Source organism: Stenella coeruleoalba, assembly GCF_951394435.1.
Source record: "Stenella coeruleoalba genome assembly, contig: scaffold_164, whole genome shotgun sequence".
Classification (NCBI taxonomy): domain Eukaryota; kingdom Metazoa; phylum Chordata; class Mammalia; order Artiodactyla; family Delphinidae; genus Stenella; species Stenella coeruleoalba.
This window is the reverse complement of record NW_027646405.1, coordinates 155,180-227,268: the sequence shown is the minus strand read 5'-3', so window position 1 is coordinate 227,268 and position 72,089 is coordinate 155,180.

The following is a 72,089-nucleotide window of genomic DNA, read 5'->3' as shown; positions in this document are numbered from 1 at the left end:
TTTTTTCTTGAATATATTCAGGAAAAAACGCATACGCCCTTTTTGGCCAAGTGCATCATTGTGGACGTTCTGCCTCTTTTCCTATGCTTTCAATGCAATTCCAGTCTACCTCCTGAAATCGGTTTCCTGCAATTCTGCCCCGCTTTCAAGTCCTCTTGGCAGCCTTACTTCAGTCTATTTTTGGACGATAGCTGTCATTTATAACTCTGCAGGTTTGTGAATTACAGTGCCCCTGAGCTCCTTTCTTCAACTCGCTTTCTTGTGAGCTGGCCGAAACACCGCAGGATGGCTTCAGGCCCTAATCTGGTTCCGGCACGGCATGCTGAGCCTTTGGTTAATTCCTCTTCCTGGTGGGAAATGAGAGTTAAATTTGCCCGTCCAGACACCTCCAGCTAGCCTCTCATTGCTTCTCGTTATTCCTGTTCATCTTCCGCAGAAATTGCAAACTGGGCCAAACAGGAGGTTAAAGGCACTGACTCTCCAAGTGGGGAGAGTGTTAGTAAAGCGTCTGGAATGTTGCACTCGAATACCAGGGTACGAAAACTGAGACATATTTGAACACGTCTCCCGTTCACATGGTTGATCATACTTGGGTTCCACATGCATGTTTTAGCTGAAGGAAGAATACCTAAAACCTCGGTAGTTGAAACCCGTGGAATGGGTACCATGCAATATGACTTCAAAGGGTCTTCATTTGCTCACCGAACATCTCCAATCCTATCACTGCTGCGTTTATGCCCCTGTACACATGCTTGATTCTCTTTCGGAGACATAGCAATCCATAGGTTTTAAGATACTTACTAGTCAGGTACATTCTTAGGCGTTTAATATGCGGTGTTGAGTCCATTTCGTTGAGCAAGGAGTAGCTCTTGTCTATTCCATATTTGGCTTAAGGAACTTTATCTGTGCTCATTTCAATCTCTGGTTTTATGCAGCACCCCAACTCACCTTTCCCCTTAAGCAAGCATAAGTTGGTTTTCTAAATTTGAGACCCTGTTCTGTTCTGTAATTCAGTTCCTGTGTAGCCAAGTTTCCATTCCGTGTATTACTGATATCTTATGATGTTTCTTTTTCTGTGTGACTTATTTCAGTTAGAATCATCATACCTGAATCCACTCATTGTGCTGCTAAGGGCCTGATGACACAGATTTCATTGCCGAGTGATATTGCTTTGTAAGTAAATATCACAAGTTCTTTAACCATTTTTCACTTTCTGCGATGTTGAACTTGTACTGTAAACGAGGTTCTTGTAAACAGAGCCGTTCCAAACTTTGGGGTGGCTGTGTCTTTTTGATTTTAATTTCCCTAAGCTATAGGACCATAAGTGGAAGTGCCCTAGGTTCTGTTGCTTTGTTTTTTAGATGTTTCAGGAAACACCATACACTTCTCCCGAGTGGTTGTTGGCAATTTACATCCCACCCATCAGCATAACAAGGCTCCCAGTTCTCCATGGCCTGTCCTGCCTTTCTGGATTTTACACTTTTTTCAGATGGCCCTTTTGACCGGGGGGAAGTGAGACTTCATTGTAGTGCAGATTTCCTTTGCAAGCTTGCTTGGTTGGCCAAAAAGGGCGTATGCGTTTTTTCTTGAATATATTCAGGAAAAAACGCATACGCCCTTTTTGGCCAAGTGCATCATTGTGGACGTTCTGCCTCTTTTCCTATGCTTTCAATGCAATTCCAGTCTACCTCCTGAAATCGGTTTCCTGCAATTCTGCCCCGCTTTCAAGTCCTCTTGGCAGCCTTACTTCAGTCTATTTTTGGACGATAGCTGTCATTTATAACTCTGCAGGTTTGTGAATTACAGTGCCCCTGAGCTCCTTTCTTCAACTCGGTTTCTTTTGAGCTGGCCGAAACACCGCAAGATGGCTTCAGGCCCTAATCTGGTTCCGGCATGGCACGCTGAGCCTTTGGTTAATTCCTCTTCCTGGTGGGAAATGAGAGTTAAATTTGCCCGTCCAGACACCTCCAGCTAGCCTCTCATTGCTTCTCGCTATTCCTGTTCATCTTCCGCAGAAATTGCAAACTGGGCCAAACAGGAGGTTAAAGGGACTGACTCTCCAAGTCGGGAGAGTGTTAGTAAAGCGTCTGGAATGTTGCACCCGAGTACCAGGGGAGGAAAACTGAGACATATTTGAACACGTCTCCCGATCACATGGTTGATCATACTCTGGGTTCCACATGCATGTTTTAGCTGAAGGAAGAATACCTAAAACCTCGGTAGTTGAAACCCGTGGAATGGGTACCATGCAATATGACTTCAAAGGGTCTTCATTTGCTCACCGAACCTCTCCAATCCTATCACTGCTGCGTTTATGCCCCTGTACACATGCTTGATTCTCTTTCAGAGACATAGCAATCCCTAGGTTTTAAGATACTTACTAGTCAGGTACATTCTTAGGCGTTTAATATGCGGTGTTGAGTCCATTTCGTTGAGCAAGGAGTAGCTCTTGTCTATTCCATATTTGGCTTAAGGAACTTTATCTGTGCTCATTTCAATCTCTGGTTTTATGCAGCACCCCAACTCACCTTTCCCCTTATTCAAGCATAAGTTGGTTTTCTAAATTTGAGAACCTGTTCTGTTTTGGAATTCAGTTCCTGTGTAGCCAAGTTTACATTCCGTGTATTACTGATATCTTATGATGTTTCTTTTTCTGTGTGACTTATTTCAGTTAGAATCATCGTACGTGAATCCACTCATTATGCTGCTACGGGCCTGATGACATAGATTTCATTGCTGAGTGATATTGCTTTGTAAGTAAATACCACAACTTCTTTATCCATTTTTCACTTTCTGCGATGTTGAACTTGTACTGTAAACGAGGTTCTTGTAAACAGAGCCGTTCCAAACTTTGGGGTGGCTGTGTCTTTTTGATTTTAATTTCCCTAAGCTATAGGACCATAAGTGGAAGTGCCCTAGGTTCTGTTGCTTTGTTTTTTAGATGTGTCAGGAAACACCATACACATCTCCCGAGTGGTTGTTGGCAATTTACATCCCGCCCATCAGCATAACAAGGCTCCCAGTTCTCCATGGCCTGTCCTGCTTTCTGGATTTTACACTTTTTTCAGATGGCCGTTTTGACCGGGGGGAAGTGAGACTTCATTGTAGTGCAGATTTCCTTTGCAAGCTTGCTTGGTTGGCCAAAAAGGGCGTATGCGTTTTTTCCTGAATATATTCAGGAAAAAACGCATACACCCTTTTTGGCCAAGTGCATCATTGTGGACGTTCTGCCTCTTTTCCTATGCTTTCAATGCAATTCCAGTCTACCTCCTTAAATCGGTTTCCTGCAATTCTGCCCCGCTTTCAAGTCCTCTTGGCAGCCTTACTTCAGTCTATTTTTGGACGATAGCTGTCATTTATAACTCTGCAGGTTTGTGAATTACAGTGCCCCTGAGCTCCTTTCTTCAACTCGCTTTCTTGTGACCTGGCCGCAACACCGCAGGATGGCTTCAGGCCCTAATCTGGTTCCGGCACGGCACGCTGAGCCTTTGGTTATTTCCTCTTCCTGGTGGGAAATGAGAGTTAAATTTGCCCGTCCAGACACCTCCAGCTAGCCTCTCATTGGTTCTCGCTATTCCTGTTCATCTTCCGCAGAAATTGCAAACTGGGCCAAACAGGAGGTTAAAGGGACTGACTCTCCAAGTGGGGAGAGGGTTAGTAAAGCGTCTGGAATGTTGCACCCGAGTACCAGGGGAGGAAAACTGAGACATATTTGAACACGTCTCCCGATCACATGGTTGATCTTACTCTGGGTTCCACATGCATATTTTAGCTGAAGGAAGAATACCTAAAACCTGGGTAGTTGAAACCCGTGGAATGGGTACCATGCAATATGACTTCAAAGGGTCTTCATTTGCTCACCGAACCCCTCCAATCCTATCACTGCTGCGTTTATGCCCCTGTACACATGCTTGATTCTCTTTCGGAGACATAGCAATCCATAGGTTTTAAGATACTTACTAGTCAGGTACATTCTTAGGCGTTTAATATGCGGTGTTGAGTCCATTTCGTTGAGCAAGGAGTAGCTCTTGTCTATTCCATATTTGGCTTAAGGAACTTTATCTGTGCTCATTTCAATCTCTGGTTTTATGCAGCACCCCAACTCACCTTTACCCTTAAGCAAGCATAAGTTGGTTTTCTAAATTTGAGACCCTGTTCTGTTTTGGAATGCAGTTCCTGTGTAGCCAAGTTTACATTCCGTGTATTACTGATATCTTATGATGTTTCTTTTTCTGTGTGACTTATTTCAGTTAGAATCATCATACCTGAATCCACTCATTGTGCTGCTAAGGGCCTGATGACATAGATTTCATTGCTGAGTGATATTGCTTTGTAAGTAAATACCACAACTTCTTTATCCATTTTTCACTTTCTGCGATGTTGAACTTGCACTGTAAACGAGGTTCTTGTAAACAGAGGCGTCCCAAACTTTGGGGTAGCTGTGTCTTTTTGATTTTAATTTCCCTAAGCTATAGGACCATAAGTGGAAGTGCCCTAGGCTCTGTTGCTTTGTTTTTTAGATGTTTCAGGAAACACCATACACTTCTCTCGAGTGTCTGTTGGCAATTTACATCCCGCCCATCAGCATAACAAGGCTCCCAGTTCTCCATGGCCTGTCCTGCCTTTCTGGATTTTACACTTTTTTCAGATGGCCCTTTTGACTGGGGTGAAGTGAGACTTCATTGTAGTGCAGATTTCCTTTGCAAGCTTGCTTGGTTGGCCAAAAAGTGGGTATGCGTTTTTTCCTGAATATATTCAGGATAAAACGCATACGCCCTTTTTGGCCAAGTGCATCATTGTGGACGTTCTGCCTCTTTTCCTATGCTTTCAATGCAATTCCAGTCTACCTCCTGAAATCGGTTTCCTGCAATTCTGCCCCGCTTTCAAGTCCTCTTGGCAGCCTTACTTCAGTCTATTTTTGGACGATAGCTGTCATTTATAACTCTGCAGGTTTGTGAATTACAGTGCCCCTGAGCTCCTTTCTTCAACTCGCTTTCTTGTGACCTGGCCGCAACACCGCAGGATGGCTTCAGGCCCTAATCTGGTTCCGGCCCGGCATGCTGAGCCTTTGGTTAATTCCTCTTCCTGGTGGGAAATGAGAGTTAAATTTGCCCGTCCAGACACCTCCAGCTAGCCTCTCATTGGTTCTCGCTATTCCTGTTCATCTTCTGCAGAAATTGCAAACTGGGCCAAACAGGAGGTTAAAGGGACTGACTCTCCAAGTCGGGAGAGTGTTAGTAAAGCGTCTGGAATGTTGCACCCGAGTACCAGGGGAGGAAAACTGAGACATATTTGAACACGTCTCCCGATCACATGGTTGATCATACTCTGGGTTCCACATGCATGTTTTAGCTGAAGGAAGAATACCTAAAACCTCGGTAGTTGAAACCCGTGGAATGGGTACCATGCAATATGACTTCAAAGGGTCTTCATTTGCTCACCGAACCTCTCCAATCCTATCACTGCTGCGTTTATGCCCCTGTACACATGCTTGATTCTCTTTCAGAGACATAGCAATCCCTAGGTTTTAAGATACTTACTAGTCAGGTACATTCTTAGGCGTTTAATATGCGGTGTTGAGTCCATTTCGTTGAGCAAGGAGTAGCTCTTGTCTATTCCATATTTGGCTTAAGGAACTTTATCTGTGCTCATTTCAATCTCTGGTTTTATGCAGCACCCCAACTCACCTTTCCCCTTAAGCAAGCATAAGTTGGTTTTCTAAATTTGAGAACCTGTTCTGTTTTGGAATTCAGTTCCTGTGTAGCCAAGTTTCCATTCCGTGTATTACTGATATCTTATGATGTTTCTTTTTCTGTGTGACTTATTTCAGTTAGAATCATCGTACCTGAATCCACTCATTATGCTGCTACGGGCCTGGTGACATAGATTTCATTGCTGAGTGATACTGCATTGTACGTAAGTACCACAAGTTCTTTATCCATTTTTCACTTCCTGTGATATTGAACTTGTACGGTAAACGAGGTTCTTGTAAACAGAGGCGTCCCAAACTTTGAGGTGGCTGTGTCTTTTTGATTTTAATTTCCCTAAGCTATAGGACCATATGTGGAAGTGCCCTAGGTTCTGTTTCTTTGTTTTTTAGATGTTTCAGGAAACACCATACACTTCTCCCGAGTGGTTGTTGGCAATTTACATCCCGCCCATCAGCATAACAAGGCTCCCAGTTCTCCATGGCCTGTCCTGCCTTTCTGGATTTTACACTTTTTTCAGATGGCCCTTTTGACCGGGGGGAAGTGAGACTTCATTGTAGTGCAGATTTCCTTTGCAAGCTTGCTTGGTTGGCCAAAAAGGGCGTATGCGTTTTTTCTTGAATATATTCAGGAAAAAACGCATACGCCCTTTTTGGCCAAGTGCATCATTGTGGACGTTCTGCCTCTTTTCCTATGCTTTCAATGCAATTCCAGTCTACCTCCTGAAATCGGTTTCCTGCAATTCTGCCCCGCTTTCAAGTCCTCTTGGCAGCCTTACTTCAGTATATTTTTGGACGATAGCTGTCATTTATAACTCTGCAGGTTTGTGAATTACAGTGCCCCTGAGCTCCTTTCTTCAACTCGCTTTCTTGTGAGCTGGCCGAAACACCGCAGGATGGCTTCAGGCCCTAATCTGGTTCCGGCACGGCATGCTGAGCCTTTGGTTAATTCCTCTTCCTGGTGGGAAATGAGAGTTAAATTTGCCCGTCCAGACACCTCCAGCTAGCCTCTCATTGCTTCTCGTTATTCCTGTTCATCTTCCGCAGAAATTGCAAACTGGGCCAAACAGGAGGTTAAAGGCACTGACTCTCCAAGTGGGGAGAGTGTTAGTAAAGCGTCTGGAATGTTGCACTCGAATACCAGGGTACGAAAACTGAGACATATTTGAACACGTCTCCCGTTCACATGGTTGATCATACTTGGGTTCCACATGCATGTTTTAGCTGAAGGAAGAATACCTAAAACCTCGGTAGTTGAAACCCGTGGAATGGGTACCATGCAATATGACTTCAAAGGGTCTTCATTTGCTCACCGAACATCTCCAATCCTATCACTGCTGCGTTTATGCCCCTGTACACATGCTTGATTCTCTTTCGGAGACATAGCAATCCATAGGTTTTAAGATACTTACTAGTCAGGTACATTCTTAGGCGTTTAATATGCGGTGTTGAGTCCATTTCGTTGAGCAAGGAGTAGCTCTTGTCTATTCCATATTTGGCTTAAGGAACTTTATCTGTGCTCATTTCAATCTCTGGTTTTATGCAGCACCCCAACTCACCTTTCCCCTTAAGCAAGCATAAGTTGGTTTTCTAAATTTGAGACCCTGTTCTGTTCTGTAATTCAGTTCCTGTGTAGCCAAGTTTCCATTCCGTGTATTACTGATATCTTATGATGTTTCTTTTTCTGTGTGACTTATTTCAGTTAGAATCATCATACCTGAATCCACTCATTGTGCTGCTAAGGGCCTGATGACACAGATTTCATTGCCGAGTGATATTGCTTTGTAAGTAAATATCACAAGTTCTTTAACCATTTTTCACTTTCTGCGATGTTGAACTTGTACTGTAAACGAGGTTCTTGTAAACAGAGCCGTTCCAAACTTTGGGGTGGCTGTGTCTTTTTGATTTTAATTTCCCTAAGCTATAGGACCATAAGTGGAAGTGCCCTAGGTTCTGTTGCTTTGTTTTTTAGATGTTTCAGGAAACACCATACACTTCTCCTGAGTGGTTGTTGGCAATTTACATCCCACCCATCAGCATAACAAGGCTCCCAGTTCTCCATGGCCTGTCCTGCCTTTCTGGATTTTACACTTTTTTCAGATGGCCCTTTTGACCGGGGGGAAGTGAGACTTCATTGTAGTGCAGATTTCCTTTGCAAGCTTGCTTGGTTGGCCAAAAAAGGCGTATGCGTTTTTTCTTGAATATATTCAGGAAAAAACGCATACGCCCTTTTTGGCCAAGTGCATCATTGTGGACGTTCTGCCTCTTTTCCTATGCTTTCAATGCAATTCCAGTCTACCTCCTGAAATCGGTTTCCTGCAATTCTGCCCCGCTTTCAAGTCCTCTTGGCAGCCTTACTTCAGTCTATTTTTGGACGATAGCTGTCATTTATAACTCTGCAGGTTTGTGAATTACAGTGCCCCTGAGCTCCTTTCTTCAACTCGGTTTCTTTTGAGCTGGCCGAAACACCGCAGGATGGCTTCAGGCCCTAATCTGGTTCCGGCATGGCACGCTGAGCCTTTGGTTAATTCCTCTTCCTGGTGGGAAATGAGAGTTAAATTTGCCCGTCCAGACACCTCCAGCTAGCCTCTCATTGCTTCTCGCTATTCCTGTTCATCTTCCGCAGAAATTGCAAACTGGGCCAAACAGGAGGTTAAAGGGACTGACTCTCCAAGTCGGGAGAGTGTTAGTAAAGCGTCTGGAATGTTGCACCCGAGTACCAGGGGAGGAAAACTGAGACATATTTGAACACGTCTCCCGATCACATGGTTGATCATACTCTGGGTTCCACATGCATGTTTTAGCTGAAGGAAGAATACCTAAAACCTCGGTAGTTGAAACCCGTGGAATGGGTACCATGCAATATGACTTCAAAGGGTCTTCATTTGCTCACCGAACCTCTCCAATCCTATCACTGCTGCGTTTATGCCCCTGTACACATGCTTGATTCTCTTTCAGAGACATAGCAATCCCTAGGTTTTAAGATACTTACTAGTCAGGTACATTCTTAGGCGTTTAATATGCGGTGTTGAGTCCATTTCGTTGAGCAAGGAGTAGCTCTTGTCTATTCCATATTTGGCTTAAGGAACTTTATCTGTGCTCATTTCAATCTCTGGTTTTATGCAGCACCCCAACTCACCTTTCCCCTTAAGCAAGCATAAGTTGGTTTTCTAAATTTGAGAACCTGTTCTGTTTTGGAATTCAGTTCCTGTGTAGCCAAGTTTACATTCCGTGTATTACTGATATCTTATGATGTTTCTTTTTCTGTGTGACTTATTTCAGTTAGAATCATCGTACGTGAATCCACTCATTATGCTGCTACGGGCCTGATGACATAGATTTCATTGCTGAGTGATATTGCTTTGTAAGTAAATACCACAACTTCTTTATCCATTTTTCACTTTCTGCGATGTTGAACTTGTACTGTAAACGAGGTTCTTGTAAACAGAGCCGTTCCAAACTTTGGGGTGGCTGTGTCTTTTTGATTTTAATTTCCCTAAGCTATAGGACCATAAGTGGAAGTGCCCTAGGTTCTGTTGCTTTGTTTTTTAGATGTGTCAGGAAACACCATACACATCTCCCGAGTGGTTGTTGGCAATTTACATCCCGCCCATCAGCATAACAAGGCTCCCAGTTCTCCATGGCCTGTCCTGCTTTCTGGATTTTACACTTTTTTCAGATGGCCGTTTTGACCGGGGGGAAGTGAGACTTCATTGTAGTGCAGATTTCCTTTGCAAGCTTGCTTGGTTGGCCAAAAAGGGCGTATGCGTTTTTTCCTGAATATATTCAGGAAAAAACGCATACACCCTTTTTGGCCAAGTGCATCATTGTGGACGTTCTGCCTCTTTTCCTATGCTTTCAATGCAATTCCAGTCTACCTCCTTAAATCGGTTTCCTGCAATTCTGCCCCGCTTTCAAGTCCTCTTGGCAGCCTTACTTCAGTCTATTTTTGGACGATAGCTGTCATTTATAACTCTGCAGGTTTGTGAATTACAGTGCCCCTGAGCTCCTTTCTTCAACTCGCTTTCTTGTGACCTGGCCGCAACACCGCAGGATGGCTTCAGGCCCTAATCTGGTTCCGGCACGGCACGCTGAGCCTTTGGTTATTTCCTCTTCCTGGTGGGAAATGAGAGTTAAATTTGCCCGTCCAGACACCTCCAGCTAGCCTCTCATTGGTTCTCGCTATTCCTGTTCATCTTCCGCAGAAATTGCAAACTGGGCCAAACAGGAGGTTAAAGGGACTGACTCTCCAAGTGGGGAGAGGGTTAGTAAAGCGTCTGGAATGTTGCACCCGAGTACCAGGGGAGGAAAACTGAGACATATTTGAACACGTCTCCCGATCACATGGTTGATCTTACTCTGGGTTCCACATGCATATTTTAGCTGAAGGAAGAATACCTAAAACCTGGGTAGTTGAAACCCGTGGAATGGGTACCATGCAATATGACTTCAAAGGGTCTTCATTTGCTCACCGAACCCCTCCAATCCTATCACTGTTGCGTTTATGCCCCTGTACACATGCTTGATTCTCTTTCGGAGACATAGCAATCCATAGGTTTTAAGATACTTACTAGTCAGGTACATTCTTAGGCGTTTAATATGCGGTGTTGAGTCCATTTCGTTGAGCAAGGAGTAGCTCTTGTCTATTCCATATTTGGCTTAAGGAACTTTATCTGTGCTCATTTCAATCTCTGGTTTTATGCAGCACCCCAACTCACCTTTACCCTTAAGCAAGCATAAGTTGGTTTTCTAAATTTGAGACCCTGTTCTGTTTTGGAATGCAGTTCCTGTGTAGCCAAGTTTACATTCCGTGTATTAGTGATATCTTATGATGTTTCTTTTTCTGTGTGACTTATTTCAGTTAGAATCATCGTACCTGAATCCACTCATTATGCTGCTACGGGCCTGATGACATAGATTTCATTGCTGAGTGATATTGCTTTGTACGTAAGTACCACAAGTTCTTTATCCATTTTTCACTTTCTGTGATATTGAACTTGTACTGTAAACGAGGTTCTTGTAAACAGAGGCGTCCGAAACTTTGGGGTGGCTGTGTCTTTTTGATTTTAATTTCCCTAAGCTATAGGACCATAAGTGGCAGTGCCCTAGGCTCTGTTGCTTTGTTTTTTAGATGTTTCAGGAAACACCATACACTTCTCCCGAGTGTCTGTTGGCAATTTACATCCCGCCCATCAGCATAACAAGGCTCCCAGTTCTCCATGGCCTGTCCTGCCTTTCTGGATTTTACACTTTTTTCAGATGGCCCTTTTGACCGGGGGGAAGTGAGACTTCATTGTAGTGCAGATTTCCTTTGCAAGCTTGCTTGGTTGGCCAAAAAGGGCGTATGCGTTTTTTCCTGAATATATTCAGGAAAAAACGCATACGCCCTTTTTGGCCAAGTGCATCATTGTGGACGTTCTGCCTCTTTTCCTATGCTTTCAATGCAATTCCAGTCTACCTCCTGAAATCGGTTTCCTGCAATTCTGCCCCGCTTTCAAGTCCTCTTGGCAGCCTTACTTCAGTCTATTTTTGGACGATAGCTGTCATTTATAACTCTGCAGGTTTGTGAATTACAGTGCCCCTGAGCTCCTTTCTTCAACTCGCTTTCTTGTGACCTGGCCGCAACACCGCAGGATGGCTTCAGGCCCTAATCTGGTTCCGGCCCGGCATGCTGAGCCTTTGGTTAATTCCTCTTCCTGGTGGGAAATGAGAGTTAAATTTGCCCGTCCAGACACCTCCAGCTAGTCTCTCATTGGTTCTCGCTATTCCTGTTCATCTTCCGCAGAAATTGCAAACTGGGCCAAACAGGAGGTTAAAGGGACTGACTCTCCAAGTCGGGAGAGTGTTAGTAAAGCGTCTGGAATGTTGCACCCGAGTACCAGGGTACAAAAACTGAGACATATTTGAACACATCTCCCGATCACATGGTTGATCATACTCTAGGTTCCACATGCATGTTTTAGCTGAAGGAAGAATACCTTAAACCTGGGTAGTTGAAACCCGTGGAATGGGTACCAGCAATATGACTTCAAAGGGTCTTCATTTGCTCACCGAACGTCTCCAATCCTATCACTGCTGCGTTTATGCCCCTGTACACATGCTTGATTCTCTTTCGGAGACATAGCAATCCATAGGTTTTAAGATACTTACTAGTCAGGTACATTCTTAGGCGTTTAATATGGGGTGTTGAGTCCATTTCGTTGAGCAAGGAGTAGCTCTTGTCTATTCCATATTTGGCTTAAGGAACTTTATCTGTGCTCATTTCAATCTCTGGTTTTATGCAGCACCCCAACTCACCTTTACCCTTAAGCAAGAATAAGTTGGTTTTCTAAATTTGAGACCCTGTTCTGTTTTGGAATGCAGTTCCTGTGTAGCCAAGTTTACATTCCGTGTATTACTGATATCTTATGATGTTTCTTTTTCTGTGTGACTTATTTCAGTTAGAATCATCATACCTGAATCCACTCATTGTGCTGCTAAGGGCCTGATGACACAGATTTCATTGCTGAGTGATATTGCTTTGTAAGTAAATACCACAACTTCTTTATCCATTTTTCACTTTCTGCGATGTTGAACTTGTACTGTAAACGAGGTTCTTGTAAACAGAGCCATTCCAAACTTTGGGGTGGCTGTGTCTTTTTGATTTTAATTTCCCTAAGCTATAGGACCGTAAGTGACAGTGCCCTAGGCTCTGTTGCTTTGTTTTTTAGATGTTTCAGGAAACACCATACACTTCTCCCGAGTGGTTGTTGGCAATTTACATCCCGCCCATCAGCATAACAAGGCTGCCAGTTCTCCATGGCCTGTCCTGCCTTTCTGGATTTTACACTTTTTTCAGATGGCCCTTTTGACCGGGGGGAAGTGAGACTTCATTGTAGTGCAGATTTCCTTTGCAAGCTTGCTTGGTTGGCCAAAAAGGGCGTATGCGTTTTTTCCTGAATATATTCAGGAAAAAACGCATACGCCCTTTTTGGCCAAGTGCATCATTGTGGACGTTCTGCCTCTTTTCCTATGCTTTCAATGCAATTCCAGTCTACCTCCTGAAATCGGTTTCCTGCAATTCTGCCCCGCTTTCAAGTCCTCTTGGCAGCCTTACTTCAGTCTATTTTTGGACGATAGCTGTCATTTATAACTCTGCAGCTTTGTGAATTACAGTGCCCCTGAGCTCCTTTCTTCAACTCGCTTTCTTGTGACCTGGCCGCAACACCGCAGGATGGCTTCAGGCCCTAATCTGGTTCCGGTACGGCACGCTGAGCCTTTGGTTATTTCCTCTTCCTGGTGGGAAATGAGAGTTTAATTTGCCCGTCCAGACACCTCCAGCTAGCCTCTCATTGGTTCTCGCTATTCCTGTTCATCTTCCGCAGAAATTGCAAACTGGGCCAAACAGGAGGTTAAAGGCGCTGACTCTCCAAGTGGGGAGAGTGTTAGTAAAGCGTCTGGAATGTTGCACCCGAGTACCAGGGGAGGAAAACTGAGACATATTTGAACACGTCTCCCGTTCACATGGTTGATCATACTTGGGTTCCACATGCATGTTTTAGCTGAAGGAAGAATACCTTAAACCTGGAGAGTTGAGACCCGTGTAATGGTTACCATGCAATATGACTTCAAAGGGTCTTCATTTGTTCACTGAACCTCTCCAATCCTATCACTGCTGCGTTTATGCCCCTGTACACATGCTTGATTCTCTTTCGGAGACATAGCAATCCATAGGTTTTAAGATACTTACTAGTCAGGTACATTCTTAGGCGTTTAATATGCGGTGTTGAGTCCATTTCGTTGAGCAAGGAGTAGCTCTTGTCTATTCCATATTTGACTTAAGGAACTTTATCTGTGCTCATTTCAATCTCTGGTTTTATGCAGCACCCCAACTCACCTTTCCCCTTAAGCAAGCATAAGTTGGTTTTCTAAATTTGAGACCCTGTTCTGTTCTGTAATTCAGTTCCTGTGTAGCCAAGTTTACATTCCGTGTATTACTGATATCTTATGATGTTTCTTTTTCTGTGTGACTTACTTCAGTTAGAATCATCATACCTGAATCCACTCATTGTACTGCTAAGGGCCTGATGACACAGATTTCATTGCTGAGTCATATTGCTTTGTAAGTAAATACCACAACTTCTTTATCCATTTTTCACTTTCTGCGATGTTGAACTTGTACTGTAAACGAGGTTCTTGTAAACAGAGCCGTTCCAAACTTTGGGGTGGCTGTGTCTTTTTGATTTTAATTTCCCTAAGCTATAGGACCATAAGTGGAAGTGCCCTAGGTTCTGTTGCTTTGTTTTTTAGATGTTTCAGGAAACACCATACACTTCTCCAGAGTGGTTGTTGGCAATTTACATCCCGCCCATCAGCATAACAAGGCTCCCAGTTCTCCATGGCCTGTCCTGCCTTTCTGGATTTTACACTTTTTTCAGATGGCCCTTTTGACCGGGGGGAAGTGAGACTTCATTGTAGTGCAGATTTCCTTTGCAAGCTTGCTTGGTTGGCCAAAAAGGGCGTATGCGTTTTTTCCTGAATATATTCAGGAAAAAACGCATACGCCCTTTTTGGCCAAGTGCATCATTGTGGACGTTCTGCCTCTTTTCCTATGCTTTCAATGCAATTCCAGTCTACCTCCTGAAATCGGTTTCCTGCAATTCTGCCCCGCTTTCAAGTCCTCTTGGCAGCCTTACTTCAGTCTATTTTTGGACGATAGCTGTCATTTATAACTCTGCAGTTTTGTGAATTACAGTACCCCTGAGCTCCTTTCTTCAACTCGCTTTCTTGTGACCTGGCCGCAACACCGCAGGATGGCTTCAGGCCCTAATCTGGTTCCGGCCCGGCATGCTGAGCCTTTGGTTAATTCCTCTTCCTGGTGGGAAATGAGAGTTAAATTTGCCCGTCCAGACACTTCCAGCTAGCCTCTCATTGGTTCTCGCTATTCCTGTTCATCTTCCGCAGAAATTGCAAACTGGGCCAAACAGGAGGTTAAAGGCGCTGACTCTCCAAGTGGGGAGAGTGTTAGTAAAACGTCTGGAATGTTGCACCCGAGTACCAGGGGAGGAAAACTGAGACATATTTGAACACGTCTCCCGTTCACATGGTTGATCATACTTGGGTTCCACATGCATGTTTTAGCTGAAGGAAGAATACCTTAAACCTGGAGAGTTGAGACCCGTGGAATGGGTACCATGCAATATGACTTCAAAGGGTCTTCATTTGCTCACCGAACCTCTCCAATCCTATCACTGCTGCGTTTATGCCCCTGTACACATGCTTGATTCTCTTTCGGAGACATAGCAATCCATAGGTTTTAAGATACTTACTAGTCAGGTACATTCTTAGGCGTTTAATATGCGATGTTGAGTCCATTTCGTTGAGCAAGGAGTAGCTCTTGTCTATTCCATATTTGGCTTAAGGAACTGTATGTGCTCATTTCAATCTCTGGTTTTATGCAGCAACCCAACTCACCTTTCCCCTTAAGCAAGCATAAGTTGGTTTTCTAAATTTGAGACCCTGTTCTGTTCTGTAATTCAGTTCCTGTGTAGCCAAGTTTACATTCCGTGTATTACTGATATCTTATGATGTTTCTTTTTCTTTGTGACTTATTTCAGTTAGAATCATCATACCTGAATCCACTCATTGTGATGCTAAGGGCCTGATGACATAGATTTCATTGCTGAGTGATATTGCTTTGTAAGTAAATACCACAACTTCTTTATCCATTTTTCACTTTCTGCGATGTTGAACTTGTACTGTAAACGAGGTTCTTGTAAACAGAGCCGTTCCAAACTTTGGGGTGGCTGTGTCTTTTGGATTTTAATTTCCCTAAGCTATAGGACCATAAGTGGAAGTGCCCTAGGTTCTGTTGCTTTGTTTTTTAGATGTTTCAGGAAACATCATACACTTCTCCCGAGTGTCTGTTGGCAATTTACATCCCGCCCATCAGCATAACAAGGCTCCCCGTTCTCCATGGCCTGTCCTGCCTTTCTGGATTTTACACTTTTTTCAGATGGCCCTTTTGACCGGGGGGAAGTGAGACTTCATTGTAGTGCAGATTTCCTTTGCAAGCTTGCTTGGTTGGCCAAAAAGGGCGTATGCGTTTTTTCCTGAATATATTCAGGAAAAAACGCATACGCCCTTTTTGGCCAAGTGCATCATTGTGGACGTTCTGCCTCTTTTCCTATGCTTTCAATGCAATTCCAGTCTACCTCCTTAAATCGGTTTCCTGCAATTCTGTCCCGCTTTCAAGTCCTCTTGGCAGCCTTACTTCAGTCTATTTTTGGACGATAGCTGTCATTTATAACTCTGCAGGTTTGTGAATTACAGTGCCCCTGAGCTCCTTTCTTCAACTCGCTTTCTTGTGACCTGGCCGCAACACCGCAGGATGGCTTCAGGCCCTAATCTGGTTCCGGCCCGGCATGCTGAGCCTTTGGTTAATTCCTCTTCCTGGTGGGAAATGAGAGTTAAATTTGCCCGTCCAGACACCTCCAGCTAGCCTCTCATTGCTTCTCGCTATTCCTGTTCATCTTCCGCAGAAATTGCAAACTGGGCCAAACAGGAGGTTAAAGGGACTGACTCTCCAAGTGGGGAGAGTGTTAGTAAAGCGTCTGGAATGTTGCACCCGAGTACCAGGGGAGGAAAACTGAGACATATTTGAACACGTCTCCTGATCACATGGTTGATCATACTCTAGGTTCCACATGCATGTTTTAGCTGAAGGAAGAATACCTTAAACCTGGGTAGTTGAAACCCGTGGAATGGGTACAATGCAATATAACTTCAAAGGGTCTTCATTTGCTCACCGAACCTCTCCAATCCTATCACTGCTGCGTTTATGCCCCTGTACACATGCTTGATTCTCTTTCGGAGACATAGCAATCCATAGGTTTTAAGATACTTACTAGTCAGGTACATTCTTAGGCGTTTAATATGGGGTGTTGAGTCCATTTCGTTGAGCAAGGAGTAGCTCTTGTCTATTCCATATTTGGCTTAAGGAACTTTATCTGTGCTCATTTCAATCTCTGGTTTTATGCAGCACCCCAACTCACCTTTACCCTTAAGCAAGCATAAGTTGTTTTTCTAAATTTGAGACCCTTTTCTGTTCTGTAATTCAGTTCCTGTGTAGCCAAGTTTCCATTCCGTGTATTACTGATATCTTATGATGTTTCTTTTTCTGTGTGACTTATTTCAGTTAGAATCATCATACCTGAATCCACTCATTGTGCTGCTAAGTGCCTGATGACATAGATTTCATTGCTGAGTGATATTGCTTTGTAAGTGAACACCACAACTTCTTTATCCTTTTTTCACTTTCTGCGATGTTGTACTTGTACTGTAAACGAGGTTCTTGTAAACAGAGCCGTTCCAAACTTTGGGGTGGCTGTGTCTTTTTGATTTTAATTTCCCTAAGCTATAGGACCATAAGTGGAAGTGCCCTAGGCTCTGTTGCTTTGTTTTTTAGATGTTTCAGGAAACACCATACACTTCTCCCAAGTGTCTGTTGGCAATTTACATCCCGCCCATCAGCATAACAAGGCTGCCAGTTCTCAATGGCATGTTGCCTTTCTGGATTTTACACTTTTTTCAGATGGCCCTTTTGACCGGGGGGAAGTGAGACTTCATTGTAGTGCAGATTTCCTTTGCAAGCTTGCTTGGTTGGCCAAAAAGGGCGTATGCGTTTTTTCCTGAATATATTCAGGAAAAAACGCATACGCCCTTTTTGGCCAAGTGCATCATTGTGGACGTTCTGCCTCTTTTCCTATGCTTTCAATGCAATTCCAGTCTACCTCCTGAAATCGGTTTCCTGCAATTCTGCCCCGCTTTCAAGTCCTCTTGGCACCCTTACTTCAGTCTATTTTTGGACGATAGCTGTCATTTATAACTCTGCAGGTTTGTGAATTACAGTGCCCCTGAGCTCCTTTCTTCAACTCGGTTTCTTTTGAGCTGGCCGCAACACCGCAGGATGGCTTCAGGCCCTAATCTGGTTCCGGCCCGGCACGCTGAGCCTTTGGTTAATTCCTCTTCCTGGTGGGAAATGAGAGTTAAATTTGCCCGTCCAGACACCTCCAGCTAGCCTCTCATTGGTTCTCGCTATTCCTGTTCATCTTCCGCAGAAATTGCAAACTGGGCCAAACAGGAGGTTAAAGGCGCTGACTCTCCATGTGGGGAGAGTGTTAGTAAAGCGTCTGGAATGTTGCACCCGAGTACCAGGGGAGGAAAACTGAGACATATTTGAACACGTCTCCCGTTCACATGGTTGATCATACTTGGGTTCCACATGCATGTTTTAGCTGAAGGAAGAATACCTTAAACCTGGAGAGTTGAGACCCGTGTAATGGGTACCATGCAATATGACTTCAAAGGGTGTTCATTTGCTCACCGAACCTCTCCAATCCTATCACTGCTGCGTTTATGCCCCTGTACACATGCTTGATTCTCTTTTGGAGACATAGCAATCCATAGGTTTTACGATACTTACTAGTCAGGTACATTCTTAGGCGTTTAATATGCGGTGTTGAGTCCATTTCGTTGAGCAAGGAGTAGCTCTTGTCTATTCCATATTTGACTTAAGGAACTTTATCTGTGCTCATTTCAATCTCTGGTTTTATGCAGCACCCCAACTCACCTTTACACTTAAGCAAGCATAAGTTGGTTTTCTAAATTTGAGACCCTGTTCTGTTCTGTAATTCAGTTCCTGTGTAGCCAAGTTTACATTCCGTGTATTACTGATATCTTATGATGTTTTTTTTCTGTGTGACTTATTTCAGTTAGAATCATCATACCTGAATCCACTCATTGTGATGCTAAGGGCCTGATGACAGAGATTTCATTGCTGAGTGATATTGCTTTGTAAGTAAATACCACAACTTCTTTATCCATTTTTCACTTTCTGCGATGTTGAACTTGTACTGTAAACGAGGTTCTTGTAAACAGAGGCGTCCCAAACTTTGGGGTGGCTGTATCTTTTTGATTTTAATTTCCCTAAGCTATAGGACCATAAGTGGCAGTGCCCTAGGCTCTGTTGCTTTGTTTTTTAGATGTTTCAGGAAACACCATACACTTCTCCCGAGTGTCTGTTGGCAATTTACATCCCGCCCATCAGCATAACAAGGCTCCCAGTTCTCCATGGCCTGTCCTGCCTTTCTGGATTTTACACTTTTTTCAGATGGCCGTTTTGACCGGGGGGAAGTGAGACTTCATTGTAGTGCAGATTTCCTTTGCAAGCTTGCTTGGTTGGCCAAAAAGGGCATATGCGTTTTTTCCTGAATATATTCAGGAAAAAACGCATACGCCCTTTTTGGCCAAGTGCATCATTGTGGACGTTCTGCCTCTTTTCCTATGCTTTCAATGCAATTCCAGTCTACCTCCTGAAATCGGTTTCCTGCAATTCTGCCCCGCTTTCAAGTCCTCTTGGCAGCCTTACTTCAGTCTATTTTTGGACGATAGCTGTCATTTATAACTCTGCAGGTTTGTGAATTACAGTGCCCCTGAGCTCCTTTCTTCAACTCGCTTTCTTGTGACCTGGCCGCAACACCGCAGGATGGCTTCAGGCCCTAATCTGGTTCCGGCCCGGCATGCTGAGCCTTTGGTTAATTCCTCTTCCTGGTGGGAAATGAGAGTTAAATTTGCCCGTCCAGACACCTCCAGCTAGCCTCTCATTGGTTCTCGCTATTCCTGTTCATCTTCCGCAGAAATTGCAAACTGGGCCAAACAGGAGGTTAAAGGGACTGACTCTCCAAGTCGGGAGAGTGTTAGTAAAGCGTCTGGAATGTTGCACCCGAGTACCAGGGGAGGAAAACTGAGACATATTTGAACACGTCTCCCGATCACATGGTTGATCATACTCTGGGTTCCACATGCATGTTTTAGCTGAAGGAAGAATACCTAAAACCTCGGTAGTTGAAACCCGTGGAATGGGTACCATGCAATATGACTTCAAAGGGTCTTCATTTGCTCACCGAACCTCTCCAATCCTATCACTGCTGCGTTTATGCCCCTGTACACATGCTTGATTCTCTTTCAGAGACATAGCAATCCCTAGGTTTTAAGATACTTACTAGTCAGGTACATTCTTAGGCGTTTAATATGCGGTGTTGAGTCCATTTCGTTGAGCAAGGAGTAGCTCTTGTCTATTCCATATTTGGCTTAAGGAACTTTATCTGTGCTCATTTCAATCTCTGGTTTTATGCAGCACCCCAACTCACCTTTCCCCTTAAGCAAGCATAAGTTGGTTTTCTAAATTTGAGAACCTGTTCTGTTTTGGAATTCAGTTCCTGTGTAGCCAAGTTTCCATTCCGTGTATTACTGATATCTTATGATGTTTCTTTTTCTGTGTGACTTATTTCAGTTAGAATCATCGTACCTGAATCCACTCATTATGCTGCTACGGGCCTGGTGACATAGATTTCATTGCTGAGTGATACTGCATTGTACGTAAGTACCACAAGTTCTTTATCCATTTTTCACTTCCTGTGATATTGAACTTGTACGGTAAACGAGGTTCTTGTAAACAGAGGCGTCCCAAACTTTGAGGTGGCTGTGTCTTTTTGATTTTAATTTCCCTAAGCTATAGGACCATATGTGGAAGTGCCCTAGGTTCTGTTTCTTTGTTTTTTAGATGTTTCAGGAAACACCATACACTTCTCCCGAGTGGTTGTTGGCAATTTACATCCCGCCCATCAGCATAACAAGGCTCCCAGTTCTCCATGGCCTGTCCTGCCTTTCTGGATTTTACACTTTTTTCAGATGGCCCTTTTGACCGGGGAGAAGTGAGACTTCATTGTAGTGCAGATTTCCTTTGCAAGCTTGCTTGGTTGGCCAAAAAGGGCGTATGCGTTTTTTCTTGAATATATTCAGGAAAAAACGCATACGCCCTTTTTGGCCAAGTGCATCATTGTGGACGTTCTGCCTCTTTTCCTATGCTTTCAATGCAATTCCAGTCTACCTCCTGAAATCGGTTTCCTGCAATTCTGCCCCGCTTTCAAGTCCTCTTGGCAGCCTTACTTCAGTCTATTTTTGGACGATAGCTGTCATTTATAACTCTGCAGGTTTGTGAATTACAGTGCCCCTGAGCTCCTTTCTTCAACTCGCTTTCTTGTGAGCTGGCCGAAACACCGCAGGATGGCTTCAGGCCCTAATCTGGTTCCGGCACGGCATGCTGAGCCTTTGGTTAATTCCTCTTCCTGGTGGGAAATGAGAGTTAAATTTGCCCGTCCAGACACCTCCAGCTAGCCTCTCATTGCTTCTCGTTATTCCTGTTCATCTTCCGCAGAAATTGCAAACTGGGCCAAACAGGAGGTTAAAGGCACTGACTCTCCAAGTGGGGAGAGTGTTAGTAAAGCGTCTGGAATGTTGCACTCGAATACCAGGGTACGAAAACTGAGACATATTTGAACACGTCTCCCGTTCACATGGTTGATCATACTTGGGTTCCACATGCATGTTTTAGCTGAAGGAAGAATACCTAAAACCTCGGTAGTTGAAACCCGTGGAATGGGTACCATGCAATATGACTTCAAAGGGTCTTCATTTGCTCACCGAACATCTCCAATCCTATCACTGCTGCGTTTATGCCCCTGTACACATGCTTGATTCTCTTTCGGAGACATAGCAATCCATAGGTTTTAAGATACTTACTAGTCAGGTACATTCTTAGGCGTTTAATATGCGGTGTTGAGTCCATTTCGTTGAGCAAGGAGTAGCTCTTGTCTATTCCATATTTGGCTTAAGGAACTTTATCTGTGCTCATTTCAATCTCTGGTTTTATGCAGCACCCCAACTCACCTTTCCCCTTAAGCAAGCATAAGTTGGTTTTCTAAATTTGAGACCCTGTTCTGTTCTGTAATTCAGTTCCTGTGTAGCCAAGTTTCCATTCCGTGTATTACTGATATCTTATGATGTTTCTTTTTCTGTGTGACTTATTTCAGTTAGAATCATCATACCTGAATCCACTCATTGTGCTGCTAAGTGCCTGATGACACAGATTTCATTGCCGAGTGATATTGCTTTGTAAGTAAATATCACAAGTTCTTTAACCATTTTTCACTTTCTGCGATGTTGAACTTGTACTGTAAACGAGGTTCTTGTAAACAGAGCCGTTCCAAACTTTGGGGTGGCTGTGTCTTTTTGATTTTAATTTCCCTAAGCTATAGGACCATAAGTGGAAGTGCCCTAGGTTCTGTTGCTTTGTTTTTTAGATGTTTCAGGAAACACCATACACTTCTCCCGAGTGGTTGTTGGCAATTTACATCCCACCCATCAGCATAACAAGGCTCCCAGTTCTCCATGGCCTGTCCTGCCTTTCTGGATTTTACACTTTTTTCAGATGGCCCTTTTGACCGGGGGGAAGTGAGACTTCATTGTAGTGCAGATTTCCTTTGCAAGCTTGCTTGGTTGGCCAAAAAGGGCGTATGCGTTTTTTCTTGAATATATTCAGGAAAAAACGCATACGCCCTTTTTGGCCAAGTGCATCATTGTGGACGTTCTGCCTCTTTTCCTATGCTTTCAATGCAATTCCAGTCTACCTCCTGAAATCGGTTTCCTGCAATTCTGCCCCGCTTTCAAGTCCTCTTGGCAGCCTTACTTCAGTCTATTTTTGGACGATAGCTGTCATTTATAACTCTGCAGGTTTGTGAATTACAGTGCCCCTGAGCTCCTTTCTTCAACTCGCTTTCTTGTGAGCTGGCCGAAACACCGCAGGATGGCTTCAGGCCCTAATCTGGTTCCGGCATGGCATGCTGAGCCTTTGGTTAATTCCTCTTCCTGGTGGGAAATGAGAGTTAAATTTGCCCGTCCAGACACCTCCAGCTAGCCTCTCATTGCTTCTCGCTATTCCTGTTCATCTTCCGCAGAAATTGCAAACTGGGCCAAACAGGAGGTTAAAGGGACTGACTCTCCAAGTCGGGAGAGTGTTAGTAAAGCGTCTGGAATGTTGCACCCGAGTACCAGGGGAGGAAAACTGAGACATATTTGAACACGTCTCCCGATCACATGGTTGATCATACTCTGGGTTCCACATGCATGTTTTAGCTGAAGGAAGAATACCTAAAACCTCGGTAGTTGAAACCCGTGGAATGGGTACCATGCAATATGACTTCAAAGGGTCTTCATTTGCTCACCGAACCTCTCCAATCCTATCACTGCTGCGTTTATGCCCCTGTACACATGCTTGATTCTCTTTCAGAGACATAGCAATCCCTAGGTTTTAAGATACTTACTAGTCAGGTACATTCTTAGGCGTTTAATATGCGGTGTTGAGTCCATTTCGTTGAGCAAGGAGTAGCTCTTGTCTATTCCATATTTGGCTTAAGGAACTTTATCTGTGCTCATTTCAATCTCTGGTTTTATGCAGCACCCCAACTCACCTTTCCCCTTAAGCAAGCATAAGTTGGTTTTCTAAATTTGAGAACCTGTTCTGTTTTGGAATTCAGTTCCTGTGTAGCCAAGTTTCCATTCCGTGTATTACTGATATCTTATGATGTTTCTTTTTCTGTGTGACTTATTTCAGTTAGAATCATCGTACCTGAATCCACTCATTATGCTGCTACGGGCCTGATGACATAGATTTCATTGCTGAGTGATATTGCTTTGTAAGTAAATACCACAACTTCTTTATCCATTTTTCACTTTCTGTGATGTTGAACTTGTACTGTAAACGAGGTTCTTGTAAACAGAGCCGTTCCAAACTTTGGGGTGGCTGTGTCTTTTTGATTTTAATTTCCCTAAGCTATAGGACCATAAGTGGAAGTGCCCTAGGTTCTGTTGCTTTGTTTTTTAGATGTGTCAGGAAACACCATACACATCTCCCGAGTGGTTGTTGGCAATTTACATCCCGCCCATCAGCATAACAAGGCTCCCAGTTCTCCATGGCCTGTCCTGCCTTTCTGGATTTTACACTTTTTTCAGATGGCCCTTTTGACCGGGGGGAAGTGAGACTTCATTGTAGTGCAGATTTCCTTTGCAAGCTTGCTTGGTTGGCCAAAAAGGGCGTATGCGTTTTTTCCTGAATATATTCAGGAAAAAACGCATACACCCTTTTTGGCCAAGTGCATCATTGTGGACGTTCTGCCTCTTTTCCTATGCTTTCAATGCAATTCCAGTCTACCTCCTGAAATCGGTTTCCTGCAATTCTGCCCCGCTTTCAAGTCCTCTTGGCAGCCTTACTTCAGTCTATTTTTGGACGATAGCTGTCATTTATAACTCTGCAGGTTTGTGAATTACAGTGCCCCTGAGCTCCTTTCTTCAACTCGCTTTCTTGTGACCTGGCCGCAACACCGCAGGATGGCTTCAGGCCCTAATCTGGTTCCGGCACGGCACGCTGAGCCTTTGGTTATTTCCTCTTCCTGGTGGGAAATGAGAGTTAAATTTGCCCGTCCAGACACCTCCAGCTAGCCTCTCATTGGTTCTCGCTATTCCTGTTCATCTTCCGCAGAAATTGCAAACTGGGCCAAACAGGAGGTTAAAGGGACTGACTCTCCAAGTGGGGAGAGGGTTAGTAAAGCGTCTGGAATGTTGCACCCGAGTACCAGGGGAGGAAAACTGAGATATATTTGAACACGTCTCCCGATCACATGGTTGATCATACTCTGGGTTCCAAATGCATATTTTAGCTGAAGGAAGAATACCTAAAACCTGGGTAGTTGAAACCCGTGGAATGGGTACCATGCAATATGACTTCAAAGGGTCTTCATTTGCTCACCGAACCCCTCCAATCCTATCACTGCTGCGTTTATGCCCCTGTACACATGCTTGATTCTCTTTCGGAGACATAGCAATCCATAGGTTTTAAGATACTTACTAGTCAGGTACATTCTTAGGCGTTTAATATGTGGTGTTGAGTCCATTTCGTTGAGCAAGGAGTAGCTCTTGTCTGTTCCATATTTGGCTTAAGGAACTTTATCTGTGCTCATTTCAATCTCTGGTTTTATGCAGCACCCCAACTCACCTTTACCCTTAAGCAAGCATAAGTTGGTTTTCTAAATTTGAGACCCTGTTCTGTTTTGGAATGCAGTTCCTGTGTAGCCAAGTTTACATTCCGTGTATTAGTGATATCTTATGATGTTTCTTTTTCTGTGTGACTTATTTCAGTTAGAATCATCGTACCTGAATCCACTCATTATGCTGCTACGGGCCTGTTGACATAGATTTCATTGCTGAGTGATATTGCTTTGTACGTAAGTACCACAAGTTCTTTATCCATTTTTCACTTTCTGTGATATTGAACTTGTACTGTAAACGAGGTTCTTGTAAACAGAGGCGTCCGAAACTTTGGGGTGGCTGTGTCTTTTTGATTTTAATTTCCCTAAGCTATAGGACCATAAGTGGCAGTGCCCTAGGCTCTGTTGCTTTGTTTTTTAGATGTTTCAGGAAACACCATACACTTCTCCCGAGTGTCTGTTGGCAATTTACATCCCGCCCATCAGCATAACAAGGCTCCCAGTTCTCCATGGCCTGTCCTGCCTTTCTGGATTTTACACTTTTTTCAGATGGCCCTTTTGACCGGGGGGAAGTGAGACTTCATTGTAGTGCAGATTTCCTTTGCAAGCTTGCTTGGTTGGCCAAAAAGGGCGTATGTGTTTTTTCCTGAATATATTCAGGAAAAAACGCATACGCCCTTTTTGGCCAAGTGCATCATTGTGGACGTTCTGCCTCTTTTCCTATGCTTTCAATGCAATTCCAGTCTACCTCCTGAAATCGGTTTCCTGCAATTCTGCCCCGCTTTCAAGTCCTCTTGGCAGCCTTACTTCAGTCTATTTTTGGACGATAGCTGTCATTTATAACTCTGCAGGTTTGTGAATTACAGTGCCCCTGAGCTCCTTTCTTCAACTCGCTTTCTTGTGACCTGGCCGCAACACCGCAGGATGGCTTCAGGCCCTAATCTGGTTCCGGCCCGGCATGCTGAGCCTTTGGTTAATTCCTCTTCCTGGTGGGAAATGAGAGTTAAATTTGCCCGTCCAGACACCTCCAGCTAGTCTCTCATTGGTTCTCGCTATTCCTGTTCATCTTCCGCAGAAATTGCAAACTGGGCCAAACAGGAGGTTAAAGGGACTGACTCTCCAAGTCGGGAGAGTGTTAGTAAAGCGTCTGGAATGTTGCACCCGAGTACCAGGGTACAAAAACTGAGACATATTTGAACACATCTCCCGATCACATGGTTGATCATACTCTAGGTTCCACATGCATGTTTTAGCTGAAGGAAGAATACCTTAAACCTGGGTAGTTGAAACCCGTGGAATGGGTACCATGCAATATGACTTCAAAGGGTCTTCATTTGCTCACCGAACGTCTCCAATCCTATCACTGCTGCGTTTATGCCCCTGTACACATGCTTGATTCTCTTTCGGAGACATAGCAATCCATAGGTTTTAAGATACTTACTAGTCAGGTACATTCTTAGGCGTTTAATATGGGGTGTTGAGTCCATTTCGTTGAGCAAGGAGTAGCTCTTGTCTATTCCATATTTGGCTTAAGGAACTTTATCTGTGCTCATTTCAATCTCTGGTTTTATGCAGCACCCCAACTCACCTTTACCCTTAAGCAAGAATAAGTTGGTTTTCTAAATTTGAGACCCTGTTCTGTTTTGGAATGCAGTTCCTGTGTAGCCAAGTTTACATTCCGTGTATTACTGATATCTTATGATGTTTCTTTTTCTGTGTGACTTATTTCAGTTAGAATCATCATACCTGAATCCACTCATTGTGCTGCTAAGGGCCTGATGACACAGATTTCATTGCTGAGTGATAATGCTTTGTAAGTAAATACCACAACTTCTTTATCCATTTTTCACTTTCTGCGATGTTGAACTTGTACTGTAAACGAGGTTCTTGTAAACAGAGCCATTCCAAACTTTGGGGTGGCTGTGTCTTTTTGATTTTAATTTCCCTAAGCTATAGGACCATAAGTGGAAGTGCGCTAGGTTCTGTTGCTTTGTTTTTTAGATGTTTCAGGAAACACCATACACTTCTCCCGAGTGGTTGTTGGCAATTTACATCCCGCCCATCAGCATAACAAGGCTGCCAGTTCTCCATGGCCTGTCCTGCCTTTCTGGATTTTACACTTTTTTCAGATGGCCCTTTTGACCGGGGGGAAGTGAGACTTCATTGTAGTGCAGATTTCCTTTGCAAGCTTGCTTGGTTGGCCAAAAAGGGCGTATGCGTTTTTTCCTGAATATATTCAGGAAAAAACGCATACGCCCTTTTTGGCCAAGTGCATCATTGTGGACGTTCTGCCTCTTTTCCTATGCTTTCAATGCAATTCCAGTCTACCTCCTGAAATCGGTTTCCTGCAATTCTGCCCCGCTTTCAAGTCCTCTTGGCAGCCTTACTTCAGTCTATTTTTGGACGATAGCTGTCATTTATAACTCTGCAGGTTTGTGAATTACAGTGCCCCTGAGCTCCTTTCTTCAACTCGGTTTCTTTTGAGCTGGCCGCAACACTGCAGGATGGCTTCAGGCCCTAATCTGGTTCCGGTACGGCACGCTGAGCCTTTGGTTATTTCCTCTTCCTGTTGGGAAATGAGAGTTAAATTTGCCCGTCCAGACACCTCCAGCTAGCCTCTCATTGGTTCTCGCTATTCCTGTTCATCTTCCGCAGAAATTGCAAACTGGGTCAAACAGGAGGTTAAAGGCGCTGACTCTCCAAGTGGGGAGAGTGTTAGTAAAGCGTCTGGAATGTTGCACCCGAGTACCAGGGGAGGAAAACTGAGACATATTTGAACTCGTCTCCCGTTCACATGGTTGATCATACTCTGGGTTCCACATGCATGTTTTAGCTGAAGGAAGAATACCTTAAACCTGGAGAGTTGAGACCCGTGGAATGGGTACCATGCAATATGACTTCAAAGGGTCTTCATTTGCTCACCGAACCTCTCCAATCCTATCACTGCTGCGTTTATGCCCCTGTACACATGCTTGATTCTCTTTCGGAGACATAGCAATCCATAGGTTTTAAGATACTTACTAGTCAGGTACATTCTTAGGCGTTTAATATGCGATGTTGAGTCCATTTCGTTGAGCAAGGAGTAGCTCTTGTCTATTCCATATTTGGCTTAAGGAACTTTATGTGCTCATTTCAATCTCTGGTTTTATGCAGCAACCCAACTCACCTTTCCCCTTAAGCAAGCATAAGTTGGTTTTCTAAATTTGAGACCCTGTTCTGTTCTGTAATTCAGTTCCTGTGTAGCCAAGTTTACATTCCGTGTATTACTGATATCTTATGATGTTTCTTTTTCTTTGTGACTTATTTCAGTTAGAATCATCATACCTGAATCCACTCATTGTGATGCTAAGGGCCTGATGACATAGATTTCATTGCTGAGTGATATTGCTTTGTAAGTAAATACCACAACTTCTTTATCCATTTTTCACTTTCTGCGATGTTGAACTTGTACTGTAAACGAGGTTCTTGTAAACAGAGCCGTTCCAAACTTTGGGGTGGCTGTGTCTTTTTGATTTTAATTTCCCTAAGCTATAGGACCATAAGTGGAAGTGCCCTAGGTTCTGTTGCTTTGTTTTTTAGATGTTTCAGGAAACATCATACACTTCTCCCGAGTGTCTGTTGGCAATTTACATCCCGCCCATCAGCATAACAAGGCTCCCAGTTCTCCATGGCCTGTCCTGCCTTTCTGGATTTTACACTTTTTTCAGATGGCCCTTTTGACCGGGGGGAAGTGAGACTTCATTGTAGTGCAGATTTCCTTTGCAAGCTTGCTTGGTTGGCCAAAAAGTGCGTATGCGTTTTTTCCTGAATATATTCAGGAAAAAACGCATACGCCCTTTTTGGCCAAGTGCATCATTGTGGACGTTCTGCCTCTTTTCCTATGCTTTCAATGCAATTCCAGTCTAACTCCTGAAATCGGTTTCCTGCAATTCTGTCCCGCTTTCAAGTCCTCTTGGCAGCCTTACTTCAGTCTATTTTTGGACGATAGCTGTCATTTATAACTCTGCAGGTTTGTGAATTACAGTGCCCCTGAGCTCCTTTCTTCAACTCGCTTTCTTGTGACCTGGCCGCAACACCGCAGGATGGCTTCAGGCCCTAATCTGGTTCCGGCCCGGCATGCTGAGCCTTTGGTTAATTCCTCTTCCTGGTGGGAAATGAGAGTTAAATTTGCCCGTCCAGACACCTCCAGCTAGCCTCTCATTGGTTCTCGCTATTCCTGTTCATCTTCCGCAGAAATTGCAAACTGGGCCAAACAGGAGGTTAAAGGGACTGACTCTCCAAGTGGGGAGAGTGTTAGTAAAGCGTCTGGAATGTTGCACCCGAGTACCAGGGGAGGAAAACTGAGACATATTTGAACACGTCTCCTGATCACATGGTTGATCATACTCTAGGTTCCACATGCATGTTTTAGCTGAAGGAAGAATACCTTAAACCTGGGTAGTTGAAACCCGTGGAATGGGTACAATGCAATATAACTTCAAAGGGTCTTCATTTGCTCACCGAACCTCTCCAATCCTATCACTGCTGCGTTTATGCCCCTGTACACATGCTTGATTCTCTTTCGGAGACATAGCAATCCATAGGTTTTAAGATACTTACTAGTCAGGTACATTCTTAGGCGTTTAATATGGGGTGTTGAGTCCTTTTCGTTGAGCAAGGAGTAGCTCTTGTCTATTCCATATTTGGCTTAAGGAACTTTATCTGTGCTCATTTCAATCTCTGGTTTTATGCAGCACCCCAACTCACCTTTACCCTTAAGCAAGAATAAGTTGGTTTTCTAAATTTGAGACCCTGTTCTGTTCTGTAATTCAGTTCCTGTGTAGCCAAGTTTACATTCCGTGTATTACTGATATCTTATGATGTTTCTTTTTCTGTGTGACTTATTTCAGTTAGAATCATCATACCTGAATCCACTCATTGTGCTGCTAAGGGCCTGATGACACAGATTTCATTGTTGAGTGATATTGCTTTGTAAGTAAATACCACAACTTGTTTATCCATTTTTCACTTTCTGCGATGTTGAACTTGTACTGTAAACGAGGTTCTTGTAAACAGAGCCGTTCCAAACTTTGGGGTGGCTGTGTCTTTTTGATTTTAATTTCCCTAAGCTATAGGACCATAAGTGGAAGTGCCCTAGGTTCTGTTGCTTTGTTTTTTAGATGTTTCAGGAAACACCATACACTTCTCCAGAGTGGTTGTTGGCAATTTACATCCCGCCCATCAGCATAACAAGGCTCCCAGTTCTCCATGGCCTGTCCTGCCTTTCTGGATTTTACACTTTTTTCAGATGGCCCTTTTGACCGGGGGGAAGTGAGACTTCATTGTAGTGCAGATTTCCTTTGCAAGCTTGCTTGGTTGGCCAAAAAGGGCGTATGCGTTTTTTCCTGAATATATTCAGGAAAAAACGCATACGCCCTTTTTGGCCAAGTGCATCATTGTGGACGTTCTGCCTCTTTTCCTATGCTTTCAATGCAATTCCAGTCTACCTCCTGAAATCGGTTTCCTGCAATTCTGCCCCGCTTTCAAGTCCTCTTGGCAGCCTTACTTCAGTCTATTTTTGGACGATAGCTGTCATTTATAACTCTGCAGGTTTGTGAATTACAGTGCCCCTGAGCTCCTTTCTTCAACTCGGTTTCTTTTGAGCTGGCCGCAACACCGCAGGATGGCTTCAGGCCCTAATCTGGTTCCGGTACGGCACGCTGAGCCTTTGGTTATTTCCTCTTCCTGTTGGGAAATGAGAGTTAAATTTGCCCGTCCAGACACTTCCAGCTAGCCTCTCATTGGTTCTCGCTATTCCTGTTCATCTTCCGCAGAAATTGCAAACTGGGCCAAACAGGAGGTTAAAGGCGCTGACTCTCCAAGTGGGGAGAGTGTTAGTAAAACGTCTGGAATGTTGCACCCGAGTACCAGGGGAGGAAAACTGAGACATATTTGAACACGTCTCCCGTTCACATGGTTGATCATACTCTGGGTTCCACATGCATGTTTTAGCTGAAGGAAGAATACCTTAAACCTGGAGAGTTGAGACCCGTGGAATGGGTACCATGCAATATGACTTCAAAGGGTCTTCATTTGCTCACCGAACCTCTCCAATCCTATCACTGCTGCGTTTATGCCCCTGTACACATGCTTGATTCTCTTTCGGAGACATAGCAATCCATAGGTTTTAAGATACTTACTAGTCAGGTACATTCTTAGGCGTTTAATATGCGATGTTGAGTCCATTTCGTTGAGCAAGGAGTAGCTCTTGTCTATTCCATATTTGGCTTAAGGAACTTTATGTGCTCATTTCAATCTCTGGTTTTATGCAGCAACCCAACTCACCTTTCCCCTTAAGCAAGCATAAGTTGGTTTTCTAAATTTGAGACCCTGTTCTGTTCTGTAATTCAGTTCCTGTGTAGCCAAGTTTACATTCCGTGTATTACTGATATCTTATGATGTTTCTTTTCTGTGTGACTTATTTCAGTTAGAATCATCATACCTGAATCCACTCATTGTGATGCTAAGGGCCTGATGACATAGATTTCATTGCTGAGTGATATTGCTTTGTAAGAAAATACCACAACTTTTTTATCCATTTTTCACTTTCTGCCATGTTGAACTTGTACTGTAAACGAGGTTCTTGTAAACAGAGGCGTCCCAAACTTTGGGGTGGCTGTGTCTTTTTGATTTTAATTTCCCTAATCTATAGGACCATAAGTGGCAGTGCCCTAGGCTCTGTTGCTTTGTTTTTTAGATGTTTCAGGAAACACCATACACTTCTCCCGAGTGTCTGTTGGCAATTTACATCCCGCCCATCAGCATAACAAGGCTCCCAGTTCTCCATGGCCTGTCCTGCCTTTCTGGATTTTACACTTTTTTCAGATGGCCCTTTTGACCGGGGGGAAGTGAGACTTCATTGTAGTGCAGATTTCCTTTGCAAGCTTGCTTGGTTGGCCAAAAAGGGTGTATGCGTTTTTTCCTGAATATATTCAAGAAAAAACGAATACGCCCTTTTTGGCCAAGTGCATCATTGTGGACGTTCTGCCTCTTTTCCTGTGCTTTCAATGCAATTTCAGTCTACCTCCTGAAATCGGTTTCCTGCAATTCTGCCCCGCTTCAAGTCCTCTTGGCAGCCTTACTTCAGTCTATTTTTGGACGATAGCTGTCATTTATAACTCTGCAGGTTTGTGAATTACAGTGCCCCTGAGCTCCTTTCTTCAACTCGCTTTCTTGTGACCTGGCCGCAACACCGCAGGATGGCTTCAGGCCCTAATCTGGTGCCGGTACGGCACGCTGAGCCTTTGGTTATTTCCTCTTCCTGTTGGGAAATGAGAGTTAAATTTGCCCGTCCAGACACCTCCAGCTAGCCTCTCATTGGTTCTCGCTATTCCTGTTCATCTTCCACAGAAATTGCAAACTGTGCCAAACAGGAGGTTAAAGGCGCTGACTCTCCAAGTGGGGAGAGTGTTAGTAAAGCGTCTGGAATGTTGCACCCGAGTACCAGGGGAGGAAAACTGAGACATATTTGAACACGTCTCCCGATCACATGGTTGATCATACTCTGGGTTCCACATGCATGTTTTAGCTGAAGGAAGAATACCTTAAACCTGGGTAGTTGAAACCCGTGGAATGGGTACCATGCAATATGACTTCAAAGGGTCTTCATTTGCTCACCGAACCTCTCCAATCCTATCACTGCTGCGTTTATGCCCCTGTACACATGCTTGATTCTCTTTCGGAGACATAGCAATCCATAGGTTTTAAGATACTTACAAGTCAGGTACATTCTTAGGCGTTTAATATGCGGTGTTGAGTCCATTTCGTTGAGCAAGGAGTAGCTCTTGTCTATTCCATATTTGGCTTAAGGAACTTTATCTGTGCTCATTTCAATCTCTGGTTTTATGCAGCACCCCAACTCACCTTTACCCTTAAGCAAGCATAAGTTGTTTTTCTAAATTTGAGACCCTTTTCTGTTCTGTAATTCAGTTCCTGTGTAGCCAAGTTTCCATTCCGTGTATTACTGATATCTTATGATGTTTCTTTTTCTGTGTGACTTATTTCAGTTAGAATCATCATACCTGAATCCACTCATTGTGCTGCTAAGTGCCTGATGACATAGATTTCATTGCTGAGTGATATTGCTTTGTAAGTGAACACCACAACTTCTTTATCCTTTTTTCACTTTCTGCGATGTTGTACTTGTACTGTAAACGAGGTTCTTGTAAACAGAGCCGTTCCAAACTTTGGGGTGGCTGTGTCTTTTTGATTTTAATTTCCCTAAGCTATAGGACCATAAGTGGAAGTGCCCTAGGCTCTGTTGCTTTGTTTTTTAGATGTTTCAGGAAACACCATACACTTCTCCCAAGTGTCTGTTGGCAATTTACATCCCGCCCATCAGCATAACAAGGCTGCCAGTTCTCAATGGCATGTTGCCTTTCTGGATTTTACACTTTTTTCAGATGGCCCTTTTGACCGGGGGGAAGTGAGACTTCATTGTAGTGCAGATTTCCTTTGCAAGCTTGCTTGGTTGGCCAAAAAGGGCGTATGCGTTTTTTCCTGAATATATTCAGGAAAAAACGCATACGCCCTTTTTGGCCAAGTGCATCATTGTGGACGTTCTGCCTCTTTTCCTATGCTTTCAATGCAATTCCAGTCTACCTCCTGAAATCGGTTTCCTGCAATTCTGCCCCGCTTTCAAGTCCTCTTGGCAGCCTTACTTCAGTCTATTTTTGGACGATAGCTGTCATTTATAACTCTGCAGGTTTGTGAATTACAGTTCCCCTGAGCTCCTTTCTTCAACTCGCTTTCTTGTGACCTGGCCGCAACACCGCAGGATGGCTTCAGGCCCTAATCTGGTTCCGGCCCGGCACGCTGAGCCTTTGGTTAATTCCTCTTCCTGGTGGGAAATGAGAGTTAAATTTGCCCGTCCAGACACCTCCAGCTAGCCTCTCATTGGTTCTCGCTATTCCTGTTCATCTTCCGCAGAAATTGCAAACTGGGCCAAACAGGAGGTTAAAGGCGCTGACTCTCCATGTGGGGAGAGTGTTAGTAAAGCGTCTGGAATGTTGCACCCGAGTACCAGGGGAGGAAAACTGAGACATATTTGAACACGTCTCCCGTTCACATGGTTGATCATACTTGGGTTCCACATGCATGTTTTAGCTGAAGGAAGAATACCTTAAACCTGGAGAGTTGAGACCCGTGTAATGGGTACCATGCAATATGACTTCAAAGGGTGTTCATTTGCTCACCGAACCTCTCCAATCCTATCACTGCTGCGTTTATGCCCCTGTACACATGCTTGATTCTCTTTTGGAGACATAGCAATCCATAGGTTTTACGATACTTACTAGTCAGGTACATTCTTAGGCGTTTAATATGCGGTGTTGAGTCCATTTCGTTGAGCAAGGAGTAGCTCTTGTCTATTCCATATTTGACTTAAGGAACTTTATCTGTGCTCATTTCAATCTCTGGTTTTATGCAGCACCCCAACTCACCTTTACACTTAAGCAAGCATAAGTTGGTTTTCTAAATTTGAGACCCTGTTCTGTTCTGTAATTCAGTTCCTGTGTAGCCAAGTTTACATTCCGTGTATTACTGATATCTTATGATGTTTTTTTTCTGTGTGACTTATTTCAGTTAGAATCATCATACCTGAATCCACTCATTGTGATGCTAAGGGCCTGATGACAGAGATTTCATTGCTGAGTGATATTGCTTTGTAAGTAAATACCACAACTTCTTTATCCATTTTTCACTTTCTGCGATGTTGAACTTGTACTGTAAACGAGGTTCTTGTAAACAGAGGCGTCCCAAACTTTGGGGTGGCTGTGTCTTTTTGATTTTAATTTCCCTAAGCTATAGGACCATAAGTGGCAGTGCCCTAGGCTCTGTTGCTTTGTTTTTTAGATGTTTCAGGAAACACCATACACTTCTCCCGAGTGTCTGTTGGCAATTTACATCCCGCCCATCAGCATAACAAGGCTCCCAGTTCTCCATGGCCTGTCCTGCCTTTCTGGATTTTACACTTTTTTCAGATGGCCGTTTTGACCGGGGGGAAGTGAGACTTCATTGTAGTGCAGATTTCCTTTGCAAGCTTGCTTGGTTGGCCAAAAAGGGCATATGCGTTTTTTCCTGAATATATTCAGGAAAAAACGCATACGCCCTTTTTGGCCAAGTGCATCATTGTGGACGTTCTGCCTCTTTTCCTATGCTTTCAATGCAATTCCAGTCTACCTCCTGAAATCGGTTTCCTGCAATTCTGCCCCGCTTTCAAGTCCTCTTGGCAGCCTTACTTCCGTCTATTTTTGGACGATAGCTGTCATTTATAACTCTGCAGGTTTGTGAATTACAGTGCCCCTGAGCTCCTTTCTTCAACTCGCTTTCTTGTGACCTGGCCGCAACACCGCAGGATGGCTTCAGGCCCTAATCTGGTTCCGGCCCGGCATGCTGAGCCTTTGGTTAATTCCTCTTCCTGGTGGGAAATGAGAGTTAAATTTGCCCGTCCAGACACCTCCAGCTAGCCTCTCATTGGTTCTCGCTATTCCTGTTCATCTTCCGCAGAAATTGCAAACTGGGCCAAACAGGAGGTTAAAGGGACTGACTCTCCAAGTGGGGAGAGTGTTAGTAAAGCGTCTGGAATGTTGCACCCGAGTACCAGGGGAGGAAAACTGAGACATATTTGAACACGTCTCCCGATCACATGGTTGATCATACTCTAGGTTCCACATGCATGTTTTAGCTGAAGGAAGAATACCTTAAACCTGGGTAGTTGAAACCCGTGGAATGGGTACCATGCAATATGACTTCAAAGGGTCTTCATTTGCTCACCGAACGTCTCCAATCCTATCACTGCTGCGTTTATGCCCCTGTACACATGCTTGATTCTCTTTCGGAGACATAGCAATCCAAAGGTTTTAAGATACTTACAAGTCAGGTACATTCTTAGGCGTTTAATATGCGGTGTTGAGTCCATTTCGTTGAGCAAGGAGTAGCTCTTGTCTATTCCATATTTGGCTTAAGGAACTTTATCTGTGCTCATTTCAATCTCTGGTTTTATGCAGCACCCCAACTCACCTTTACCCTTAAGCAAGCATAAGTTGTTTTTCTAAATTTGAGACCCTTTTCTGTTCTGTAATTCAGTTCCTGTGTAGCCAAGTTTCCATTCCGTGTATTACTGATATCTTATGATGTTTCTTTTTCTGTGTGACTTATTTCAGTTAGAATCATCATACCTGAATCCACTCATTGTGCTGCTAAGTGCCTGATGACATAGATTTCATTGCTGAGTGATATTGCTTTGTAAGTGAACACCACAACTTCTTTATCCTTTTTTCACTTTCTGCGATGTTGTACTTGTACTGTAAACGAGGTTCTTGTAAACAGAGCCGTTCCAAACTTTGGGGTGGCTGTGTCTTTTTGATTTTAATTTCCCTAAGCTATAGGACCATAAGTGGAAGTGCCCTAGGCTCTGTTGCTTTGTTTTTTAGATGTTTCAGGAAACACCATACACTTCTCCCAAGTGTCTGTTGGCAATTTACATCCCGCCCATCAGCATAACAAGGCTGCCAGTTCTCAATGGCATGTTGCCTTTCTGGATTTTACACTTTTTTCAGATGGCCCTTTTGACCGGGGGGAAGTGAGACTTCATTGTAGTGCAGATTTCCTTTGCAAGCTTGCTTGGTTGGCCAAAAAGGGCGTATGCGTTTTTTCCTGAATATATTCAGGAAAAAACGCATACGCCCTTTTTGGCCAAGTGCATCATTGTGGACGTTCTGCCTCTTTTCCTATGCTTTCAATGCAATTCCAGTCTACCTCCTGAAATCGGTTTCCTGCAATTCTGCCCCGCTTTCAAGTCCTCTTGGCAGCCTTACTTCAGTCTATTTTTGGACGATAGCTGTCATTTATAACTCTGCAGGTTTGTGAATTACAGTTCCCCTGAGCTCCTTTCTTCAACTCGCTTTCTTGTGACCTGGCCGCAACACCGCAGGATGGCTTCAGGCCCTAATCTGGTTCCGGCCCGGCACGCTGAGCCTTTGGTTAATTCCTCTTCCTGGTGGGAAATGAGAGTTAAATTTGCCCGTCCAGACACCTCCAGCTAGCCTCTCATTGGTTCTCGCTATTCCTGTTCATCTTCCGCAGAAATTGCAAACTGGGCCAAACAGGAGGTTAAAGGCGCTGACTCTCCATGTGGGGAGAGTGTTAGTAAAGCGTCTGGAATGTTGCACCCGAGTACCAGGGGAGGAAAACTGAGACATATTTGAACACGTCTCCCGTTCACATGGTTGATCATACTTGGGTTCCACATGCATGTTTTAGCTGAAGGAAGAATACCTTAAACCTGGAGAGTTGAGACCCGTGTAATGGGTACCATGCAATATGACTTCAAAGGGTGTTCATTTGCTCACCGAACCTCTCCAATCCTATCACTGCTGCGTTTATGCCCCTGTACACATGCTTGATTCTCTTTTGGAGACATAGCAATCCATAGGTTTTACGATACTTACTAGTCAGGTACATTCTTAGGCGTTTAATATGCGGTGTTGAGTCCATTTCGTTGAGCAAGGAGTAGCTCTTGTCTATTCCATATTTGACTTAAGGAACTTTATCTGTGCTCATTTCAATCTCTGGTTTTATGCAGCACCCCAACTCACCTTTACACTTAAGCAAGCATAAGTTGGTTTTCTAAATTTGAGACCCTGTTCTGTTCTGTAATTCAGTTCCTGTGTAGCCAAGTTTACATTCCGTGTATTACTGATATCTTATGATGTTTTTTTTCTGTGTGACTTATTTCAGTTAGAATCATCATACCTGAATCCACTCATTGTGATGCTAAGGGCCTGATGACAGAGATTTCATTGCTGAGTGATATTGCTTTGTAAGTAAATACCACAACTTCTTTATCCATTTTTCACTTTCTGCGATGTTGAACTTGTACTGTAAACGAGGTTCTTGTAAACAGAGGCGTCCCAAACTTTGGGGTGGCTGTGTCTTTTTGATTTTAATTTCCCTAAGCTATAGGACCATAAGTGGCAGTGCCCTAGGCTCTGTTGCTTTGTTTTTTAGATGTTTCAGGAAACACCATACACTTCTCCCGAGTGTCTGTTGGCAATTTACATCCCGCCCATCAGCATAACAAGGCTCCCAGTTCTCCATGGCCTGTCCTGCCTTTCTGGATTTTACACTTTTTTCAGATGGCCGTTTTGACCGGGGGGAAGTGAGACTTCATTGTAGTGCAGATTTCCTTTGCAAGCTTGCTTGGTTGGCCAAAAAGGGCATATGCGTTTTTTCCTGAATATATTCAGGAAAAAACGCATACGCCCTTTTTGGCCAAGTGCATCATTGTGGACGTTCTGCCTCTTTTCCTATGCTTTCAATGCAATTCCAGTCTACCTCCTGAAATCGGTTTCCTGCAATTCTGCCCCGCTTTCAAGTCCTCTTGGCAGCCTTACTTCCGTCTATTTTTGGACGATAGCTGTCATTTATAACTCTGCAGGTTTGTGAATTACAGTGCCCCTGAGCTCCTTTCTTCAACTCGCTTTCTTGTGACCTGGCCGCAACACCGCAGGATGGCTTCAGGCCCTAATCTGGTTCCGGCCCGGCATGCTGAGCCTTTGGTTAATTCCTCTTCCTGGTGGGAAATGAGAGTTAAATTTGCCCGTCCAGACACCTCCAGCTAGCCTCTCATTGGTTCTCGCTATTCCTGTTCATCTTCCGCAGAAATTGCAAACTGGGCCAAACAGGAGGTTAAAGGGACTGACTCTCCAAGTGGGGAGAGTGTTAGTAAAGCGTCTGGAATGTTGCACCCGAGTACCAGGGGAGGAAAACTGAGACATATTTGAACACGTCTCCCGATCACATGGTTGATCATACTCTAGGTTCCACATGCATGTTTTAGCTGAAGGAAGAATACCTTAAACCTGGGTAGTTGAAACCCGTGGAATGGGTACCATGCAATATGACTTCAAAGGGTCTTCATTTGCTCACCGAACGTCTCCAATCCTATCACTGCTGCGTTTATGCCCCTGTACACATGCTTGATTCTCTTTCGGAGACATAGCAATCCATAGGTTTTAAGATACTTACAAGTCAGGTACATTTTAGGCGTTTAATATGCGGTGTTGAGTCCATTTCGTTGAGCAAGGAGTAGCTCTTGTCTATTCCATATTTGGCTTAAGGAACTTTATCTGTGCTCATTTCAATCTCTGGTTTTATGCAGCACCCCAACTCACCTTTACCCTTAAGCAAGCATAAGTTGTTTTTCTAAATTTGAGACCCTGTTCTGTTCTGTAATTCAGTTCCTGTGTAGCCAAGTTTCCATTCCGTGTATTACTGATATCTTATGATGTTTCTTTTTCTGTGTGACTTATTTCAGTTAGAATCATCATACCTGAATCCACTCATTGTGCTGCTAAGGGCCTGATGACATAGATTTCATTGCTGAGTGATATTGCTTTGTAAGTGAATACCACAACTTCTTTATCCATTTTTCACTTTCTGCGATGTTGTACTTGTACTGTAAACGAGGTTCTTGTAAACAGAGCCGTTCCAAACTTTGGGGTGGCTGTGTCTTTTTGATTTTAATTTCCCTAAGCTATAGGACCATAAGTGGAAGTGCCCTAGGCTCTGTTGCTTTGTTTTTTAGATGTTTCAGGAAACACCATACACTTCTCCCAAGTGTCTGTAGGCAATTTACATCCCGCCCATCAGCATAACAAGGCTCCCAGTTCTCAATGGCCTGTTGCCTTTCTGGATTTTACACTTTTTTCAGATGGCCCTTTTGACCGGGGGGAAGTGAGACTTCATTGTAGTGCAGATTTCCTTTGCAAGCTTGCTTGGTTGGCCAAAAAGTGCGTATGCGTTTTTTCCTGAATATATTCAGGAAAAAACGCATACGCCCTTTTTGGCCAAGTGCATCATTGTGGACGTTCTGCCTCTTTTCCTATGCTTTCAATGCAATTCCAGTCTACCTCCTGAAATCGGTTTCCTGCAATTCTGCCCCGCTTTCAAGTCCTCTTGGCAGCCTTACTTCAGTCTATTTTTGGACGATAGCTGTCATTTATAACTCTGCAGGTTTGTGAATTACAGTGCCCCTGAGCTCCTTTCTTCAACTCGCTTTCTTGTGACCTGGCCGCAACACTGCTGGATGGCTTCAGGCCCTAATCTGGTTCCGGCCCGGCATGCTGAGCCTTTGGTTAATTCCTCTTCCTGGTGGGAAATGAGAGTTAAATTTGCCCGTCCAGACACCTCCAGCTAGCCTCTCATTGGTTCTCGCTATTCCTGTTCATCTTCCGCAGAAATTGCAAACTGGGCCAAACAGGAGGTTAAAGGCGCTGACTCTCCAAGTGGGGAGAGTGTTAGTAAAGCGTCTGGAATGTTGCACCCGAGTACCAGGGGAGGAAAACTGAGACATATTTGAACACGTCTCCCGTTCACATGGTTGATCATACTTGGGTTCCACATGCATGTTTTAGCTGAAGGAAGAATACCTTAAACCTGGAGAGTTGAGACCCGTGTAATGGGTACCATGCAATGTGACTTCAAAGGGTCTTCATTTGCTCACCGAACCTCTCCAATCCTATCACTGCTGCGTTTATGCCCCTGTACACATGCTTGATTCTCTTTTGGAGACATAGCAATCCATAGGTTTTACGATACTTACTAGTCAGGTACATTCTTAGGCGTTTAATATGCGGTGTTGAGTCCATTTCGTTGAGCAAGGAGTAGCTCTTGTCTATTTCATATTTGACTTAAGGAACTTTATCTGTGCTCATTTCAATCTCTGGTTTTATGCAGCACCCCAACTCACCTTTACCCTTAAGCAAGCATAAGTTGGTTTTCTAAATTTGAGACCCTGTTCTGTTCTGTAATTCAGTTCCTGTGTAGCCAAGTTTACATTCCGTGTATTACTGATATCTTATGATGTTTCTTTTTCTGTGTGACTTATTTCAGTTAGAATCATCATACCTGAATCCACTCATTGTGATGCTAAGGGCCTGATGACATAGATTTCATTGCTGAGTGATATTGCTTTGTAAGTAAATACCACAACTTCTTTATCCATTTTTCACTTTCTGCGATGTTGAACTTGTACTGTAAACGAGGTTCTTGTAAACAGAGCCGTTCCAAACTTTGGGGTGGCTGTGTCTTTTTGATTTTAATTTCCCTAAGCTATAGGACCATAAGTGGAAGTGTCCTAGGCTCTGTTGCTTTGTTTTTTAGATGTTTCAGGAAACACCATACACTTCTCCCGAGTGTCTGTTGGCAATTTACATCCCGCCCATCAGCATAACAGGGCTCCCAGTTCTCCATGGCCTGTCCTGCCTTTCTGGATTTTACACTTTTTTCAGATGGCCCTTTTGACCGGGGGGAAGTGAGACTTCATTGTACTGCAGATTTCCTTTGCAAGCTTGCTTGGTTGGCCAAAAAGGGCGTATGCGTTTTTTCCTGAATATATTCAGGAAAAAACGCATACGCCCTTTTTGGCCAAGTGCATCATTGTGGACGTTCTGCCTCTTTTCCTATGCTTTCAATGCAATTCCAGTCTACCTCCTGAAATCGGTTTCCTGCAATTCTGCCCCGCTTTCAAGTCCTCTTGGCAGCCTTACTTCAGTCTATTTTTGGACGATAGCTGTCATTTATATCTCTGCAGGTTTGTGAATTACAGTGCCCCTGAGCTCCTTTCTTCAACTCGCTTTCTTGTGACCCGACCGCAACACCGCAGGATGGCTTCAGGCCCTAATCTGGTTCCGGCCCGGCATGCTGAGCCTTTGGTTAATTCCTCTTCCTGGTGGGAAATGAGAGTTAAATTTGCCCGTCCAGACACCTCCAGCTAGCCTCTCATTGGTTCTCGCTATTCCTGTTCATCTTCCGCAGAAATTGCAAACTGGGCCAAACAGGAGGTTAAAGGGACTGACTCTCCAAGTGGGGAGAGTGTTAGTAAAGCGTCTGGAATGTTGCATCCGAGTACCAGGGGAGGAAAACTGAGACATATTTGAACACGTCTCCCGATCACATGGTTGATCATACTCTAGGTTCCACATGCATGTTTTAGCTGAAGGAAGAATACCTTAAACCTGGGTAGTTGAAACCCGTGGAATGGGTACCATGCAATATGACTTCAAAGGGTCTTCATTTGCTCACCGAACCTCTCCAATCCTATCACTGCTGCGTTTATGCCCCTGTACACATGCTTGATTCTCTTTCGGAGACATAGCAATCCATAGGTTTTAAGATACTTACTAGTCAGGTACATTCTTAGGCGTTTAATATGGGGTGTTGAGTCCATTTCGTTGAGCAAGGAGTAGCTCTTGTCTATTCCATATTTGGCTTAAGCAACTTTATCTGTGCTCATTTCAATCTCTGGTTTTATGCAGCACCCCAACTCACCTTTACCCTTAAGCAAGAATAAGTTGGTTTTCTAAATTTGAGACCCTGTTCTGTTCTGTAATTCAGTTCCTGTGTAGCCAAGTTTACATTCCGTGTATTACTGATATCTTATGATGTTTCTTTTTCTGTGTGACTTACTTCAGTTAGAATCATCATACCTGAATCCACTCATTGTGATGCTAAGGGCCTGATGACATAGATTTCATTGCTGAGTGATATTGCTTTGTAAGTAAATACCACAACTTCTTTATCCATTTTTCACTTTCTGCAATGTTGAACTTGTACTGTAAACGAGGTTCTTGTAAACAGAGCCGTTCCAAACTTTGGGGTGGCTGTGTCTTTTTGATTTTAATTTCCCTAAGCTATAGGACCATAAGTGGAAGTGCCCTAGGTTCTGTTGCTTTGTTTTTTAGATGTTTCAGGAAACACCATACACTTCTCCCGAGTGGTTGTTGGCAATTTACATCCCGCCCATCAGCATAACAAGGCTCCCAGTTCTCCATGGCCTGTCCTGCCTTTCTGGATTTTACACTTTTTTCAGACGGCCCTTTTGACCGGGGGGAAGTGAGACTTCATTGTAGTGCAGATTTCCTTTGCAAGCTTGCTTGGTTGACCAAAAAGGGCATATGCGTTTTTTCCTGAATATATTCAGGAAAAAACGCATACGCTCTTTTTGGCCAAGTGCATCATTGTGGACGTTCTGCCTCTTTTCCTATGCTTTCAATGCAATTCCAGTCTACCTCCTGAAATCGGTTTCCTGCAATTCTGCCCCGCTTTCAAGTCCTCTTGGCAGCCTTACTTCAGTCTATTTTTGGACGATAGCTGTCATTTATAACTCTGCAGGTTTGTGAATTACAGTGCCCCTGAGCTCCTTTCTTCAACTCGCTTTCTTTTGAGCTGGCCGCAACACCGCAGGATGGCTTCAGGCCCTAATCTGGTTCCGGTACGGCACGCTGAGCCTTTGGTTATTTCCTCTTCCTGTTGGGAAATGAGAGTTAAATTTGCCCGTCCAGACACCTCCAGCTAGCCTCTCATTGGTTCTCGCTATTCCTGTTCATCTTCCGCAGAAATTGCAAACTGAGCCAAACAGGAGGTTAAAGGCACTGACTCTCCAAGTGGGGAGAGTGTTAGTAAAGCGTCTGGAATGTTGCACCCGAGTACCAGGGGAGGAAAACTGAGACATATTTGAACACGTCTCCCGTTCACATGGTTGATCATACTTGGGTTCCACATGCATGTTTTAGCTGAAGGAAGAATACCTTAAACCTGGAGAGTTGAGACCCGTGTAATGGGTACCATGCAATATGACTTCAAAGGGTCTTCATTTGCTCACCGAACCTCTCCAATCCTATCACTGCTGCGTTTATGCCCCTGTACACATGCTTGATTCTCTTTTGGAGACATAGCAATCCATAGGTTTACGATACTTACTAGTCAGGTACATTCTTAGGCGTTTAATATGGGGTGTTGAGTCCATTTCGTTGAGCAAGGAGTAGCTCTTGTCTATTCCATATTTGACTTAAGGAACTTTATCTGTGCTCATTTCAATCTCTGGTTTTATGCAGCACCCCACCTCACCTTTACCCTTAAGCAAGCATAAGTTGGTTTTCTAAATTTGAGACCCTCTTCTGTTCTGTAATTCAGTTCCTGTGTAGCCAAGTTTACATTCCGTGTATTACTGATATCTTATGATGTTTCTTTTCTGTGTGACTTATTTCAGTTAGAATCATCATACCTGAATCCACTCATTGTGCTGCTAAGGGCCTGATGACATAGATTTCATTGCTGAGTGATATTGCTTTGTAAGTAAATACCACAACTTCTTTATCCATTTTTCACTTTCTGCGATGTTGAACTTGTACTGTAAACGAGGTTCTTGTAAACAGAGGCGTCCCAAACTTTGGGGTGGCTGTGTCTTTTTGATTTTAATTTCCCTAATCTATAGGACCATAAGTGGCAGTGCCCTAGGCTCTGTTGCTTTGTTTTTTAGATGTTTCAGGAAACACCATACACTTCTCCCGAGTGTCTGTTGGCAATTTACATCCCGCCCATCAGCATAACAAGGCTCCCAGTTCTCCATGGCCTGTCCTGCCTTTCTGGATTTTACACTTTTTTCAGATGGCCCTTTTGACCGGGGGGAAGTGAGACTTCATTGTAGTGCAGATTTCCTTTCCAAGCTTGCTTGGTTGGCCAAAAAGGGTGTATGCGTTTTTTCCTGAATATATTCAAGAAAAAACGAATACGCCCTTTTTGGCCAAGTGCATCATTGTGGACGTTCTGCCTCTTTTCCTGTGCTTTCAATGCAATTTCAGTCTACCTCCTGAAATCGGTTTCCTGCAATTCTGCCCCGCTTCAAGTCCTCTTGGCAGCCTTACTTCAGTCTATTTTTGGACGATAGCTGTCATTTATAACTCTGCAGGTTTGTGAATTACAGTGCCCCTGAGCTCCTTTCTTCAACTCGCTTTCTTTTGAGCTGGCCGCAACACCGCAGGATGGCTTCAGGCCCTAATCTGGTTCCGGTACGGCACGCTGAGCCTTTGGTTATTTCCTCTTCCTGGTGGGAAATGAGAGTTAAATTTGCCCGTCCAGACACCTCCAGCTAGCCTCTCATTGGTTCTCGCTATTCCTGTTCATCTTCCACAGAAATTGCAAACTGTGCCAAACAGGAGGTTAAAGGCGCTGACTCTCCAAGTGGGGAGAGTGTTAATAAAGCGTCTGGAATGTTGCACCCGAGTACCAGGGGAGGAAAACTGAGACATATTTGAACACGTCTCCCGATCACATGGTTGATCATACTCTGGGTTCCACATGCATGTTTTAGCTGAAGGAAGAATACCTTAAACCTGGGTAGTTGAAACCCGTGGAATGGGTACCATGCAATATGACTTCAAAGGGTCTTCATTTGCTCACCGAACCTCTCCAATCCTATCACTGCTGCGTTTATGCCCCTGTACACATGCTTGATTCTCTTTCGGAGACATAGCAATCCATAGGTTTTAAGATACTTACAAGTCAGGTACATTCTTAGGCGTTTAATATGCGGTGTTGTGTCCATTTCGTTGAGCAAGGAGTAGCTCTTGTCTATTCCATATTTGGCTTAAGGAACTTTATCTGTGCTCATTTCAATCTCTGGTTTTATGCAGCACCCCAACTCACCTTTACCCTTAAGCAAGCATAAGTTGTTTTTCTAAATTTGAGACCCTGTTCTGTTCTGTAATTCAGTTCCTGTGTAGCCAAGTTTCCATTCCGTGTATTACTGATATCTTATGATGTTTCTTTTTCTGTGTGACTTATTTCAGTTAGAATCATCATACCTGAATCCACTCATTGTGCTGCTAAGTGCCTGATGACATAGATTTCATTGCTGAGTGATATTGCTTTGTAAGTGAATACCACAACTTCTTTATCCATTTTTCACTTTCTGCGATGTTGTACTTGTACTGTAAACGAGGTTCTTGTAAACAGAGCCGTTCCAAACTTTGGGGTGGCTGTGTCTTTTTGATTTTAATTTCCCTAAGCTATAGGACCATAAGTGGAAGTGCCCTAGGCTCTGTTGCTTTGTTTTTTAGATGTTTCAGGAAACACCATACACTTCTCCCGAGTGTCTGTTGGCAATTTACATCCCGCCCATCAGCATAACAAGGCTCCCAGTTCTCAATGGCATGTTGCCTTTCTGGATTTTACACTTTTTTCAGATGGCCCTTTTGACCGGGGGGAAGTGAGACTTCATTGTAGTGCAGATTTCCTTTGCAAGCTTGCTTGGTTGGCCAAAAAGGGCGTATGCGTTTTTTCCTGAATATATTCAGGAAAAAACGCATACACCCTTTTTGGCCAAGTGCATCATTGTGGACGTTCTGCCTCTTTTCCTATGCTTTCAATGCAATTCCAGTCTACCTCCTGAAATCGGTTTCCTGCAATTCTGCCCCGCTTTCAAGTCCTCTTGGCAGCCTTACTTCAGTCTATTTTTGGACGATAGCTGTCATTTATAACTCTGCAGGTTTGTGAATTACAGTGCCCCTGAGCTCCTTTCTTCAACTCGCTTTCTTGTGACCTGGCCGCAACACCGCAGGATGGCTTCAGGCCCTAATCTGGTTCCGGCCCGGCATGCTGAGCCTTTGGTTAATTCCTCTTCCTGGTGGGAAATGAGAGTTAAATTTGCCCGTCCAGACACCTCCAGCTAGCCTCTCATTGGTTCTCGCTATTCCTGTTCATCTTCCGCAGAAATTGCAAACTGGGCCAAACAGGAGGTTAAAGGGACTGACTCTCCAAGTGGGGAGAGTGTTAGTAAAGCGTCTGGAATGTTGCACCCGAGTACCAGGGGAGGAAAACTGAGACATATTTGAACACGTCTCCCGATCACATGGTTGATCATACTCTAGGTTCCACATGCATGTTTTAGCTGAAGGAAGAATACCTTAAACCTGGGTAGTTGAAACCCGTGGAATGGGTACCATGCAATATGACTTCAAAGGGTCTTCATTTGCTCACCGAACCTCTCCAATCCTATCACTGCTGCGTTTATGCCCCTGTACACATGCTTGATTCTCTTTCGGAGACATAGCAATCCATAGGTTTTAAGATACTTACAAGTCAGGTACATTTTAGGCGTTTAATATGCGGTGTTGAGTCCATTTCGTTGAGCAAGGAGTAGCTCTTGTCTATTCCATATTTGGCTTAAGGAACTTTATCTGTGCTCATTTCAATCTCTGGTTTTATGCAGCACCCCAACTCACCTTTACCCTTAAGCAAGCATAAGTTGTTTTTCTAAATTTGAGACCCTGTTCTGTTCTGTAATTCAGTTCCTGTGTAGCCAAGTTTCCATTCCGTGTATTACTGATATCTTATGATGTTTCTTTTTCTGTGTGACTTATTTCAGTTAGAATCATCATACCTGAATCCACTCATTGTGCTGCTAAGGGCCTGATGACATAGATTTCATTGCTGAGTGATATTGCTTTGTAAGTGAATACCACAACTTCTTTATCCATTTTTCACTTTCTGCGATGTTGTACTTGTACTGTAAACGAGGTTCTTGTAAACAGAGCCGTTCCAAACTTTGGGGTGGCTGTGTCTTTTTGATTTTAATTTCCCTAAGCTATAGGACCATAAGTGGAAGTGCCCTAGGCTCTGTTGCTTTGTTTTTTAGATGTTTCAGGAAACACCATACACTTCTCCCAAGTGTCTGTAGGCAATTTACATCCCGCCCATCAGCATAACAAGGCTCCCAGTTCTCAATGGCCTGTTGCCTTTCTGGATTTTACACTTTTTTCAGATGGCCCTTTTGACCGGGGGGAAGTGAGACTTCATTGTAGTGCAGATTTCCTTTGCAAGCTTGCTTGGTTGGCCAAAAAGGGCGTATGCGTTTTTTCCTGAATATATTCAGGAAAAAACGCATACCCCCTTTTTGGCCAAGTGCATCATTGTGGACGTTCTGCCTCTTTTCCTATGCTTTCAATGCAATTCCAGTCTACCTCCTGAAATCGGTTTCCTGCAATTCTGCCCCGCTTTCAAGTCCTCTTGGCAGCCTTACTTCAGTCTATTTTTGGACGATAGCTGTCATTTATAACTCTGCAGGTTTGTGAATTACAGTGCCCCTGAGCTCCTTTCTTCAACTCGCTTTCTTGTGACCCGACCGCAACACCGCAGGATGGCTTCAGGCCCTAATCTGGTTCCGGCCCGGCATGCTGAGCCTTTGGTTAATTCCTCTTCCTGGTGGGAAATGAGAGTTAAATTTGCCCGTCCAGACACCTCCAGCTAGCCTCTCATTGGTTCTCGCTATTCCTGTTCATCTTCCGCAGAAATTGCAAACTGGGCCAAACAGGAGGTTAAAGGGACTGACTCTCCAAGTGGGGAGAGTGTTAGTAAAGCGTCTGGAATGTTGCATCCGAGTACCAGGGGAGGAAAACTGAGACATATTTGAACACGTCTCCCGATCACATGGTTGATCATACTCTAGGTTCCACATGCATGTTTTAGCTGAAGGAAGAATACCTTAAATATGGGTAGTTGAAACCCGTGGAATGGGTACCATGCAATATGACTTCAAAGGGTCTTCATTTGCTCACCGAACCTCTCCAATCCTATCACTGCTGCGTTTATGCCCCTGTACACATGCTTGATTCTCTTTTGGACACATAGCAATCCATAGGTTTTAAGATACTTACTAGTCAGGTACATTCTTAGGCATTTAATATGCGGTGTTGAGTCCAATTCGTTGAGCAAGGAGTAGCTCTTGTCTATTCCATATTTGGCTTAAGGAACTTTATCTGTGCTCATTTCAATCTCTGGTTTTATGCAGCACCCCAACTCACCTTTACCCTTAAGCAAGCATAAGTTGGTTTTCTAAATTTGAGACCCTCTTCTGTTCTGTAATTCAGTTCCTGTGTAGCCAAGTTTCCATTCCGTGTATTACTGATATCTTATGATGTTTCTTTTTCTGTGTGACTTATTTCAGTTAGAATCATCATACCTGAATCCACTCATTGTGCTGCTAAGGGCCTGATGACACAGATTTCATTGCTGAGTGATATTGCTTTGTAAGTAAATACCACAAATTTTTTATCCATTTTTCACTTTCTGTGATGTTGAACTTGTACTGTAAACGAGGTTCTTGTAAACAGAGCCGTTCCAAACGTTGGGGTGGCTGTGTCTTTTTGATTTTAAATTGCCTAAGCTATAGGACCATAAGTGGAAGTGCCCTAGGTTCTGTTGCTTTGTTTTTTAGATGTTTCAGGAAACACCATACACTTCTCCCAAGTGGTTGTTGGCAATTTACATCCCGCCCATCAGCATAACAAGGCTCCCAGTTCTCCATGGCCTGTCCTGCCTTTCTGGATTTTACACTTTTTTCAGATGGCCCTTTTGACCGGGGGGAAGTGAGACTTCATTGTAGTGCAGATTTCCTTTGCAAGCTTGCTTGGTTGGCCAAAAAGGGCGTATGCGTTTTTTCCTGAATATATTCAGGAAAAAACGCATACGCCCTTTTTGGCCAAGTGCATCATTGTGGACGTTCTGCCTTTTTTCCTATGCTTTCAATGCAATTCCAGTCTACCTCCTGAAATCGGTTTCCTGCAATTCTGCCCCGCATTCAAGTCCTCTTGGCAGCCTTACTTCAGTCTATTTTTGGACGATAGCTGTCATTTATAACTCTGCAGGTTTGTGAATTACAGTGCCCCTGAGCTCCTTTCTTCAACTCGCTTTCTTGTGACCTGGCCGTAACACCGCAGGATGGCTTCAGGCCCTAATCTGGTTCCGGCGCGGCATGCTGAGCCTTTGCTTAATTCCTCTTCCTGGTGGGAAATGAGAGTTAAATTTGCCCGTCCAGACACCTCCAGCTAGCCTCTCATTGGTTCTCGCTATTCCTGTTCATCTTCCGCAGAAATTGCAAACTGGGCCAAACAGGAGGTTAAAGGGACTGACTCTCCAAGTCGGGAGAGTTTTAGTAAAGCGTCTGGAATGTTGCACCCGAGTACCAGGGGAGGAAAACTGAGACATATTTGAACACGATTCCCGTTCACATGGTTGATCATACTCTGTGTTCCACATGCATGTTTTAGCTGAAGGAAGAATACCTTAAACCTGGAGAGTTGAGACCCGTGTAATGGGTACCATGCAATATGACTTCAAAGGGTCTTCATTTGCTCACGAACCTCTCCAATCCTATCACTGCTGCGTTTATGCCCCTGTACACATGCTTGATTCTCTTTTGGAGACATAGCAATCCATAGGTTTTAAGATATTTACTAGTCAGGTACATTCTTAGGCGTTTAATATGGGGTTTTGAGTCCATTTCGTTGAGTAAGGAGTAGCTCTTGTCTATTCCATATTTGGCTTAAGGAACTTTATCTGTACTCATTTCAATCTCTGGTTTTATGCAGCACCCCAACTCACCTTTCCCCTTAAGCAAGCATAAGTTGGTTTTCTAAATTTGAGACCCTGTTCTGTTTTGGAATGCAGTTCCTGTGTAGCCAAGTTTACATTCCGTGTATTAGTGATATCTTATGATGTTTCTTTTTCTGTGTGACTTATTTCAGTTAGAATCATCGTACCTGAATCCACTCATTGTGCTGCTAAGGGCCTGATGACATAGATTTCATTGCTGAGTGATATTGCTTTGTAAGTAAATACCACAACTTCTTTATCCATTTTTCACTTTCTGCGATGTTGAACTTGTACTGTAAACGAGGTTCTTGTAAACAGAGCCTTTCGAAACTTTGGGGTGGCTGTGTCTTTTTGATTTTAATTTCCCTAAGCTATAGGACCATAAGTGGAAGTGCCCTAGGCTCTGTTGCTTTGTTTTTTAGATGTTTCAGGAAACACCATACACTTCTCCCCAGTGTCTGTTGGCAATTTACATCCCGCCCATCAGCATAACAAGGCTCCCAGTTCTCCATGGCCTGTCCTGCCTTTCTGGATTTTAAACTTTTTTCAGATGGCCCTTTTGACCGGGGCGAAAGTGAGACTTCATTGTAGTGCAGGTTTCCTTTGCAAGCTTGCTTGGTTGGCCAAAAAGGGCGTATGCATTTTTTCCTGAATATATTCAGGAAAACACGCATACGCCCTTTTTGGCCAAGTGCATCATTGTGGACGTTCTGCCTCTTTTCCTATGCTTTCAATGCAATTCCAGTCTACCTCCTGAAATCGGTTTCCTGCAATTCTGCCCCACTTTCAAGTCCTCTTGGCAGCCTTACTTCAGTCTATTTTTGGACGATAGCTGTCATTTATAACTCTGCAGGTTTGTGAATTACAGTGCCCCTGAGCTCCTTTCTTCAACTCGCTTTCTTTTGAGCTGGCCGCAACACCGCAGGATGGCTTCAGGCCCTAATCTGGTTCCGGCACGGCATGCTGAGCCTTTGGTTAATTCCTCTTCCTGGTGGGAAATGAGAGTTAAATTTGCCCGTCCAGACACCTCCAGCTAGCCTCTCATTGGTTCTCGCTATTCCTGTTCATCTTCCGCAGAAATTGGAAACTGGGCCAAACAGCAGGTTAAAGGGACTGACTCTCCAAGTCGGGAGAGTGTTAGTAAAGCGTCTGGAATGTTGCACCCTAGTACCAGGGTACGAAAAGTGAGACATTTGAACACGTCTCCCGATCACATGGTTGATCATACTCTAGGTTCCACATGCATGTTTTAGCTGAAGGAAGAATACCTTAAACCTGGGTAGTTGAAACCCGTGGAATGGGTACCATGCAATATGACTTCAAAGGGTCTTCATTTGCTCACCGAACCTCTCCAATCCTATCACTGCTGCGTTTATGCCCCTGTACACATGCTTGATTCTCTTTTGGACACATAGCAATCCATAGGTTTTAAGATACTTACTAGTCAGGTACATTCTTAGGCGTTTAATATGCGGTGTTGAGTCCATTTCGTTGAGCAAGGAGTAGCTCTTGTCTATTCCATATTTGGCTTAAGGAACTTTATCTGTGCTCATTTCAATCTCTGGTTTTATGCAGCACCCCAACTCACCTTTACCCTTAAGCAAGCATAAGTTGGTTTTCTAAATTTGAGACCCTCTTCTGTTCTGTAATTCAGTTCCTGTGTAGCCAAGTTTCCATTCCGTGTATTACTGATATCTTATGATGTTTCTTTTTCTGTGTGACTTATTTCAGTTAGAATCATCATACCTGAATCCACTCATTGTGCTGCTAAGGGCCTGATGACACAGATTTCATTGCTGAGTGATATTGCTTTGTAAGTAAATACCACAAATTTTTTATCCATTTTTCACTTTCTGTGATGTTGAACTTGTACTGTAAACGAGGTTCTTGTAAACAGAGCCGTTCCAAACGTTGGGGTGGCTGTGTCTTTTTGATTTTAAATTGCCTAAGCTATAGGACCATAAGTGGAAGTGCCCTAGGTTCTGTTGCTTTGTTTTTTAGATGTTTCAGGAAACACCATACACTTCTCCCAAGTGGTTGTTGGCAATTTACATCCCGCCCATCAGCATAACAAGGCTCCCAGTTCTCCATGGCCTGTCCTGCCTTTCTGGATTTTACACTTTTTTCAGATGGCCCTTTTGACCGGGGAGAAGTGAGACTTCATTGTAGTGCAGATTTCCTTTGCAAGCTTGCTTGGTTGGCCAAAAAGGGCGTATGCGTTTTTTCCTGAATATATTCAGGAAAAAACGCATACGCCCTTTTTGGCCAAGTGCATCATTGTGGACGTTCTGCATTTTTTCCTATGCTTGAAATGCAATTCCAGTCTACCTCCTGAAATCGGTTTCCTGCAATTCTGCCCCACTTTCAAGTCCTCTTGGCAGCTTTACTTCAGTCTATTTTTGGACGATAGCTGTCATTTATAACTCTGAAGGTTTGTGAATTACAGTGCCCCTGAGCTCCTTTCTTCAACTCGCTTTCTTGTGACCTGGCCGTAACACCGCAGGATGGCTTCAGGCCCTAATCTGGTTCCGGCCCGGCATGCTGAGCCTTTGGTTAATTCCTCTTCCTGGTGGGAAATAAGAGTTAAATTTGCCCGTCCAGACACCTCCAGCTAGCCTCTCATTGGTTCTCGCTATTCCTGTTCATCTTCCACAGAAATTGCAAACTGGGCAAAACAGGAGGTTAAAGGGACTGACTCTCCAAGTGGGGAGAGTGTTAGTAAAGCGTCTGGAATGTTGCACCCGAGTACCAGGGGAGGAAAACTGAGACATATTTGAACACGACTCCCGTTCACATGGTTGATCATACTCTGGGTTCCACATGCATGTTTTAGCTGAAGGAAGAATACCTTAAACCTGGAGAGTTGAGACCCGTGGAATGGGTACCATGCAATATGACTTCAAAGGGTCTTCATTTGCTCACCGAACCTCTCCAATCCTATCACTGCTGCGTTTATGCCCCTGTACACATGCTTGATTCTCTTTTGGAGACATAGCAATCCATAGGTTTTAAGATACTTACTAGTCAGGTACATTCTTAGACGTTTAATATGCGGTGTTGAGTCCATTTCGTTGAGCAAGGAGTAGCTCTTGTCTATTCCATATTTGGATTAAGGAACTTTATCTGTGCTCATTTCAATCTCTGGTTTTATGCAGCACCCCAACTCACCTTTACCCTTAAGCAAGCATAAGTTGGTTTTCTAAATTTGAGACCCTGTTCTGTTCTGTAATTCAGTTCCTGTGTAGCCAAGTTTACATTCCGTGTATTACTGATATCTTATGATGTTTCTTTTTCTGTGTGACTTATTTCAGTTAGAATCATCATACCTGAATCCACTCATTGTGCTGCTAAGGGCCTGATGACATAGATTTCATTGCTGAGTGATATTGCTTTGTAAGTAAATACCACAACTTCTTTATCCATTTTTCACTTTCTGCGATGTTGAACTTGTACTGTAAACGAGGTTCTTGTAAACAGAGGCGTCCCAAACTTTGGGGTGGCTGTGTCTTTTTGATTTTAATTTCCCTAAGCTATAGGACCATAAGTGGCAGTGCCCTAGGCTCTGTTGCTTTGTTTTTTAGATGTTTCAGGAAACACCATACACTTCTCCCGAGTGTCTGTTTGCAATTTACATCCCGCCCATCAGCATAACAAGTCTCCCAGTTCTCCATGGCCTGTCCTGCCTTTCTGGATTTTACACTTTTTTCAGATGGCCCTTTTGACCGGGGGGAAGTGAGACTTCATTGTAGTGCAGATTTCCTTTGCAAGCTTGCTTGGTTGGCCAAAAAGGGCGTATGCGTTTTTTCCTGAATATATTCAGGAAAAAACGCATACGCCCTTTTTGGCCAAGTGCATCATTGTGGACGTTCTGCCTCTTTTCCTATGCTTTCAATGCAATTCCAGTCTACCTCCTGAAATCGGTTTCCTGCAATTCTGCCCCGCTTTCAAGTCCTCTTGGCAGCCTTACTTCAGTCTATTTTTGGACGATAGCTGTCATTTATAACTCTGCAGGTTTGTGAATTACAGTGCCCCTGAGCTCCTTTCTTCAACTCGCTTTCTTTTGAGCTGGCCGCAACACCGCAGGATGGCTTCAGGCCCTAATCTGGTTCCGGCACGGCACGCTGAGCCTTTGGTTAATTCCTCTTCCTGGTGGGAAATGAGAGTTAAATTTGCCCGTCCAGACACCTCCAGCTAGCCTCTCATTGGTTCTCGCTATTCCTGTTCATCTTCCGCAGAAATTGCAAACTGGGCCAAACAGGAGGTTAAAGGGACTGACTCTCCAAGTCGGGAGAGTGTTAGTAAAGCGTCTGGAATGTTGCACCCGAGTACCAGGGTACGAAAACTGAGACATATTTGAACACGTCTCCCGATCACATGGTTGATCATACTCTAGGTTCCACATGCATGTTTTAGCTGAAGGAAGAATACCTTAAACCTGGGTAGTTGAAACCCGTGGAATGGGTACCATGCAATATGACTTCAAAGGGTCTTCATTTGCTCACCGAACCTCTCCAATCCTATCACTGCTGCGTTTATGCCCCTGTACACATGCTTGATTCTCTTTCGGAGACATAGCAATCCATAGGTTTTAAGATACTTACTAGTCAGGTACATTCTTAGGCGTTTAATATGCGGTGTTGAGTCCATTTCGTTGAGCAAGGAGTAGCTCTTGTCTATTCCATATTTGGCTTAAGGAACTTTATCTGTGCTCATTTCAGTCTCTGGTTTTATGCAGCACCCCAACTCACCTTTCCCCTTAAGCAAGCATAAGTTGGTTTTCTAAATTTGAGACCCTGTTCTGTTCTGTAATTCAGTTCCTGTGTAGCCAAGTTTCCATTCCGTGTTTTACTGATATCTTATGATGTTTCTTTTTCTGTGTGACTTATTTCAGTTAGAATCATCATACCTGAATCCACTCATTGTGCTGCTAAGGGCCTGATGACACAGATTTCATTGCTGAGTGATATTGCTTTGTAAGTAAATACCACAACTTTTTTATCCATTTTTCACTTTCTGTGATGTTGAACTTGTACTGTAAACGAGGTTCTTGTAAACAGAGCCGTTCCAAACGTTGGGGTGGCTGTGTCTTTTTGATTTTAATTTCCCTAAGCTATAGGACCATAAGTGGAAGTGCCCTAGGCTCTGTTGCTTTGTTTTTTAGATGTTTCAGGAAACACCATACACTTCTCCCGAGTGGTTGTTGGCAATTTACATCCCGCCCATCAGCATAACAAGGCTCCCAGTTCTCCATGGCCTGTCCTGCCTTTCTGGGTTTTACACTTTTTTCAGATGGCCCTTTTGACCGGGGGGAAGTGAGACTTCATTGTAGTGCAGATTTCCTTTGCAAGCTTGCTTGGTTGGCCAAAAAGTACGTATGCGTTTTTTCCTGAATATATTCAGGAAAAAACGCATACGCCCTTTTTGGCCAAGTGCATCATTGTGGACGTTCTGCCTCTTTTCCTATGCTTTCAATGCAATTCCAGTCTACCTCCTGAAATCTGTTTCCTGCAATTCTGCCCCGCTTTCAAGTCCTCTTGGCAGCCTTACTTCAGTATATTTTTGGACGATAGCTGTCATTTATAACTCTGCAGGTTTGTGAATTACAGTGCCCCTGAGCTCCTTTCTTCAACTCGCTTTCTTGTGAGCTGGCCGCAACACCGCTGGATGGCTTCAGGCCCTAATCTAGTTCTGGCACGGCACGCTGAGCATTTGGTTAATTCCTCTTCCTGGTGGGAAATGAGAGTTAAATTTGCCCGTCCAGACACCTCCAGCTAACCTCTCATTGGTTCTCGCTATTCCTGTTCATCTTCCGCAGAAATTGCAAACTGGGCCAAACAGGAGGTTAAAGGGACTGACTCTCCAAGTCGGGAGAGTGTTACTAAAGCATCTGGAATGTTGCACCCGAGTACCAGGGGAGGAAAACTGACACATATTTGAACACGACTCCCGATCACATGGTTGATCATACTCTGGGTTCCACATGCATGTTTTAGCTGAAGGAAGAATACCTTAAAACTGGAGAGTTGAGACCCGTGGAATGGGTACCATGCAATATGACTTCAAAGGGTCTTCATTTGCTCACCGAACCTCTCCAATCCTATCACTGCTGCGTTTATGCCCCTGTACACACGCTTGATTCTCTTTTGGAGACATAGCAATCCATAGGTTTTAAGATACTTACTAGTCAGGTACATTCTTAGGCGTTTAATATGGGGTTTTGAGTCCATTTCGTTGAGCAAGGAGTAGCTCTTGTCTATTCCATATTTGGCTTAAGGAACTTTATCTGTGCTCATTTCAATCTCTGGTTTTATGCAGCACCCCAACTCACCTTTCCCCTTAAGCAAGCATAAGTTGGTTTTCTAAATTTGAGACCCTCTTCTGTTTTGGAATGCAGTTCCTGTGTAGCCAAGTTTACATTCCGTGTATTAGTGATATCTTATGATGTTTCTTTTTCTGTGTGACTTATTTCAGTTAGAATCATCGTACCTGAATCCACTCATTGTGCTGCTAAGGGCCTGATGACATAGATTTCATTGCTGAGTGATATTGCTTTGTAAGTAAATACCACAACTTCTTTATCCATTTTTCACTTTCTGCGATGTTGAACTTGTACTGTAAACGAGGTTCTTGTAAACAGAGCCTTTCGAAACTTTGGGGTGGCTGTGTCTTTTTGATTTTAATTTCCCTAAGCTATAGGACCATAAGTGGAAGTGCCCTAGGCTCTGTTGCTTTGTTTTTTAGATGTTTCAGGAAACACCATACACTTCTCCCGAGTGTCTGTTGGCAATTTACATCCCGCCCATCAGCATAACAAGGCTCCCAGTTCTCCATGGCCTGTCCTGCCTTTCTGGATTTTACACTTTTTTCAGATGGCCCTTTTGACCGGGGGGAAGTGAGACTTCATTGTAGTGCAGATTTCCTTTGCAAGCTTGCTTGGTTGGCCAAAAAGGGCGTATGCGTTTTTTCCTGAATATATTCAGGAAAAAATGCATACGCCCTTTTTGGCCAAGTGCATCATTGTGGACGTTCTGCCTCTTTTCCTATGCTTTCAATGCAATTCCAGTCTACCTCCTTAAATCGGTTTCCTGCAATGCTGCCCCGCTTTCAAGTCCTCTTGGCAGCCTTACTTCAGTCTATTTTTGGACGATAGCTGTCATTTATAACTCTGCAGGTTTGTGAATTACAGTGCCCCTGAGCTCCTTTCTTCAACTCGCTTTCTTTTGAGCTGGCCGCAACACCGCAGGATGGCTTCAGGCCCTAATCTGGTTCCGGCACGGCACGCTGAGCCTTTGGTTAATTCCTCTTCCTGGTGGGAAATGAGAGTTAAATTTGCCCGTCCAGACACCTCCAGCTAGCCTCTCATTGGTTCTCGCTATTCCTGTTCATCTTCCGCAGAAATTGGAAACTGGGCCAAACAGGAGGTTAAAGGGACTGACTCTCCAAGTGGGGAGAGTGTTAGTAAAGCGTCTGGAATGTTGCACCCGAGTACCAGGGTACGAAAACTGAGACATATTTGAACACGTCTCCCGATCACATGGTTGATCATACTCTAGGTTCCACATGCATGTTTTAGCTGAAGGAAGAATACCTAAAACCTGGGTAGTTGAAACCCGTGGAATGGGTACCATGCAATATGACTTCAAAGGGTCTTCATTTGCTCACCGAACCTCTCCAATCCTATCACTGCTGCGTTTATGCCCCTGTACACATGCTTGATTCTCTTTCGGAGACATAGCAATCCATAGGTTTTAAGATACTTACTAGTTAGGTACATTCTTAGGCGTTTAATATGCGGTGTTGAGTCCGTTTCGTTGAGCAAGGAGTAGCTCTTGTCTATTCCATATTTGGCTTAAGGAACTTTATCTGTGCTCATTTCAATCTCTGGTTTTATGCAGCACCCCAACTCACCTTTACCCTTAAGCAAGCATAAGTTGGTTTTCTAAATTTGAGACCCTGTTCTGTTCTGTAATTCAGTTCCTGTGTAGCCAAGTTTACATTCCGTGTATTACTGATATCTTATGATGTTTCTTTTTCTGTGTGACTTATTTCAGTTAGAATCATCATACCTGAATCCACTCATTGTGCTGCTAAGGGCCTGATGACATAGATTTCATTGCTGAGTGATATTGCTTTGTAAGTAAATACCACAACTTCTTTATCCATTTTTCACTTTCTGCGATGTTGAACTTGTACTGTAAACGAGGTTCTTGTAAACAGAGCCTTTCGAAACTTTGGGGTGGCTGTGTCTTTTTGATTTTAATTTCCCTAAACTATAGGACCATAAGTGGAAGTGCCCTAGGCTCTGTTGCTTTGTTTTTTAGATGTTTCAGGAAACACCATACACTTCTCCCGAGTGTCTGTTGGCAATTTACATCCCGCCCATCAGCATAACAAGGCTCCCAGTTCTCCATGGCCTGTCCTGCCTTTCTGGATTTTACACTTTTTTCAGATGGCCCTTTTGACCGGGGGGAAGTGAGACTTCATTGTAGTGCAGATTTCCTTTGCAAGCTTGCTTGGTTGGCCAAAAAGGGCGTATGCGTTTTTTCCTGAATATATTCAGGAAAAAACGCATACGCACTTTTTGGCCAACTGCATCATTGTGGACGTTCTGCCTCTTTTCCTATGCTTTCAATGCAATTCCAGTCTACCTCCTGAAATCGGTTTCCTGCTATTCTGCCCCGCATTCAAGTCCTCTTGGCAGCCTTACTTCAGTCTATTTTTGGACGATAGCTGTCATTTATAACTCTGCAGGTTTGTGAATTACAGTGCCCCTGAGCTCCTTTCTTCAACTCGCTTTCTTGTGACCTGGCCGTAACACCGCAGGATGGCTTCAGGCCCTAATCTGGTTCCGGCCCGGCATGCTGAGCCTTTGCTTAATTCCTCTTCCTGGTGGGAAATGAGAGTTAAATTTGCCCGTCCAGACAACTCCAGCTAGCCTCTCATTGGTTCTCGCTATTCCTGTTCATCTTCCGCAGAAATTGCAAACTGGGCCAAACAGGAGGTTAAAGGGACTGACTCTCCAAGTCGGGAGAGTGTTAGTAAAGCGTCTGGAATGTTGCACCCGAGTACCAGGGGAGGAAAACTGAGACATATTTGAACACGACTCCCGTTCACATGGTTGATCATACTCTGGGTTCCACATGCATGTTTTAGCTGAAGGAAGAATACCTTAAACCTGGAGAGTTGAGACCCGTGTAATGGGTACCATGCAGTATGACTTCAAAGGGTCTTCATTTGCTCACCGAACCTCTCCAATCCTATCACTGCTGCGTTTATGCCCCTATACACACGCTTGATTCTCTTTTGGAGACATAGCAATCCATAGGTTTTAAGATACTTACTAGTCAGGTACATTCTTAGGCGTTTAATATGGGGTTTTGAGTCCATTTCGTTGAGCAAGGAGTAGCTCTTGTCTATTCCATATTTGGCTTAAGGAATTTTATCTGTACTCATTTCAATCTCTGGTTTTATGCAGCACCCCAACTCACCTTTCCCCTTAAGCAAGCATAAGTTGGTTTTCTAAATTTGAGACCCTGTTCTGTTTTGGAATGCAGTTCCTGTGTAGCCAAGTTTACATTCCGTGTATTAGTGATATCTTATGATGTTTCTTTTTCTGTGTGACTTATTTCAGTTAGAATCATCGTACCTGAATCCACTCATTGTGCTGCTAAGGGCCTGATGACATAGATTTCATTGCTGAGTGATATTGCTTTGTAAGTAAATACCACAACTTCTTTATCCATTTTTCACTTTCTGCGATGTTGAACTTGTACTGTAAACGAGGTTCTTGTAAACAGAGCCTTTCAAAACTTTGGGGTGGCTGTGTCTTTTTGATTTTAATTTCCCTAAGCTATAGGACCATAAGTGGAAGTGCCCTAGGCTCTGTTGCTTTGTTTTTTAGATGTTTCAGGAAACACCATACACTTCTCCCGAGTGGTTGTTGGCAATTTACATCCCGCCCATCAGCATAACAAGGCTCCCAATTCTCCATGGCCTGTCCTGCCTTTCTGGATTTTACACTTTTTTCAGATGGCCCTTTTGACCGGGGGGAAGTGAGACTTCATTGTAGTGCAGATTTCCTTTGCAAGCTTGCTTGGTTGGCCAAAAAGGGCGTATGCGTTTTTTCCTGAATATATTCAGGAAGAAACGCATACGCCCTTTTTGGCCAAGTGCATCATTGTGGACGTTCTGCCTCTTTTCCTATGCTTTCAATGCAATTCCAGTCTACCTCCTGAAATCGGTTTCCTGCAATTCTGCCCCGCTTTCAAGTCCTCTTGGCAGCCTTACTTCAGTCTATTTTTGGACGATAGCTGTCATTTATAACTCTGCAGGTTTGTGAATTACAGTGCCCCTGAGCTCCTTTCTTCAACTCGCTTTCTTTTGAGCTGGCCGCAACACCGCAGGATGGCTTCAGGCCCTAATCTGGTTCCGGCACGGCACACTGAGCCTTTGGTTAATTCCTCTTCCTGGTGGGAAATGAGAGTTAAATTTGCCCGTCCAGACACCTCCAGCTAGCCTCTCATTGGTTCTCGCTATTCCTGTTCATCTTCCGCAGAAATTGCAAACTGGGCCAAACAGGAGGTTAAAGGCGCTGACTCTCCAAGTGGGGAGAGTGTTAGTAAAGCGTCTGGAATGTTGCACCCGAGTACCAGGGGAGGAAAACTGAGACATATTTGAACACGTCTCCCGTTCACATGGTTGATCATACTTGGGTTCCACATGCATGTTTTAGCTGAAGGAAGAATACCTTAAAACTGGAGAGTTGAGACCCGTGGAATGGGTACCATGCAATATGACTTCAAAGGGTCTTCATTTGCTCACCGAACCTCTCCAATCCTATCACTGCTGCGTTTATGCCCCTGTACACATGCTTGATTCTCTTTTGGAGACATAGCAATCCATAGGTTTTACGATACTTACTAGTCAGGTACATTCTTACGCGTTTAATATGCGGTGTTGAGTCCATTTCGTTGAGCAAGGAGTAGCTCTTGTCTATTCCATATTTGACTTAAGGAACTTTATCTGTACTCATTTCAATCTCTGGTTTTATGCAGCACCCCAACTCACCTTTCCCCTTAAGCAAGCATAAGTTGGTTTTCTAAATTTGAGACCCTGTTCTGTTCTGTAATTCAGTTCCTGTGTAGCCAAGTTTACATTCCGTGTATTACTGATATCTTATGATGTTTCTTTTTCTGTGTGACTTATTTCAGTTAGAATCATCATACCTGAACCCACTCATTGTGATGCTAAGGGCCTGATGACATAGATTTCATTGCTGAGTGATATTGCTTTGTAAGTAAATACCACAACTTCTTTATCCATTTTTCACTTTCTGCGATGTTGAACTTGTACTGTAAACGAGGTTCTTATAAACAGAGGCGTCCCAAACTTTGGGGTGGCTGTGTCTTTTTTATTTTAATTTCCCTAAGCTATAGGACCATAAGTGGAAGTGCCCTAGGCTCTGTTGCTTTGTTTTTTAGATGTTTCAGGAAACACCATACACTTCTCCCAAGTGTCTGTTGGCAATTTACATCCCGCCCATCAGCATAACAAGGCTCCCAGTTCTCCATGGCCTGTCCTGCCTTTCTGGATTTTACACTTTTTTCAGATGGCCCTTTTGACCGGGGGGGAAGTGAGACTTCATTGTAGTGCAGATTTCCTTTGCAAGCTTGCTTGGTTGGCCAAAAAGGGCGTATGCGTTTTTTCCTGAATATATTCAGGAAAAAACGCATATGCCCTTTTTGGCCAAGTGCATCATTGTGGACGTTCTGCCTCTTTTCTATGCTTTCAATGTAATTCCAGTCTACCTCCTGAAATCGGTTTCCTGCAATTCTGCCCCGCTTTCAAGTCCTCTTGGCAGCCTTACTTCAGTCTATTTTTGGGCGATAGCTGTCATTTATAACTCTGCAGGTTTGTGAATTACAGTGCCCCTGAGCTCCTTTCTTCAACTCGCTTTCTTGTGACCTGGCCGCAACACCGCAGGATGGCTTCAGGCCCTAATCTGGTTCTGGCACGGCATGCTGAGCCTTTGGTTAATTCCTCTTCCTGGTGGGAAATGAGAGTTAAATTTGCCCGTCCAGACACCTCTAGCTAGTCTCTCATTGGTTCTCGCTATTCCTGTTCATCTTCCGCAGAAATTGCAAACTGTGCCAAACAGGAGGTTAAAGGGACTGACTCTCCAAGTCGGGAGAGTGTTAGTAAAGCGTCTGGAATGTTGCACCCGAGTACCAGGGTACGAAAACTGAGACATATTTGAACACGTCTCCCGATCACATGGTTGATCATACTCTGGGTTCCACATGCATGTTTTAGCTGAAGGAAGAATACCTAAAACCTGGGTAGTTGAAACCCGTGGAATGGGTACCATGCAATATGACTTCAAAGGGTCTTCATTTGCTCACCGAACCTCTCCAATCCTATCACTGCTGCGTTTATGCCCCTGTACACATGCTTGATTCTCTTTCGGAGACATAGCAATCCATAGGTTTTCAGATACTTACTAGTCAGGTACATTCTTAGACGTTTAATATGCGGTGTTGAGTCCATTTCGTTGAGCAAGGAGTAGCTCTTGTCTATTCCATATTTGGCTTAAGGAACTTTATCTGTGCTCATTTCAATCTCTGGTTTTATGCAGCACCCCAACTCACCTTTCCCCTTAAGCAAGCATAAGTTGGTTTTCTAAATTTGAGACCCTGTTCTGTTCTGTAATTCAGTTCCTGTGTAGCCAAGTTTACATTCCGTGTATTACTGATATCTTATGAGGTTTCTTTTTCTGTGTGACTTATTTCAGTTAGAATCATCATACCTGAATCCACTCATTATGCTGCTAAGGGCCTGATGACACAGATTTCATTGCTGAGTGATATTGCTTTGTAAGTAAATACCACAACTTCTTTATCCATTTTTCACTTTCTGCGATGTTGAACTTGTACTGTAAACGAGGTTCTTGTAAACAGAGCCGTTCCAAACTTTGGGGTGGCTGTGTCTTTTTGATTTTAAATTGCCTAAGCTATAGGACCATAAGTGGAAGTGCCCTAGGTTCTGTTGCTTTGTTTTTTAGATGTTTCAGGAAACACCATACACTTCTCCCGAGTGGTTGTTGGCAATTTACATCCCGCCCATCAGCATAACAAGGCTCCCAGTTCTCCATGGCCTGTCCTGCCTTTCTGGATTTTACACTTTTTTCAGATGGCCCTTTTGACCGGGGAGAAGTGAGACTTCATTGTAGTGCAGATTTCCTTTGCAAGCTTGCTTGGTTGGCCAACAAGGGCGTATGCGTTTTTTCCTGAATATATTCAGGAAAAAACGCATACGCCCTTTTTGGCCAAGTGCATCATTGTGGACGTTCTGCCTTTTTTCCTATGCTTGAAATGCAATTCCAGTCTACCTCCTGAAATCGGTTTCCTGCAATTCTGCCCCGCTTTCAAGTCCTCTTGGCAGCCTTACTTCAGTCTATTTTTGGACGATAGCTGTCATTTATAACTCTGCAGGTTTGTGAATTACAGTGCCCCTGAGCTCCTTTCTTCAACTCGCTTTCTTGTGACCTGGCCGTAACACCGCAGGATGGCTTCAGGCCCTAATCTGGTTCCGGCCCGGCATGCTGACCCTTTGGTTAATTCCTCTTCCTGGTGGGAAATAAGAGTTAAATTTGCCCGTCCAGACACCTCCAGCTAGCCTCTCATTGGTTCTCGCTATTCCTGTTCATCTTCCGCAGAAATTGCAAACTGGGCCAAACAGGAGGTTAAAGGGACTGACTCTCCAAGTCGGGAGAGTGTTAGTAAAGCATCTGGAATGTTGCACCCGAGTACCAGGGGAGGAAAACTGAGACATATTTGAACACGACTCCCGTTCACATGGTTGATCATACTCTGGGTTCCACATGCATGTTTTAGCTGAAGGAAGAATACCTTAAACCTGGAGAGTTGAGACCCGTGTAATGGGTACCATGCAATATGACTTCAAAGGGTCTTCATTTGCTCACCGAACCTCTCCAATCCTATCACTGCTGCGTTTATGCCCCTGTACACACGCTTGATTCTCTTTTGGAGACATAGCAATCCATAGGTTTTAAGATACTTACTAGTCAGGTACATTCTTAGGCGTTTAATATGGGGTTTTGAGTCCATTTCGTTGAGCAAGGAGTAGCTCTTGTCTATTCCATATTTGGCTTAAGGAACTTTATCTGTGCTCATTTCAATCTCTGGTTTTATGCAGCACCCCAACTCACCTTTCCCCTTAAGCAAGCATAAGTTGGTTTTCTAAATTTGAGACCCTGTTCTGTTTTGGAATGCAGTTCCTGTGTAGCCAAGTTTACATTCCTTGTATTAGTGATATCTTATGATGTTTCTTTTTCTGTGTGACTTATTTCAGTTAGAATCATCGTACCTGAATCCACTCATTGTGCTGCTAAGGGCCTGATGACATAGATTTCATTGCTGAGTGATATTGCTTTGTAAGTAAATACCACAACTTCTTTATCCATTTTTCACTTTCTGCGATGTTGAACTTGTACTGTAAACGAGGTTCTTGTAAACAGAGCCTTTCGAAACTTTGGGGTGGCTGTGTCTTTTTGATTTTAATTTCCCTAAGCTATAGGACCATAAGTGGAAGTGCCCTAGGCTCTGTTGCTTTGTTTTTTAGATGTTTCAGGAAACACCATACACTTCTCCCGAGTGTCTGTTGGCAATTTACATCCCGCCCATCAGCATAACAAGGCTCCCAGTTCTCCATGGCCTGTCCTTCCTTTCTGGATTTTACACTTTTTTCAGATGGCCCTTTTGACCGGGGGGAAGTGAGACTTCATTGTAGTGCAGATTTCCTTTGCAAGCTTGCTTGGTTGGCCAAAAAGGGCGTATGCGTTTTTTCCTGAATATATTCAGGAAAAAACGCATACGCCCTTTTTGGCCAAGTGCATCATTGTGGACGTTCTGCCTCTTTTCCTATGCTTTCAATGCAATTCCAGTCTACCTCCTGAAATCGGTTTCCTGCAATTCTGCCCCGCTTTCAAGTCCTCTTGGCAGCCTTACTTCAGTCTATTTTTGGACGATAGCTGTCATTTATAACTCTGCAGGTTTGTGAATTACAGTGCCCCTGAGCTCCTTTCTTCAACTCGCTTTCTTTTGAGCTGGCCGCAACACCGCAGGATGGCTTCAGGCCCTAATCTGGTTCCGGCACGGCACACTGAGCCTTTGGTTATTTCCTCTTCCTGGTGGGAAATGAGAGTTAAATTTGCCCGTCCAGACACCTCCAGCTAGCCTCTCATTGGTTCTCGCTATTCCTGTTCATCTTCCGCAGAAATTGCAAACTGGGCCAAACAGGAGGTTAAAGGCGCAGACTCTCCAAGAGGGGAGAGTGTTAGTAAAGCGTCTGGAATGTTGCACCGGAGTACCAGGGGAGGAAAACTGAGACATATTTGAACACGTCTCCCGTTCACATGGTTGATCATACTTGGGTTCCACATGCATGTTTTAGCTAAAGGAAGAATACCTTAAACCTGGAGAGTTGAGACCCGTGTAATGGGTACCATGCAATATGAATTCAAAGGGTCTTCATTTGCTCACCGAACCTCTCCAATCCTATCACTGCTGCGTTTATGCCCCTGTACACATGCTTGATTCTCTTTTGGAGACATAGCAATCCATAGGTTTTACGATACTTACTAGTCAGGTACATTCTTACGCGTTTAATATGCGGTGTTGAGTCCATTTCGTTGAGCAAGGAGTAGCTCTTGTCTATTCCATATTTGACTTAAGGAACTTTATCTGTGCTCATTTCAATCTCTGGTTTTATGCAGCACCCCAACTCACCTTTCCCCTTAAGCAAGCATAAGTTGGTTTTCTAAATTTGAGACCCTGTTCTGTTCTGTAATTCAGTTCCTGTGTAGCCAAGTTTACATTCCGTGTGTTACTGATATCTTATGATGTTTCTTTTTCTGTGTGACTTATTTCAGTTAGAATCATCATACCTGAATCCACTCATTGTGCTGCTAAGGGCCTGATGACACAGATTTCATTGCTGAGTGATATTGCTTTGTAAGTAAATACCACAAATTCTTTATCCATTTTTCACGTTCTGCGATGTTGAACTTGTACTGAAAACGAGGTTCTTGTAAACAGAGGCGTCCCAAACTTTCGGGTGGCTGTGTCTTTTTGATTTTAATTTCCCTAAGCTATAGGACCATAAGTGGAAGTGCCCTAGGCTCTGTTGCTTTGTTTTTTAGATGTTTCAGGAAACACCATACACTTCTCCCGAGTGTCTGTTTGCAATTTACATCCCGCCCATCAGCATAACAAGGCTCCCAGTTCTCCATGGCCTGTCCTGCCTTTCTGGATTTTACACTTTTTTCAGATGGCCCTTTTGACCGGGGGGAAGTGAGACTTCATTGTAGTGCAGATTTCCTTTGCAAGCTTGCTTGGTTGGCCAAAAAGGGCGTATGCGTTTTTTCCTGAATATATTCAGGAAAAAATGCATACGCCCTTTTTGGCCAAGTGCATCATTGTGGACGTTCTGCCTCTTTTCCTATGCTTTCAATGCAATTCCAGTCTACCTCCTTAAATCGGTTTCCTGCAATTCTGCCCCGCTTTCAAGTCCTCTTGGCAGCCTTACTTCAGTCTATTTTTGGACGATAGCTGTCATTTATAACTCTGCAGGTTTGTGAATTACAGTGCCCCTGAGCTCCTTTCTTCAACTCGCTTTCTTTTGAGCTGGCCGCAACACCGCAGGATGGCTTCAGGCCCTAATCTGGTTCCGGCACTGCACGCTGAGCCTTCGGTTAATTCCTCTTCCTGGTGGGAAATGAGAGTTAAATTTGCCCGTCCAGACACCTCCAGCTAGCCTCTCATTGGTTCTCGCTATTCCTGTTCATCTTCCGCAGAAATTGCAAACTGGGCCAAACAGGAGGTTAAAGGGACTGACTCTCCAAGTCGGGAGAGTGTTAGTAAAGCGTCTGGAATGTTGCACCCGAGTACCAGGGTACGAAAACTGAGACATATTTGAACACGTCTCCCGATCACATGGTTGATCATACTCTAGGTTCCACATGCATGTTTTAGCTGAAGGAAGAATACCTTAAACCTGGGTAGTTGAAACCCGTGGAATGGGTACCATGCAATATGACTTCAAAGGGTCTTCATTTGCTCACCGAACCTCTCCAATCCTATCACTGCTGCGTTTATGCCCCTGTACACATGCTTGATTCTCTTTCGGAGACATAGCAATCCATAGGTTTTAAGATACTTACTAGTCAGGTACATTCTTAGGCGTTTAATATGCGGTGTTGAGTCCATTTCGTTGAGCAAGGAGTAGCTCTTGTCTATTCCATATTTGGCTTAAGGAACTTTATCTGTGCTCATTTCAGTCTCTGGTTTTATGCAGCACCCCAACTCACCTTTACCCTTAAGCAGGCATAAGTTGGTTTTCTAAATTTGAGACCCTGTTCTGTTCTGTAATTCAGTTCCTGTGTAGCCAAGTTTCCATTCCGTGTATTACTGATATCTTATGATGTTTCTTTTTCTGTGTGACTTATTTCAGTTAGAATCATCATACCTGAATCCACTCATTGTGCTGCTAAGGGCCTGATGACACAGATTTCATTGCTGAGTGATATTGCTTTGTAAGTAAATACCACAACTTTTTTATCCATTTTTCACTTTCTGTGATGTTGAACTTGTACTGTAAACGAGGTTCTTGTAAACAGAGCCGTTCCAAACTTTGGGGTGGCTGTGTCTTTTTGATTTTAATTTCCCTAAGCTATAGGACCATAAGTGGAAGTGCCCTAGGCTCTGTTGCTTTGTTTTTTAGATGTTTCAGGAAACACCATACACTTCTCCCGAGTGGTTGTTGGCAATTTACATCCCGCCCATCAGCATAACAAGGCTCCCAGTTCTCCATGGCCTGTCCTGCCTTTCTGGGTTTTACACTTTTTTCAGATGGCCCTTTTGACCGGGGGGAAGTGAGACTTCATTGTAGTGCAGATTTCCTTTGCAAGCTTGCTTGGTTGGCCAAAAAGTACGTATGCGTTTTTTCCTGAATATATTCAGGAAAAAACGCATACGCCCTTTTTGGCCAAGTGCATCATTGTGGACGTTCTGCCTCTTTTCCTATGCTTTCAATGCAATTCCAGTCTACCTCCTGAAATCGGTTTCCTGCAATTCTGCCCCGCTTTCAAGTCCTCTTGGCAGCCTTACTTCAGTATATTTTTGGACGATAGCTGTCATTTATAACTCTGCAGGTTTGTGAATTACAGTGCCCCTGAGCTCCTTTCTTCAACTAGCTTTCTTGTGAGCTGGCCGCAACACCGCTGGATGGCTTCAGGCCCTAATCTAGTTCTGGCACGGCACGCTGAGCATTTGGTTAATTCCTCTTCCTGGTGGGAAATGAGAGTTAAATTTGCCCGTCCAGACACCTCCAGCTAACCTCTCATTGGTTCTCGCTATTCCTGTTCATCTTCCGCAGAAATTGCAAACTGGGCCAAACAGGAGGTTAAAGGGACTGACTCTCCAAGTCGGGAGAGTGTTACTAAAGCATCTGGAATGTTGCACCCGAGTACCAGGGGAGGAAAACTGACACATATTTGAACACGACTCCCGATCACATGGTTGATCATACTCTGGGTTCCACATGCATGTTTTAGCTGAAGGAAGAATACCTTAAAACTGGAGAGTTGAGACCCGTGGAATGGGTACCATGCAATATGACTTCAAAGGGTCTTCATTTGCTCACCGAACCTCTCCAATCCTATCACTGCTGCGTTTATGCCCCTGTACACACGCTTGATTCTCTTTTGGAGACATAGCAATCCATAGGTTTTAAGATACTTACTAGTCAGGTACATTCTTAGGCGTTTAATATGGGGTTTTGAGTCCATTTCGTTGAGCAAGGAGTAGCTCTTGTCTATTCCATATTTGGCTTAAGGAACTTTATCTGTGCTCATTTCAATCTCTGGTTTTATGCAGCACCCCAACTCACCTTTCCCCTTAAGCAAGCATAAGTTGGTTTTCTAAATTTGAGACCCTCTTCTGTTTTGGAATGCAGTTCCTGTGTAGCCAAGTTTACATTCCGTGTATTAGTGATATCTTATGATGTTTCTTTTTCTGTGTGACTTATTTCAGTTAGAATCATCGTACCTGAATCCACTCATTGTGCTGCTAAGGGCCTGATGACATAGATTTCATTGCTGAGTGATATTGCTTTGTAAGTAAATACCACAACTTCTTTATCCATTTTTCACTTTCTGCGATGTTGAACTTGTACTGTAAACGAGGTTCTTGTAAACAGAGCCTTTCGAAACTTTGGGGTGGCTGTGTCTTTTTGATTTTAATTTCCCTAAACTATAGGACCATAAGTGGAAGTGCCCTAGGCTCTGTTGCTTTGTTTTTTAGATGTTTCAGGAAACACCATACACTTCTCCCGAGTGTCTGTTGGCAATTTACATCCCGCCCATCAGCATAACAAGGCTCCCAGTTCTCCATGGCCTGTCCTGCCTTTCTGGATTTTACACTTTTTTCAGATGGCCCTTTTGACCGGGGGGAAGTGAGACTTCATTGTAGTGCAGATTTCCTTTGCAAGCTTGCTTGGTTGGCCAAAAAGGGCGTATGCGTTTTTTCCTGAATATATTCAGGAAAAAATGCATACGCCCTTTTTGGCCAAGTGCATCATTGTGGACGTTCTGCCTCTTTTCCTATGCTTTCAATGCAATTCCAGTCTACCTCCTGAAATCGGTTTCCTGCAATTCTGCCCCGCTTTCAAGTCCTCTTGGCAGCCTTACTTCAGTCTATTTTTGGACGATAGCTGTCATTTATAACTCTGCAGGTTTGTGAATTACAGTGCCCCTGAGCTCCTTTCTTCAACTCGCTTTCTTTTGAGCTGGCCGCAACACCGCAGGATGGCTTCAGGCCCTAATCTGGTTCCGGCACGGCACGCTGAGCCTTTGGTTAATTCCTCTTCCTGGTGGGAAATGAGAGTTAAATTTGCCCGTCCAGACACCTCCAGCTAGCCTCTCATTGGTTCTCGCTATTCCTGTTCATCTTCCGCAGAAATTGGAAACTGGGCCAAACAGGAGGTTAAAGGGACTGACTCTCCAAGTCGGGAGAGTGTTAGTAAAGCGTCTGGAATGTTGCACCCGAGTACCAGGGTACGAAAACTGAGACATATTTGAACACGTCTCCCGATCACATGGTTGATCATACTCTAGGTTCCACATGCATGTTTTAGCTGAAGGAAGAATACCTAAAACCTGGGTAGTTGAAACCCGTGGAATGGGTACCATGCAATATGACTTCAAAGGGTCTTCATTTGCTCACCGAACCTCTCCAATCCTATCACTGCTGCGTTTATGCCCCTGTACACATGCTTGATTCTCTTTCGGAGACATAGCAATCCATAGGTTTTAAGATACTTACTAGTTAGGTACATTCTTAGGCGTTTAATATGCGGTGTTGAGTCCGTTTCGTTGAGCAAGGAGTAGCTCTTGTCTATTCCATATTTGGCTTAAGGAACTTTATCTGTGCTCATTTCAATCTCTGGTTTTATGCAGCACCCCAACTCACCTTTACCCTTAAGCAAGCATAAGTTGGTTTTCTAAATTTGAGACCCTGTTCTGTTCTGTAATTCAGTTCCTGTGTAGCCAAGTTTACATTCCGTGTATTACTGATATCTTATGATGTTTCTTTTTCTGTGTGACTTATTTCAGTTAGAATCATCATACCTGAATCCACTCATTGTGCTGCTAAGGGCCTGATGACATAGATTTCATTGCTGAGTGATATTGCTTTGTAAGTAAATACCACAACTTCTTTATCCATTTTTCACTTTCTGCGATGTTGAACTTGTACTGTAAACGAGGTTCTTGTAAACAGAGCCTTTCGAAACTTTGGGGTGGCTGTGTCTTTTTGATTTTAATTTCCCTAAACTATAGGACCATAAGTGGAAGTGCCCTAGGCTCTGTTGCTTTGTTTTTTAGATGTTTCAGGAAACACCATACACTTCTCCCGAGTGTCTGTTGGCAATTTACATCCCGCCCATCAGCATAACAAGGCTCCCAGTTCTCCATGGCCTGTCCTGCCTTTCTGGATTTTACACTTTTTTCAGATGGCCCTTTTGACCGGGGGGAAGTGAGACTTCATTGTAGTGCAGATTTCCTTTGCAAGCTTGCTTGGTTGGCCAAAAAGGGCGTATGCGTTTTTTCCTGAATATATTCAGGAAAAAACGCATACGCCCTTTTTGGCCAACTGCATCATTGTGGACGTTCTGCCTCTTTTCCTATGCTTTCAATGCAATTCCAGTCTACCTCCTGAAATCGGTTTCCTGCTATTCTGCCCCGCATTCAAGTCCTCTTGGCAGCCTTACTTCAGTCTATTTTTGGACGATAGCTGTCATTTATAACTCTGCAGGTTTGTGAATTACAGTGCCCCTGAGCTCCTTTCTTCAACTCGCTTTCTTGTGACCTGGCCGTAACACTGCAGGATGGCTTCAGGCCCTAATCTGGTTCCGGCCCGGCATGCTGAGCCTTTGCTTAATTCCTCTTCCTGGTGGGAAATGAGAGTTAAATTTGCCCGTCCAGACACCTCCAGCTAGCCTCTCATTGGTTCTCGCTATTCCTGTTCATCTTCCGCAGAAATTGCAAACTGGGCCAAACAGGAGGTTAAAGGGACTGACTCTCCAAGTCGGGAGAGTGTTAGTAAAGCGTCTGGAATGTTGCACCCGAGTACCAGGGGAGGAAAACTGAGACATATTTGAACACGACTCCCGTTCACATGGTTGATCATACTCTGGGTTCCACATGCATGTTTTAGCTGAAGGAAGAATACCTTAAACCTGGAGAGTTGAGACCCGTGTAATGGGTACCATGCAATATGACTTCAAAGGGTCTTCATTTGCTCACCGAACCTCTCCAATCCTATCACTGCTGCGTTTATGCCCCTATACACACGCTTGATTCTCTTTTGGAGACATAGCAATCCATAGGTTTTAAGATACTTACTAGTCAGGTACATTCTTAGGCGTTTAATATGGGGTTTTGAGTCCATTTCGTTGAGCAAGGAGTAGCTCTTGTCTATTCCATATTTGGCTTAAGGAATTTTATCTGTACTCATTTCAATCTCTGGTTTTATGCAGCACCCCAACTCACCTTTCCCCTTAAGCAAGCATAAGTTGGTTTTCTAAATTTGAGACCCTGTTCTGTTTTGGAATGCAGTTCCTGTGTAGCCAAGTTT